The sequence below is a fragment of the Denticeps clupeoides genome, chromosome 9 (genome assembly GCF_900700375.1).
Source record: "Denticeps clupeoides chromosome 9, fDenClu1.1, whole genome shotgun sequence".
NCBI lineage: Eukaryota > Metazoa > Chordata > Actinopteri > Clupeiformes > Denticipitidae > Denticeps > Denticeps clupeoides.
The window spans coordinates 15,192,219-15,252,180 of NC_041715.1; the positions used below are offsets into that span (position 1 = coordinate 15,192,219).

Consider the following 59,962-nt stretch of genomic DNA (forward strand, 5'->3'; position numbering starts at 1 on the left):
AAGCGAAACTCCCTGGATCTGCTGGATGTGCCCAGTCTGTGATATGAGGTTCTGGTTGTTAGTAAGGAGGTCAGCGGATGATGCACCAGACGCGCTTAAACCCTGACTCCCGTCGTGCACGATCTGTATCTGCCCTGAGGCGTCCTGGCTGAGTGTGGCTCCGTCCACCGCGGAGGTGGAAAAGCCCAGCTGTCCGTCTGCGGTATGGATCTGCGGTATCACTTGGTACTGAATGTTAGGCACTGTGTTGGCAGATGTGTCAGTTCCTGATGTGACGAAAATCGGTTGGCTCTGAAAGCTCTGGAGTGGGAGAATGTACTGTCCGTTAGATGACACGATCCCTGCACTAGGGATATGCACAATGCCGGGCTCCTCCTTCACAGCCGCCGTGGGGGTCAAGGAATCCCATCTATCGGTTGCTCCTGTTAGCTGTATGGACGTTATGTCTGTAGTCTAGGAGACAAATCAAGTTCACACTCAAATTACATGATTACCTTTTTTTCAAATTTATTTCACGAATATTTCAACACGGGAAACAACAGAACTATGCTTACGTTAATTCACGATTGCCAACTGAAACACACACAAGCGCATGTCTATCAGTCCCTCCAGGAATTTGTGATGCTGTGATATGTGTATCTGTAAATTGCTAGTTGTAAATACATGTTTACAAGTTTAAATACAACTTGTTTAATACTGCAGAAGTATTTTAATTTCATGCACCCCCACTCATCCAAGCTATGCCCTGCACTTCAGACAACGTCTTTCTACTAATTTCTAATTACTAATAATAACCTAATTTTTTGCAACAATTAAAGCACGAAAATGGGGTAAACTATTGTTGCGTGTTCCTTTTTATTTTAAATGGAGGCTCCAATATTGACTGGGCTTACCGGGCGGGTGTAAGGGTGTACTTATGGAAAGGGACCACACGACAGGAATGCTGTTAAACTTCACCTGTACTGGCAAATCGGATGGTGCAGAACACGGGCGCTCTAGCTCTAACTGAAGTTCGAAGTAAGAGCACAAGGAGAGCAGACATGAGCAAACAGCCGACGCAATTCACCCTGACTGAGTCTCACTTATTTCAGCAGTTTCACAGCAACCTTCCCCAAAAACAAAAAAAGAACAACACACACCGCAACATTTATTGCAACTTTTCACTAAAGTTGTGCAGATTTGGGTATTTTAAGTTTATCGTGAAATCCTTGAGGGACTGGTCTATGTGTCTATTTTTGATATAAATAAAAAAAAACAGCTTTCACACTAGACCTAAACTGATCACCGTACTTCGACCAGAAAGTATTAGTTTGAGAGGATGGGAGAATAGATTGCACTAGAAAACAATATGCCTGGTATGGTACAGTGCTATCGGTGCCATTTTCGGATTGTTGATCCACTGAACACCTCTGAACACCTTTCCACTCCATTGAGTGGAAAGTTGTCAGCGAGGCCAAGCGCACCCTTGTGTTGCCAGATTGGCAATTTTTGAACAATCTGGCAACAAAAAGATTTGCGCCTGCATTGTTTCTGTTGATCTGATCAATTACTATTTGTCATTATAAAATTACACACAGCAAGACAATATGATGCCTTTGAAAACGTGGGGGAAATGGTCACCGTTGAAAATCACTCCACTCAAACCAACCAAAGTTGGCAACCCTGCATTTATTGCAACACATGCAACGTCGGACTGAGGACAGCGTGGCCACTCGGGTGATTTGTGACAGTTCACACGTTGTTTTCTCCCCAAATGCAACAAAAGGACCGCGTATGCGGCCGGCGTTGCGGCTGCATGCGGACACTCAGCAGCAAACCCGCGGCGTGTGCGCGTCTACGGCTTCTCTAGCAGCGGAGGCGGCGACTTACCACGACCGCGGCGGCACCGCCACGTCCCTCTGACGATGGCGACCCGATCTTGCTGCAGGTAGCTGCCAGCAGAGCGAGCGGGGATTGCTGAGTGTCCTACCCACAATGGGCGGGTTTTAACAACAAAAAAAGTGGGTGGCCGTTAGTCCGGAGCCACACAGGAAGTGCGGCGTTTTGTTCGGTTTGTTGTTGTTTTTTTTTTTTTTTTTAAAACGTGTGAACTTCACAAAGCATTGTGCACTCGCCAACAATACACGTATCAGGCGAGGAAAACCATACCTGCTCTCCCGTGCTTCCATCTTGCTGCAGAAAGTCGCTTTGACCGCTGTCCACGTCTAAGGCAGCCATTTCCTCTTCTTTCAGTGGCTGTCCGGGGGCTAGAAAAAGGCACAATAAGACGGAAACGAAGCCGAACCGCCACAGACACGCGAGAGCGGCGCCAAGCGCGTCAGCAAAGCCCTCGCCGTCCGACGGAGGAGCCGCGGTGCTCGCACGAACGTAGGCAAGTCTCGTTAGCAGGCATCTAGCGCGCTAACTCGCTAAGATTAGCCAAGCAAGCGAGTAGGACGCGGAGCGCAGGGCCAGTGCTAGCCTAGCCTAGCCAAGTGCTGAGGAAAGCTGCAACCACAGCTCTTAGCGAGTCGCGCGTTACATACCAGTCATTCTGTAGACTAAAAAAAATAGTAGTAATAATAATAACCGCGTCTCGATCACACGCCAAACATTGTTGTATTAAACAGAGGCGGCGCGATCGCTTTTTTAATTTTTGATTGACGGTGCGGGAAAAAACAAAAGGTGGGGCTTCTGAGCGCCACTGTAAAAAAAAAAAAAAAAATTGTTCATGTACAGGAAGTCCCGCCTTTCTTCTTTAATCCGATTGGACGGCGCGGGAAAGTCCCTTGATTGTTAGAGGACGAGGCTCACGTCAATCACTTTGGTGTGCGACAGTTTCCTGCTTGCGAGACTTGGATGTTGAGCTCCATCAAAGCCTTCGGAAATCAGACTGTGTAGGGTGATCTTAAAGTTATTGCGCAGCCTGACAGCATTTCTGGTTCATTGATTTTACAAATGTGAATCAGTAGGTGTTATATTCTTTAGAGCAGCGACGAAACCACAAGATAATTTTTTATGGAAATTCTAATAACATTAACATCAGCCTGGTCGGCAGGTCATGCAAGATCACATCTGCTCTTGCAGCGTCATGCCATGGGCCCTAGCTTGTAAACAAGTCATGATTCATCAATTCATGGGAAGAAATCTGAATCAGCGCCTGGCACACCAGTGGACGTCTGATATTCATAGAGGGTGGTGCTAATTAAATACTTCCAAGTCATAGAAGCATCTTCAAAGCGAATTGTTTATTAAAACCGTTTATTAGCTCATTATATTGTAATAAGGGGCAGTGGTCGGCGGACACACAAACGGAAGGCTGTGGGTTAGAATCCTGAACTGCCAAGGTGATTGTCCCCATACACTGCTCCCTGGGTGCCTTTCATGGCTGCCCACTGCTCACCAAGTTAAAAGCAGAGTGCACCGTGTGCTGGGCTGCAGTGTTTCACAATGACTTTCACTTGTATGTACATTGCATACTTCACAATACAAAATGATGACGTCATGCAGAGAAAAATGGCAGAATACTTAACATGCGCTTCAATACTAAAATTACATACCTTCACTACTAAAGCGGGGCCACAAAGTCTTCAAGGACGGCTTTATGTCAACAGCATTTGTCTCAGGGTAGTCTGTCTGGCAGGCAGCATCAATGGAGGAAAGCTGCTGAATGCTGAATGATGTGCTGGCCTGTGTACAGACAATAAGGTCAAATGAGTACTCAGTTTATTACAATGTGTGTGTGTGTGTGTGTGTGTGTGTGTGTATGTGTGTGTGTATATATATATATATATATATATATACACACACACACACACACACACACACATTATTTTTTCCAGGTGCAAGTTGTAAGAAGACAGAGGACAAGCGTGTTCAATTAATAACTTTTACACATTTAATCAGACGGCTTTTATCAACCAGTAGTTACAGGGATGGTCAACCTGGACACTCAGGGTTAGGTGGGATTTGAACCTGGGTCTTCTGGGTCCACCCTACATTAATACCGGTACTTAAAATGACAAAAGACCTATTAAATGACAAGTTTCAGCATTTACATCTTCATATTACAATGTTATATATATTATATTACCTCAACAACACGCACCACTAGCACGCCGGCCGCTGTCCACCTTTATATTTACATCTGTAGCCTGCTAGCTGCTAGCTGAAGCTAACGTTACGGGTGAAGGTGAACGCTGAGGGTGAACCACACACAGCAAAGCGACGAACTCCTACCGCGTTAAGTCGACTTACTTGCCCAGGGAGAGTTGGTACCGACCCAGACCGAATCTTCAGCCGTTCGGCAAAGCCGGCTCTGTATTGGCCCAAGTTGAGGAAACAGTCGTCGGCGAAATGTCTGGCGCAGACGTACAAACTTTTCGGGAGCTGCGTCGGCGCCTCTCCCGAAAAAATGAAATCAACCCACTGGTTCTTCAGAGGCTTGTGCGAAGGGACTAGAAAAATGCATTTGTGCTCATCTTTGCATCTGAGCACCGAGCAGCTGCCGTGCTTCGCCCGCTTGAAAGCCATGACTACGGCGGCCCAGAAGGGTCGCGGCACGAACGCTTGACAGTCGGTGGACTGTCATGTCATTTAGGGGAGGGGTGCGAAATTCTCGAAGACTATCGCAGTTTCTAGCCACTTGCAGGGCAATAGACGGCCAAGGGAAACTCGTACGAATGTTAAATAAGCATGTCTGGCGAGTCTTTTCAACTACTGCATTCTGGCCTGCTTCATAACCCTCATATGTAGCAGAGAGCATTATTACACCTTGTTCATGTCTACAAATGCTGCATAAACAACAAATCCATTTCCCATGTGCAGGGAGCATTATCGTTTCGTTCACGCTGCACTGTATACAGCGGGTGCGAAAAGTATTCAGACCCACTTAAATGTTTCACTTCTTGTTATATTGCAGTTATATTGCAAGTTGATTTTTAATGTACACACAGCACCCCATACTGACAGAAAAAATGAATTGTTGACATTTTTGCAGATTTATTAAAAATAAAAAACTGAAATATCACATGGTCCTAAGTATCCAGACCCCTTTGCTCAATGTTTATTTAGTAGAAGCACCCCTTTGATCTAATACAGCATTATGAGTCTTTTTGGTAAAGTTTTTGACACCTGGATTTGGAAATTTCCAGGATATCCCTGTGCTTTCATCTTTCCGTTCATTTTTCCCTTGACTGAAACCAGTCGTCCTGTCCCTGCAGCTGCAAAACATAGCACGATCCTGCCACCACCATGCTTCACTGTTGGGACTGTATTGGACAGGTGCTGAGCAGTGCCTGGTTTTCTCCACACATACTGCTTATAATTAAGGCCAAAAAGTTCCGTCTTGATCTCATCAGACCAGAGAATCTAATTTCTCACCATCTTGGAGTCCTTCAGGTGTTTTTTAGCAAACTCCATGCAGGCTTTCATGTCTCTTGCACTGAGGAGAGGCTTTGGGCCACTTTGACATAAAGCCCCAACTGGTGGAGGGCTGTAGTGATGGTTGACTTTCTACAACATTCTCCCATCTCCCGCTGCATCTCTGGAGCTCAGCCACAGTGATCTTTGGGTTCTTCTTCACCTCTTTCACCAAGGCTCTTCTCTCCCCATAGCTCAGTTTGGCCGGACGGCCAGCTCTAAGAAGGGTTCTCAAACATTTTCCATTTAAGGATTGTGGAGGCCACTGTGCTCTTAGGAACCTTTAGTGCAGCGGAATTGTTTTGTAACCTTGGCCAGATCTGTGCCTTGACAGAGTTCTGTCTTCAGGCAGTTCCTTTGACCTCATGATTCTCATTTGCTCTGACGTGCATTGTGAGCTATAAGGTCTTATATAGACAGGGGTGTGGCTTTCCTAATCAAGTCCAGTCGGTGTAATCAAACACAACTGGACTCAAATGAAGGTGTAGAACCATCTGAAGGACGATCAGAAGAAATGGACAGCACCCGAGTTACATATATGAGTGTCACAGCAAAGGGTCTGAATACTTAGGACCATGTGATATTTCTGTTTTTCTTCATTAATAAATATGCAAAAATGTCAACAATTCTGTGTGTTTCTGTCAAAATGGGGTGCTGCGTGCACATTAATGAGGAAAAAAATACTTTAACAAATGGCTGCATTATAACAGAGTGAAAAATGTAAGGGGGTCTCGACACTTTCCATACGCGCTGTATATATGTTTTTGTCAGTAATCTGCCTAGACCATCTACTGCTGTCAGGATTGCCTGCAGCTGGGCTCCACACCTGAATCCAATCCTGACGCCCCATAAATGCCGGAAGTTTCCGCCCGTTCTGGGTCTCTGGCATTTTCGTGGACTCACTGCACGAACTTGACCTGATTTAGTTTTATGTGTTTTGAGTTCTGGCAATCGCCACACGCCTACGGGTTAGTTAGAGTTTTTCCCTTTTATTTCCCGTTTTTGGCCACCGCGCCATTGTTTATTTGTATTTGTTTGTTCATGAATAAAACCCTTCCCAACATGTCAGACCTCTGCGCTTCCTTCCCTCGTAAGTCCGTAGTCGTGACAGAATGCCAGAGACCCACCCAAAAGCGCAGAGGTGGAAAGCAGAGGAGAAGAAACGCCGCGAAGGACGCAGCCCGGCGCGGCGAACACGGACGCCAGGGGAGAGACGCGCCGCCCGTTCTGGTGGAGCGTTTTCTCCCCGAGAAGCCGTGGTACGCGGCGCCGCGTGATGACGTCACCCCCGGGAAACTCCGCGAAACCCGGAAGCGACAACGTCGGCGGGTGAGTGGGCCGAGCGAGGACGTTGGCGTCGGCAGCAGCGAGGAAGTGACGTGGGCAGCGAGCGCAGAAGATGCGACCCCCACGATCTTCGGCATGTCGAGCCAAGAACTCTGCGCTCTGCTGGCAAGGCTCCCCGTGGACTGGGACGACACGGACGACGACGAGAGCACGGGAGACGAGAGTTGGGCTCCGCCCATCGCACCAGTCTGCGATCGTCGCAAGGTCCGTGGGGACCCACGTCACTTCCAGGGGGGTGAGAAGGGGCAACAACGGCGGCGTTCCTCCAGCGAGGAGGTGGGCAGCCTCCAGCCCGAATGGCCAGAGTACTGCCCATGGGAGCTTATCGCGCCATGGGTCCAGGATGTCCGCAGGGTGGACGACCCTCGGAGTCACCGGTGGGAGGACACGGATGACGAAAGCGATGATGACGTGGATTTTCGGTGGGCGGTCGTTGCCGGGATGGCTCCGCCCAGCGTGCGCGTCCGAGATCATCGCAGCGTCCGTGATGACCCATGTGACTTCCGGGGGTACGAGGTGGACACGGACGACGACCAGGATGACGCCGTTTGGGCAGTCGGTGCCGGGATGGCTCCGCCCATCGCGCCCATCCAGGATCGTCACGAGGTCCGTGGAGACCCACGTCCCTCCCAGCAGTGTGAGGAAAGCTGGTGGAAGAGGGCGACGGGAGGTCGCCAGCCAGCAACTGCGCTGCCGGGACTGCCTCGCAGGGAATCCTCCATTCCTGCTCTAGTCGCCGACCCGCCTTCCCTCTGCCCGGACGTTCCCCAGCGAAATGGCAGCGCAGCACCAGCGCCCACACCTGCTGGAGAAGACGTCCACCCCCCTCCACACCACACACCTACCACCATCTCCACCCACGAGCCCAGCCCCGTGTGGGACAGCCCAATTGTCCCAGGACCCTTCAGTGGGGCAGCAGACACTGATAAGACCACCACCATCCTCTCGTGTCTGCTTGGGTCAGCATGGGGCTGGAGCGCAGCCCTCTGGCAGCAGGGAGAGACAGACAGCAGTTTTCGGGACTTCCAGCAGAGACTGAGGGCGGAGTTTGATCGGCCAGAGCCTGAGCCAGGGATCGAACTCTGCCCCTCCACCACATCCAGCGCCAGTCAGGATCCGGGGCAAGAAGACCAAGCACTGGCGGGCGACGAGAAGGTCGCGCCTCCCGAGATCCTGGCTGTGCCCCCTGAGGAGGTCCCGGAGTGCTCAGAGAGGGAACTAGACGACCCTCTCTTCTGTCTGTCTCTGTCTGTGTGTGTGTGCGTGGCATATGTGTCCGTATGTCGCCCCCACTTCCCCTCTTTGTGTCCACCAGATGGCGACCCAGCCGCGGAGCCGAACCCCAGGGAGGAGGTTCCTGACCCGAATGTGCTGGTCCAAGGCGAGGTGGACAAGCCCCAAGGTACCCCTAAGTCCAGCCGGGGGGGGTGCTCCCCCAAAGAATTTTTTGGGGGGGTGCAGTTCGGGTTGGGGACTCCTCCTGAGGGGAGGGGAGGTGGGGAAGCGATGGAGCTGGGTCCTCCGGTAGCCAGTGAGGAGGGCGGGCCAGGCATGGGCCTGCGTCTGCCTCCAGAGGGGTGGAGCGCCATAGAGCCCCCGGGTAGGCATGAGGACCCAGCTGGGACAGACAGGAAGAGGGCCTGCTTGTCCCAACGGACGCAGAAGGGGCTAGCCGGATGGTCTGGCAATGCCCCACCCTTGGCACCAGGGCCGTGCAGCGAGAGGGGCTGCATAGTCCCAGAAGGCACCAGCCTGGGGTGCCTGGAACAGTCGCCGGAGGCTCTGGGACAATCTCCCTGCGCGGTGCAGGGGGTGACACAAGAAGTGTCAGAGGGGACGTGTGGAGACAGGGCCCACACATACCCAGATGGATCGGCCCTGATTATTGTGTGCAGGTACGAGAGTCCGGGGCCGCCATGCGGGACCACGCCGGGGAGCCAGGCGAGGGTCCGGGGCGCCATGGGGACCACGCCGGGGAGCAGGCAGGGTGGGGCCGCCATGCGGGACCACGCCGGGGAGCCAGGCCGAGGGTCCGGGGCCGCCAGCGGGACCACGCCGGGGAGCCAGGCCGAGGGTCCGGGGCCGCCAAGCGGGACCACGCCGGGGAGCCAGGCCGAGGGTCCGGGGCCGCCAAGCGGGACCACGCCGGGGAGCCAGGCCGAGGGACCGGGGCCGCCAGCTGACACGCCGGGGGCAGCCGAGGGGAAAGGGGACGAAAGACGGAAAAGAAGGGGGAAAGAAGAGGAAGGGGAGAAAAGCCGGAGACAGCAGGGGGAGAACAGAGGGACCGGGGCGCCAACCTGACACGCCGGGGAGCCAGCCGAGGGACCGGGGCCGCCACGCCTGACCACGCCGGGGAGCCAGCCCGAGGGACCGGGCCGCCACGCTGACCACGCCGGGGAGCCAGCCGAGGGACGGGCCGCCACGCCTGACCACAGGCCGCCGAGGACCGGGGCCGCCACGCCTGACCCCGAGGGACCCGGGGCCGGCCCACGCCTGACCACGCCGGGGAGCCAGCCCGAGGGACCGGGGCCGCCACGCCTGACCACGCCGGGGAGCCAGCCCGAGGGACCGGGGCCGCCACGCCTGACCACGCCGGGGAGCCAGCCCGAGGGACCGGGTCCTCCAAGGGGAGGATACAGCAGGGCAGGAGCCCTGTGGTTGCCGCCGTCCGCCCCGCCGCCTCCACTGATGGTACTGTTGGGGCTCCGAGGACGTAGCCCTTGGAGGGGGGGCTCTGTCAGGATTGCCTGCAGCTGGGCTCCACACCTGAATCCAATCCTGACGCCCCATAAATGCCGGAAGTTTCCGCCCGTTCTGGGTCTCTGGCATTTTCGTGGACTCACTGCACGAACTTGACCTGATTTAGTTTTATGTGTTTTGAGTTCTGGCAATCGCCACACGCCTACGGGTTAGTTAGAGTTTTTCCCTTTTATTTCCCGTTTTTGGCCACCGCGCCATTGTTTATTTGTATTTGTTTGTTCATGAATAAAACCCTTCCCAACATGTCAGACCTCTGCGCTTCCTTCCCTCGTAAGTCCGTAGTCGTGACAACTGCATTGCTTGAGAGACACCTAAGGCCACAAATTCCTTGTATGCATTGATATAATGGATATAATGGAGTGTTTTTTAATTACAAAGGTAATTAAATGATCTGGTATTAAATAACTGATAACAACTTTATGGAGTTTATGGCATTATTGTACTTATTTGCTTTTTCTCTTCACAAATGTAAAAAAGACCGTCTTAGTCTTGCAAACCTTCATTACATTCCTATATTACATTTAATGCTGAATTTATTCATTCAGCAATGAACGTATAAGAAACAGACGTAGTTCTCAAAATGTGTTTTGTGCAAAACCACAATCACAGACCTGTGAAAGATATTGTTGTACCTAAGCCAGGGTTTTAATAATGCAAATGGACAAACCCACTGCATCTTGATTGTCACTCTTTCTTTATGCAGTACCATTTTGGTACCAAAGTCTTCTTATAAGGATATGCAAGATTGCTTTGAAATTACTGACCATAAATGTTAAGCCCTACCTCCCCTTGATTCCAGCGATACCTCACCAAGCATCCTGAGCATCATGCAGTGTGTCAGTTCCTCTCTGAGTGTGACCGAAGTGGTGCATTTTCTCCCAACCTTCAATTCAAACTTAGGCCATTACAGCCAGACTACAAAAGCACTTTCCTGGCACTCAGGGGCTCACGCCAGTGAATAGTGGATATTTCCAATCACTCTGCTGTCAATCCAAGTGTCAGGTAAACACAGGCCTGCAGACACAGTCTTTAGAAATCTGGGCTGCTCTGCCTCGTTCCCTCACTGCAGCCCAGGAAGCAACTTATCTGCCATAACCTCCACAAAGACCTCCAAGTTTAAAGGAGAAAACAAAAATTCCGCTGTTTTTTTTTATAATTCAATTCTGCATCTTGACATAACAGAGTTAATGCTGAATTGTGAAATTGTTATTACAAGAGTAAAAAAACAGGGAAACATAATTTGTTTCCCCCGTTCAGCATTATACTAAACGGTGTGCATATTCTCCGTCTCTTTTGTCTATGGGGGTGAAAATGACAGGTCCTGCTGACCGCTTGCCTATACAAGCAGCCTTTTGATGGTGTCATATTAACATATTGACAGTCGTGGCGGCGAGAGCTGATTCCAGGAAGATGTGACTCCATGTAGGGACGGGCCCCGCTGGAGGCACCTTGTGGGACAATATAAATGGAGGCGCGGAGGGAAGCTTCAAAATGGTGCAGCAGGGAGAAGTGTGGATGGAATATCAAAAGTGTCTCAATGACAAGCCAGAGAAGTGTCTCACTAAGGACACAGAGCTGGATACACTTGAAACTGTGGTTGGTACGTGTTCAGCGCCAAGCCACTAACTTCTAGGGGTGGGGAAACACTTCTATCCTGAAGGTCAGATTTCTGTCTGTGACTCTGTATTGTGAACACCCCGTCATTTAAATTATCCAGACACATCCATACGTCCAGAGACATTCTGCAATCCCCTTGATGTGTGTCTTTACGTGGTTATATAATTATTTTTCATGCACATCTTTAGAATCAATGGAAAAAATATGTTGACATTGAAATAGAACAGTATAAAATACAATAGAATGCTTTTATTGGCATTGCATATGCAAGTTTGCACTGCAGATATATAATTTTATTCCAACATAAAAAAAAACCTTAGAATGAAAAAACACCCTGAAAAAAATAAACAGAAGTAGATGTGCGTTGCTTTTCCAAGTTATTATTATGTTGTATTATTTTCATAGTATTGCTCAGGTCCTCTAACCGGGTCATGTATTAAGTTGTAGTCCTTAGTGTGGGGGTTGGAGGGGTTAATGAAGGTCTTTAGGGTCCTGTAGAGCCTTCCTGCTGATAGCACAAAGAAGATGTTATAGCAGGGGTCAGTTTGGGTTATACCATTTTTTGTCATGGTTAAATGCCACTTAAGAGTTTATTAATGGCGGAAGGTTCTGTAAAAATGTATATATATTAATATATATATATATATATATTAATTGTTAAATATGTATAATTGCCAGGGTATTTATATAAACCTCATCAGTTACGAACGGGGAGAAAGGCAGGCCTCCTCCGACTGTGCGATTGTGTTGTTCTGACAGAGCTGCCCTTATTTATGTGTTTATTTCCACCCTCTCATGATGCCTATTGTAAGAGATTATTTGTATTTTTTCCCATGATTTACTGTAACAGTCTTGGACCGTTGCAAACGCGCTGCTTTGAGCAAGCGTCACGCCTGTTGGCAGTTCTGGTGTAATGACACTGTGGTTTGCCTCTGAGCGGACTGGCACCACTTGATTGATGATGCTGATAGAACACTGGTACCATGAAGCCCAGCTCGTTGGCTCTTTGATATCTCATAATCCTGCTTTTCCTTTGTATATGTCTGAGAAGATGTGATGAAAGCAATTTAATAAGACTTCCAGAAAGGAAGTCACACACTCATGTGGTATTCATTTGGAACTCACTGTAAATGTTAACGTATCTTATATGAGCAATAATTAAGCTTGTTTTTGGTCCCAGAATGCAGACTATATGTCAGTCATTTCCAAATAACATTATTAGACGCTCAGAAATGTTTCCGTTGCTGCACTAAAAAACAAAAAGCTGCAGCCAAACCGCAGAAAACCACTTCAGCTCGAGCCTGATGAATGGGCCTCAGTAATGGCTTTCAGGGCCGCCCTAAACCATTACAAGTCTTTCTTTGGAAAGCAGAGGCCAACACGACATTTATCTCCCTGTGAACGTCCTAACTAGCGAAGCCGCAGTATTGCTTTCAGACAATAAATTATCTGACACATAAAGAAGCCCAGGAATCTCAGAGAGCACAAATATTTTGCCCACATTTCTAATGATTTCCCCCACTCCCCCTTTGAAATAACCACGCTTTCAAGTCGGCCAGTGGGCTCCAGACTCTTCTCCAGGATATTTTAATTAAAATAATTGAAAAAGTTTTGTTAACTTGTTGACTCTTCTGAACTCTAGAGGTGCAACACAAATCGGTTTACCAGTTTGCTTGGAAATTTACATGTAAGACAATCGCATACACTTTTAATGTCTGTTTTTTTGTTGTTGTTACAGCCAAAGTCATATTTTTCATAAGACCAGAGTCCATAATAAAGGGTTATCTTCGCCCAGACCTCAATTGCACACCAGCCCAATTTTAAGTGCTGAAGAATATACTATCCTGCACCTGCATATACGTTGCCTTGAAAAAAACACAAAATAAAAGATCATTTTTATTCAATCGCTGCTTTCCTGTGAGTGGATCATTTTGCCTTGTGTTCAGATGGATATATTCAGAGACCCACGCCGAACTCCCACTCCTGTGGAGAGTGCAATCTGGCTTTACTGCGCCGCGGCTCCTCCTATACCATTTCAGACATAACTGCCCCCCCCCAGCCCCCAAAAAGAGCCAAGGGAAGAAAGCACAGAGGCCGGAATCGATGACCCGTCGTGTTTTTGTGAATTATTATTGTTAAATTGAATTATGATCATTATGTTTCATTGTAATCGGGAACATTAATATTTGTTAATTTACTTATATGTTTCTTGTGTACACTGTGTTTGTCTGTAAATCAGATCCAAATTATTTATTGTGCATTATTCTAGTATTTTTTTACTTAAAATTCAGGATGAAATATGTTGTTCTGTGTGAAATAAATCCTACACCTTTAAAAGAAGAGCCGCCTTACAGACACAATTACAGTCGTCCCTTCTCTGCCAGACCCACTGTCACCCATGTCTTTTAATTCTGTAATCAGCTGTCAGCAGGTCCCCATATCGCTGTCCGCACGCTGCGCACCAGTCAATACAGACATCCCCAAACACACGCCGTCTGGTTTTGTCAAATGTTTTATTGAGTGTAGACATCTGGGCTACTGTAAAACACGCATTATCTGTGGAAGGGGGAGAGGAGCAGGTCGCATTGTCCCCGCTGTCAGCAGTGTCAGGGCCGGCATGGGTGATGGAGATTAATGAAGTACCTGGAGAGTAATGCGCTTCTTCAGATGCTCTTACAATCTGGAGTGTGGGCCTGGGGCTGGGGGGAGGAAGAGGCTGATCTTAAATAGCAGAAAGGCTGTCGGCGGTTAGCCGGGTCTGTGCCTTGGCAAGGAGGCTGTGAGGTGAAAGCAGGAAAGTGCTGATGCAGGTAGGAGGGAAGCTCCCTGGCAGGCTGCAATCAGATGTGGCTGATTCCTTCTGTCTAAACTAATTCCCTCGCATCTGTTTATGGCGGTGATGGCCAATGTGCTGGAGTCACCACTTCTTCGGTTGTCAGTGCTCCGTGTGCAATTTTTAAACACTTTTTATTTTATTTATTTATTTGCTTGCTTTATGCATTTCCCATCTGACTGCGAGGGAGGAAAATGCCATTTTATTTTTGAAATAATGACAGGTATGAAAAAAGGTGAAATTATGACTAGTGAGTGCACAGAAGAACATTCTCATATGAGCCAAACAAGGGGACGTCCATGTTTTATTCATTCTGTGTCTTGATTCCTACTGAGTGCGCATACCTCATCCTCGTCAATTTCCATTCATATGGACAAGTAAAAATGGTAATGGCCCTCTTTCATTTTGGTATATTCATATTTCCCTAAGAAAAAAACCTAAATATGTTCCAGTATTTCTTTTGTATATATCAGATCTGCCACATCCCCCTTCACACCAAACTAAAAATAATTGACTTGAAGTGCTAATATGGATGGGTTCATGCATTCTGGTTCTGAACAGTGTACAATTAATTAGAAGAATCAATGTTCCTTTTAAAGGCTCAGGAGACCATTTAATCCAGGCTCAATACTAGCAGAATCGGTGGTTGGAGGGTGGGGGGGACCAGGGAAAAAAAATCAATGGCTATTTGTGATTCCTGAGTATGTATTAAACCAGACACGTCTAACTGGTTCATTTGCACTTGAAAGCAGCCATCTGGAGGAGCAAGCTTGGCTTAAGCAGATATGATTACTAATAATGTGATATCCCTGTACACTGGCCTATTCAACCGCCCAATTCCCAGAGCTGAAAAAAAAGTGTGGGATTTGCCACACAGGCTCCATGTACACAGCAAAAAAAACAAAAAAAAATATCCAGAGAGGGATTAGCAAAAACAGAGCATTGGATGGGGTCCTGATCTGAACCTCAACAAAAAAAAGGCTAATTTTTGTAGATTTCTGGATCTCCACTAGGTGTTTACAGGGGCGCGGGATTTCTCAACAAGGCACAATATTGTCATTTAGAAGTGATTTTCACATTTTAATGTTAACAGGCTGTGCCATTATCAGCTGCTCTGGATGGCATTTTTGGACGAGGACAGGGCGGGAGTGCTCAGTAATAGCAGGAGACGGCGTGCCAAACTCTCTGAGCGCAGCGGCATTAAGCGGGGTTAAAGGCCTTGTCTCAATTATACACAAACACCCAGGCGCTCAAGCATTGTGTGGGACGGCTGCTTAACTCCCACTTATGGGGCTCAAGCCACTCAGCGATGATCCCTAGTTGTTTTAGTCCACCTATTACACTTTTTAAAAAAAAATAAGCAGTTCTACATAGAATAACAGTGCGGTGTTTTATATAAAGATGAGGTGTTCTGTAAGAGATCAAGAGCAGGCAAATAAGGGATGATTCATTGCTGGAACGCAACGCCAGGACCTCTGGGGTTGGACAAATTGCTTGACACGTAATTGTCATGACAGTTGACATATGGACGGCCCTGAAAGGGCTTCCCCTGCTGTAAAGTGGGCTGGTCAGGTTTGTGGGGTTAGACCACCGGTTCCACCCCTGCTAGACGCCTGCAAACCACTGACACACACTGTCCACACGCTGGCCGGCCAAAAAGGACGAGACTCTGAGAGGAGGAAAAAAGATGCAGAAGATGCAGACACAACACCACACCTGTGCATATTTTGTTTTATTTTGCAACATTGCATGTGGGCATTCATTAAGAAACAAGCCAATCAGATTAGCATACCAGATGAGTTACAGCGGGGGGGGGTTAAGTCTCACCGTTGCAGGATTTTTGGTGGTTGTTGCTACTTACCGATATCGTGTTGTCCTTAAATTATGTGATGATTATTTTGACTATTTTGTATGACAATTTTCACACCGGTCCACTATGTGCTAAGAAAGAACCATTTAGCAGTTATCTGTATCTTGAGAAAGAAGAGCTGACCAATATTTTTGTTGGTTTGTCATTTTTTCTGTCACCCAGAACACAATTTTTAATTATGTTTTGATGAACAGGGTTTAAAATGGGAGAAGCCTGATGATTGACAGCCCTCATCCCCACTACTTCCTCATTTAAACTTGTCTATAAATGCACCACATGCGCAAACATAATTCTTTTTTGTTTTATCTATTTATTAATCCTGCAGACAAGTTAGGTCCGTTTGTATTTATTTGTTTAAGAAATATGCTTCATAGTATATCTAGTATATGGGAGGAGTCAAAACTTGTTAACAAAAGAAGACGTGCAGGCCACATTTCTGTGCCATTCACCCATGAAACAGTTCTTATGCTAAGAATTTCACACTTTATTTAATGTGTCTCTTGTTATCACTGTCACTACACTGCAGTGTCTGCAGGCGCTGGCAACGCTGTGGCGCAGGGGGCCATGGCGTGTATTCTCAGGGGTAGACTCCACTGATAAAAGCCCAGAGAGCTTCCCTTTGAGGGGGTAGAGCGTGTGATTCGGAGGAAGTGGGGGAGGCCTAACAGGGCCCAGTAACGGCAGATGGTAGTAAAGATATGCACAGCGGGTAGAGAATGGCAGCGTTTAGTCCTGGAATTGACTTGGCTTTGTCAGGTGCGGTGCCAGTGCGGGCGCTGTAATTTCTTCCCCGGTGTAAAGGTGACGAGCGTTTGGAGTTGCAGTGGCCCCGATGACTGTCAGCGCCTCTGATCACAGGAGACTTCTTCCATCTCTTCCCGCACCCTGACGGCTCACCTTGACAGCGCGCCTCTCAGCCTTCCCCTTTAAAAAATTCCGGAATTTCATTACTTCGGCTATAATGAAGCCCCTTCTCGAAAAAAAGTCCGCGTGAATCCTTTTCCCGGCGCCCGCCAAGCCACGGCTCCTCTCTGTCAGAGGGAAGAAAGAGAGAGGACACACAAGGTAAATGAATTGTTTTGGAGAAGATGGATTACAGCGGGCCAATGTCACGCCGCTTGATAGGGTATCGCAGGTCTCGGCCCGCTGGGCGTGGGGCTGAAGGAGCAAGGGGTGGGGAGGGGTGGCTGAGGTGGGGGGGTACAGATTTTTCTGGACAGCGTTTCACTCGGGCTTCGCCAGGGCAGTATCGGGTCTGATAAGGTACCGATGCGGCTATCAATGGCCGCCAGCAATTTCTGATCTCCTCGCCAATGGCGCTATTGATTTCTGTCCAGGCAATCTTGCCTCATTGTGGGTCTCAGCCTTGGCCCCTAGTCGAGAGGCAACATCGCAATTAGAAACATAGTGTATTGATCATGCTGGCACCTGGCAATTTAGAAATGTACCTTTTTGCCAAATTTTACATTCTCCTGAAGTTCTACCGACTTACAAGTTGTGGGAAAAAAAATCTTGGCAAGTTTTATCATGAGGCTGCTGAGTAGTTCGACTGAGGGGCATCAGGGACATTCAGTTTAAAACTCATGACAACAAAAAGAAAATGCTTTCAAGTCATCACATTTCAACATAAAAACGTAAAAAAAAAACAGACCTGGATACCAGGTAGCATCATGCCTGTTTAGTCCAGTCCTGCATAAAGGACATGGCTTATCTATCAGTTAAATGCGAGGTAATAAAATGAAATCGTTATTTCAAAATCTCAAGAAGTTTCAAAAGAATAAGTTTTGATCTCGAGAAAACAAATGTTGATAAACATATAAAAGTATAAAAACATAGAGATATTATTTTGTGCTAAAAAAAATGTCTTCCTTTGGTAACACACATATGCAGTCTTGATATATTAAAGTTTCAGTTGAACAGTTAATCCTTTGTTTTCGGCAGATATCAGTAAACACAGTAGCTAAAAAAAATAGCTTAAAAAATATGCTTTTAAATTTTTGAAAAATGTATTTTCACCGTCCTGCAAATTATAACAAAACCAACAGAATCAGAACCCGACTTCACCAAACACACCCAGTACAGGGACTTTTGTTTTGATGCGCCCAATCTACTGGGTGGGCCATTTATATGGATACACCTTAATAAAATGGGAATGGTTGGTGATATTAACCTCCTGTTTGTGGCACATTAGTATATGTGATGTGTGTTTTTTGTTTTTATAGAAAGAATGTCATGTGACACATCAAATTTATTGGTAATTTCACAAGAAAAACATGGTGTGCTTGGTTTTAACGTAACTTTATTCTGAGTTATTTGCAAGTTTCTGACCACTTATAAAATGTGTTCAATGTCACCAATGTCACCATTTTATTAAGGTGTATCCATATACCCTGTAGAGTTACCGTGTCAATATTTTATTTTATTTTTTCTCTCTAACATTACCATTACCGCCGTCTAATACGAGACACTTTATATGCATGGAAAAGGTTGAGTGAAAATGACAAACGACGTAAACCAATGACACCTCAGCTCAACATCAATATGACTTCCGCCTGTCGATGGGCACGCCCATCTCTGCTCCGCGGGCCTCTGTGCAGAAACTGTTGAGCACTTTTAATTATGTATATAAGACTGGGGTCAACATATTTCATGCCAAGAGAATGATGTGTATTTAATGACTCCAATATATTACCATCCCCACGTAATCTCACTGACGGAGTACTTGTACGTCTAACTACCATTAATCAGCATCATGGTTTGTCTTGGTTGAGAAAAAATAGATTAGGGAGCAAGTTTTTTTTTCTTTTTTAGGGTGGGGGGGGGCACATTGCGCCAATATGTGGAGCAAGCTTGACAGATAATGGTCACCTCGAGGCTGCCTAATAAACCATGCTAAGGGGGTCTGGAGGTACCACGTTACAGAGTGTAGTTTTTACAATGCAAGATGTATTGGGTTAATATAGTTACTCACTGATGCTTACCTGACTAAATACCTCTCGCTGGAAATCAAGGCTGGCTGTAATCAGTTATGTCAGGCTGCTCTGTTTTCCGAAACAGACAGATTTCCGAGGGGGCGGAGGGCGCTTTTTGAAGAGTTTTGCTTCCTTCGCTTGTTTGTTATTTTACACATGAACATGCGGCCACGTTGTGGGGATGATGCTCAACAGCAGTGATGTCATGGCGCTTGAACGCATCCATCTTTAAACTCAATCTAATAGTTATACCCCCACATGTCGCAGAAGAACCTGAGGAATCCTAACAAGGAACAGGCATCATTACGGCTCAGCTTGCCCAGAGAAATATTTGCACAGGAAAGAGCAGGCCAACATCTGTACCGATGTAAATCCAACGGCGCACAAATGCCCGGTGGGCTCAGTAAACTGAGACACAAGGGGGAGGAGCCCCCCGTAAGGCCCACAAACGGTCGAATGAAAAGCCACATCAATTTCAGCACAGACAACCCCCGTCACACAGATTAGGCAGGCACAATGCCGAGGACCCTTATCTCCAGCGGCAGGAGGAGGGCAGGCAGATCTGCGCGGGATGGAAACATTCTCAGGACGTAATGGGCAAAATCAATTGTTGCCCTCCTCAATCAATGCGGCCCCCACTTTCACTGTTCAGCAGCTCACCAGTAATTGAAGTTATCCTCCGTCCATAATGACTAGTTAAAGCGCCTGCCGCGACAAAGTTGGAAGTGGCCCGGATATCGGGCCCGGATTCCGACAGTGTGGAACAGAGCACACAGGTGGGGCTCGGGCTGAGACCCCGACTTCCTCTGCTCTGTCCATTCATACATATACCCCCGCAAAAGCCAGGTGAATAATCATCAATATCCATTAATATAGCCTGAGACTTCAACTCATCAACCCACTCATCAACCCAGGGATCTCAGCCGTTGTTGTCCATTGGTTTCCAGTTCTGGTCCTCTGGTGAATGTGACACACATAATACATCATGCACAGAAAACAAAGCTGCATTGAAATTAAATAAAAGGAGTTCTAAAGGACCTCAGCTCTGATCGTAGCTCCTACTAGTGGAGCAAATGCAGCCAGACAAATGACCCTGGGGGGGAAATTAGTTCTCAGGGGAGCTCCTCAGGTGGCTGGTTCCAACAACCTTTTGTTCCAAAGAACCTTACTGTTGTCACTGCACTAAAAACATGAAAGAAAAAGTACTAGATTCTAAAATACCAGTTCGCACTATGATGCAACATGCGCTACGGATTGTCAATAGTTTCACCATCGTTTGGTCTAGTTTGCACCAAAGCTGCTACATATAATGGATGGAGATGATTCTGAATATGGTATTTATCTGAAAACAGAAATGATTTCACATTTCACATTAGCAGTTTACTTTTTACTTGTGGTAATGATGCAGGATTAGAATGACCAGTTAAGATTTGTTCACTGTTCGGTGATCCTGTCTGTGAAACAGCTGAACTGAGCTCTGTTTACACACATTCCAGCAGCTTGATGTTGAGCCGGAGTGATGCAGTAGTCAAAGGTCTTTGACAACTTAGAGTCCCTGCTGCAGTGTTGCCAGATCTCTGATGACTGCAGAACACAAAATGACCAACATTATTGGGTAAATAAATTATGGTTTGTCTGCCATAACTGCATACTGCAACATATTTAAATTGATCCTACAATGCCTATTGAAGTAGTTTCCTCCTGAATATAAAATTAAAAATAATACAATCTGGCAACACTAAGTAGCCTGAATGTGTCAGTGATGTTTACGGTTATTTAAGTTTCATGTGGGGCACAGTTGATATAATGGTAGCCAAAGTAGTTAAGATTACTATTATAATGGCCTATTAAATATGTATAGCCAATAAATGTTATGAAATCTTCTGAATGTATAGACGAACATACCTAAACATTTAACTAAATACATATGTAGATACAAGTGCAAATACTTATGATGGCATATACCATATGAACATTATAATGTAAGTACTTTCTCTACAACATAAAAGGTCTGAAACATTTCAACATGAAACAGAAAACAAAAGTTCCACTCCTGACAAGAAACTTGCCAACACCAGTGTTACAGGACAATATAACTTATGCTCCAATAACTAATTAAATAAATAAAATTACCTCTGGGATGATTTTATTTTTTTATTATTTCCCTGATGACATTGTTTGATTAATTAGCATACTTTCAAAATTCTGCCCAACATCATTTTCCACGCTCCAAAAAATCTGCTGTCACAATTTCTTTTTATTTTTTTTCCTGCTCTGCAGCGATTTTCACATTGCGAGAACAATGGACCCAAAATGCCCATGTTATAATTATACCTGAGATGACAGATGACAGTTAAAAACTTAATTTAGAATAAAATCCTTTGACTGAGTTGTTCGGTAAAGAGAGGGATCCTTGCTTTATAATGGTAATTACTCTGCCATTTATTATTCTATCAGCACATGCAATTAAATGAGTGTGTGGAGGACACAGTTGATAATAAAGTGTGGGGAAAGTGAATGCTAATTAACCTCTGAGTCTGCAGCTCCTCTCCATTCCACGTCCCCACGTGTCCCTCCTGCCTGGAGCTGCACTGACGCTGAACAGCCATGTGGGGCAGCGAGGGTCACAGTCGCCCACCCATCCCCTGATTTCCCCCAACCTGGAGACAAAACGCGGGCACAAGTGCATTTGTTATCCGTGCGCCTCGTGAATATTCATGAGGGCCGCCGTTTGACTGTTTACCGCGCTGTTTCAGGGTGTTGCATCTCCAAGGTCGCCCGGTGATTGAACTGCGCTCTTGTGTGATGATTGTTCATCACTGTCGACCCAAAGTGACTGTCACTGTCAGCCGACTGTAAATGTTCATCTTCCTGTAAACTTCACCTTTTTCCGACGAGTGTAATGCAAGAACAGCGCCAGTCCCTGTGCCAACAATGCCTGTTGTTTGTCGTTCAATTAAATTCCGAGCGCTCAAGTGGTTTTCTATCTGTAATAGTCACCGCAGCAGGACACCTGACACCGGGGACCAGAGATACCCTCGCTGCCGACTCTATCAGAACAATACATGGGGGGTGGGACAATTATGAGATTAGGGCTCCCTTGCCTTGAGCCAGGGCTTGGGCTGATCTCAGGGAGCTGCATCGCATTTGGCACATTTTGGGGCCGAGCTTTGGTCGAGCAGATTGATCCAGGTTGGGCTCCCTGTCATTATCTGTAATCCTTGTTTCCTCCTCAAGGCCGGCTAAAAGAAATCAAAGACGGGGAGTAACAGAACACCTCGGCCATCACGGCCACTCTAGCGCCTTTGCCACTTTTTTCATCCACTGACAAAGGCCATTGGACCAAAAGGGCTGTCCAATGGCGGCCAAATTGTCTGAAATAACCGTTAGGTGTTTGCAACGATTGTTTGTCATAGCACCCACATCACTGATTGAGATACAATTATTCCCGAGACACGTAATTTGTGGTTTTAAGCAAAGCACCTCTTGATCTTGCGCCAACAGCTTTCTTCCACCTGGTAGCCTAACCATCTATTGTCATTCCGAGAAATTTCATATCACTCTAGCGCCGCGCTGACGGGGCTCCACTTTAACAACAGCTGATATTTAAAGCCACTGTTTCGTGCCGGTGGCCACTTCTGATAAGGGGAAATTTACATTTCGTTGAGACCTCAAACTTGAAACGTCGACGGTGACTGCCTCTTGAAGTGGGGTGGGGGGGGGGGGGGGGGGGGGGGGGGGAATCCAATCTGGGATAATAACAGCTGTAGTTTGTCACTTTTAGGAGCCCAGCCATCCATTCTGTGGCAGATTATTTGCATTCCTCAGGTATCGCGTTCTCTACAGGCGGCTGAATAATGATTCACAAATCACTCTCCCCACACCAGTCAAGGGCTGTGATCCTGTGAATAGGCCATTGTACCTGGGACTGTAATTGGTGAAGACTTGACAGAAGCGAGCGTCGGCAGACAAGTAACAAAGAGGCTCTTGGAACAGGGCTGAGGGATGATTTTCATAATGTGGAAAGCGAGACGGAGAAGCGTGCAATGGCAAATGAGCACGGGGGTCCCGGGGTCCTCGCACTGAGTGACACGGGAGCAGACAAACACCCTACCGGAGGAGCAAAGTACACCCCCTTCTGCTGACGTCCCGAACGCAGCTCTGTCAATTAAGAGATCTGATGTCACTGTCAGCGCTTCGTCCCCTGCCCAATTTTGCCAGCTTTGTGACTGCGCAAGTCATAGCAAATTGTCACAGTGATGTTTCTAGACTTACCAATTATTTGTGCAAGGACAAACATCTTGACAAATGAATTCGATAAATGTTAATACCAAAAAGAAAAAAAAAAAAAAAGAATTGTTGCTTCCTGAAACATTTTTCATGGCTGTTATTTCGACATGCATATACTTGCTCACTTGAGTTGAGAAAATAATAGCTTGCAAGTGCCAAGCAGTTCTTCTTTTCTTACAACTAAACTGTTTCTGAAGTTAAAAAGTACATGGGAAGAAACGTAATTCCAAAATCCTGAACGTGTGTATATTTCCTCTGAACTGACGTGGTTTTCTTGGCTTTATTTCATAAGCATAGCTTGAAACTGTCTATTATTTTTTTTATTTTGTGTATTTCACATCTTTTATTTATATCCAGAATACTTTATTTGTTTTACCTTCTCTCATTTTTATTTAGTAATTTTACTTTGCAGTTGGTTTTTTAACAGCTGAGTGTATATGGTGTTGACTCAGGTCATTTATTGCACAAACAATACAAAAATGTATAAATACATTATAATTTTTCTTCGTCTAGCACTTAACAATCTCTGAGCATGCTCTTCACTGACAAGTTTGAGCCTTATCAGGGCTCTTAGTTTGTAAACTCAATATTCTAAAGAAATCGAACGAGAATTGCTGGTGTCTTCCTCTTGTAAGTCGCTTTACATTTTACATTTACATTTACAGCATTTATCAGACGCCCTTATCCAGAGCGACTTACAATCAGTAGTTACAGGGACAGTCTCCCTGGAGCAACTTAGGGTTAAGTGTCTTGCTCAGGGACACAATGGTAGTAAGTGGGATTCGAACCCGGGTCTTCTGGTTCATAGGCGAGTGTGTTACCCACTAGGCTACTACCACCCTTGGATAAAAGCGTCTGCTAAATAAAGTAAAGTAAAGTAAAGTAAAGACTTTACTTTAGAATTCGGTGTTTCTGTGTTTTATGTGTGTGTTTAAGAATGTTAGGCAGTAAAAAAAGGAAGTTAGATATTCTAACATGTATTATGATGAAAAATGTCTACCATTTTCATGTGTTGACAGGGATCAAGCATCCCCTGTAAATGATCCATAAAACCAAAATCACAGCAGAATGTTCATCATGTTTTTATAGAGGAAAAACAAACACTGCTTTAAATATTAAGTGGAAACAGACCTGGATTTACAGTAATGCAAAAAGAACAAAGAGGATTTTAAATCTGCCGTAGTGGTAAAAGCCTGGGGCTTCCATAAGGAGATAACAAGAGCCTTTAATAACCTTTATTAAACATCTCAGGTCATTCCTCTATTCCTTCACTGGTATTCCTTTGCATACTCTACCGTTCTTTTTACAGCAAAATAATAACAGCAAAGCCAATAAAATTAACAAATAATTTTTATAATATGACAACAAGAGAGGTGAGGGAAATGTACATGTATGCCAGTGTCCTTCATTGCCTCGCTCATAGCCTGGCTAATAGAAAGATTCAGCACTTTCTGGTTGGATCTTCCCTGAACAAATGATGCCTGAAATTTTTATTCTTTTTATAATGGAATTTCAATGGGGCTCGCTGCAAATCTAGTGGAAATTTTTGCATATCAAGTGGGGAAAAAAATTAAATGTTAACCACATTTTAATGTGATTAAGGCTGACAGGGACATTATTTCTGCTAATCATTCAGTGACTTCCAAAACCTCAGACAAGGCTGCGGGATGGGCCATGTTTGTGCTTTATTTTTTAAACCTTTTTAGTTATTAAGTATTATATTTATAGCAATATTTGTTCAATTTTATTGACATATTAAATTAAAATGGCTCTTATATTGAAAATGAATTGTGTAAATAAAATGATTAGAAAATAAGCCCCATGACTAAACCCCTTTTGAATGAGCTTTAAGCCGCCCTGCGCTGATTATCAGCTCTACTTAAGTCAGTCCATTTAACTGTATGTGGTAAACTAATGCCGTCCTTCTCAAACTAACATAGTGGGATTGACTACAACGCCCTGAATGAGGCTCGTGTTAAGTGGCTTTTTTTGTTGTTGTTGTTGTTGTTGTTACGCTCCTCGTACGGGGTGGAATAATTGAAGAGTTTCCGCATGCCTGCAGCGGCCCCAGGCTCGGCCGAGCTTTGATCTGCTTAAATGGCTCAGGAGAAGAAAACAACAGGAGGGCCAGTAGTACAGGTGCAGCTACCTGAGCCACTGACCTGAGCCTGTGAGCAGCGCACCCAGCATTCAGCGCTATGGCTCTATTATCGCCCGCTCAGGCAGGTAAGCCTGTAAGGGCAGGTGACAATGCGGCCACTAAACTCCCACCTTTTCACATGCAATTGAATGCTGACAGGCCCGAGGAGTAATCCTTTAAGAGCCGTTCCCCTCTCTGCAACTTCATCACTGACCCACCCACAGGTGGAGAGGGAAAGAAGGGAGGGTAAGAGATATGAGAGGGTGGGTTAGACTAAGCCATCCAGCCCAGATGTGCTCCACGTAAAAAAAAAAAACTCCATCGGCCTGCGTGCAACGCACCAACTCATCAGCTAACCTCAGCTATGCCTCCCGTCTGAGGCCCAGTCCACCCCATAGCCCCTGAACGCTCTGCTGCCCTGTGCATTATGTGACCCCACCCCCTGGCCAGGCAGAGTGGGGCTGAATGGGAGGCATGAGCTCATGGAGATGTTTGAGGCGGCAGCATCGGGGGCACAGCAGGGTTCTTTTCATCCTGGCAGTGGCGCGGACCAATGGAGGGTCTTCAGATGCCCCGCGCACATACCATGGTCTGCTTGTTCTCCAGCCTTCAAAGCAGGCGCCACGTGTGGCGAGAGAGGGTGATGGGAGCGAGAGCAGCAGATCATGTAAAAACAGGACAACTGGGATTTGTCTAATTAAGAGCATCGTCTGACACATCGTCTGACACTCTGATGATGGAACATTCCCCTTTATACAAAAAACCCTAACTACATGTGACCCACTGGATTCCCCGACATAAATACTTTACACCCTTTAAACCAAAGACATGTTACTCAATCTTAAAGAGCAATTTGTGAGGGGAAAAAAAATCTGCACATTCAAACAATAAACCCTCGAGAGTCTCCCCATCGCCCCCCAAAAACCATTCTGTACTCAGGGCTGCGTGGCTGTGTCACTCACAGCCTGTGACTAAAAAAGGGGGTGAAAGGGAAAAAAGAGAGAAAGGGCTAGGGTTGGGTGGAGGGGGGGAGAGTCATCAAGATGTGACAATTGTGACAAGAGCAGGCAAAGTGTAGCGCGGCAGAATGTCGCCCGAATTTCTCCATCTCTCCCTCTACCCGGGTGACAGCTTAATGTGTACCACATGCAATATTTATTCTCATCTTGTGTCACACTGTCTAGCCGTCCAGGCGGAGTACAAAGAAATGTCACTTATTAGAATAAGAGTAGCAGGAAGGTAATCAGGGACATATGCAACATCAGCCAATCACGGCCCCTCGTTCCCGTGTCCCACCTTCGTTCGTAGCCTGTGTACAATCACTGCGATAACAAGCATGTGCAGTGATGCTAAATTCATTTATTTATCTCATTATAGCTGAGTGGATAAGGGACTCTTACCGTGATGTACATTCTTGTAAATATATCATTCAGACACACTATATCTGAACCGTACCGATTCAGGGGGATCCTGGAACACAACCCAGACTGATCCTGACTACTTGTACGCGGCTACTACGGAGATGCTTCAAGGGAAAGTGGTGAATTAGTTTTACATTAATGACACTACATCTGTGATGAACGTTAACGTTTAATCTACATACAGTAAGCTTATGATGCCATTTGCTAATTCATTAAAGAGTTATTGCTTTGTTAGACGGATGATGGTTTCTGGCTTTGTTACAGAGTGAACCGATTGCGGCAGATCTACACTATTGTTCATGTAAATCTTTTTGGGATCTGTTAGCAGTGACCCAGGCTAAAGCTAATTAGCAGTTCTTTTTTTTTTAAACAGTGGTTAAATAGATGATACTGCTATATGCCCCTTTACGAATTCTTCTGGCTAATGTTACTTTCAAGTGTTTTTCAAGATCCTAGTTCCCATTTCGTAAATCATAATTATAACGTATCATGCAGTCAAGTGCTTAACAATTTGCTTGAAAGAGGAAGCCATTTTTGTTTTAATTTCTTTTTGTGTTTCCCACTAGTAAACATGTTTTTCCATTCATATGTGCAGAACTTACGTGCAGAAATTACGATATAAACAATACTACGTCAAAGGAGCATAATATACCACTAATTCTAAAAAACAGCTATGCTAAGCTAACCCTAACCCAGCTCAGTGAGGCCAATGACATGCATTTTATACATGTAAATAGTTGACAAACAGAATGAAATGAGAGCGGTAATTGGAATAATGAAACGGTCAAAACCTGCCTTGAAAAGGACAGCAATTTATCAAGAGATAATGGTGAGCGACGAGAAGTCATTAAAGAGCTAAATGTTGCAGTGTCCACTGAATTTAACCACTGATCTCTATCAGCCTGGAACAATTCGCCGTGTTAACATGTGTACACAAGCACCGACCTTTGACGCTATCACCTCCTTCATCACACGAGCGAACCATTTTATGGAACCAGTGCTTGTCTTGACAGTCGAGATGGAAGAAAATGAGCCTCGGCTTTGTGACTCTCCGGGGGGGATATGGTGAGAAGGACCCTGACGTTCACCGCTAGGATCTCATTAGCGATAGCAGAGCCATGACTGTCCCTTCAGGTGACAATAAAGTCCTACGTAATGTTGATACTGGCCGCGGGACCGTGTGATGTGGCCAGAAAGCTTCTTCCTGTTACCTGTGTCCTGAGACGCTTCCAAACAAAGCAGGACAGATCCTGCAGCGCTTTATTAGCTCCATCTGTTTCTGCTTTGTACTGCAGGCCCTCCACTCATTTACACTCATTATAAACTTAGCTGAAGGGTTTCATTAGGAGTTACAATGGACAGCGGGATACGTGGCTCACCATGGGAAAAGTCGTCTCACGGCTCTGCCAATCCCAAGGGGGAAGAGCAGGCCCGCGTGGTTTTATGAAAGACAGCCAGCGATCGTATATCTCGCACAATGCTTTGAAATGTCCCAGAGCTAATCATCGGCCTGAGAAACGTCTGTATTTGAAAACTTGGACGGAGCCAGTGGTTTTGCACTCCATAAAGTTTCAGCTGTACTAGAAGGAATTACGTTTTGTGAGTTGCAGGAGTGCGTTGTTGCCATAACTTCCATGCTGGAGATTATTTTTTGGTGAATTATGAACACTATGTTCTGACCATACCTCGTCCCCAGCAAAGAATAACAAGATTCTACATACTCAGAGCCATATACTATGAAACCAAACTGGACGTAATCAGATAATAAATCACAGAGATGTTCCCAACAGAATCTCAGGTTCTAAAAAAACTAAGTTTCTTTCCATTTTGTATGAACTGAACCCCAGGTAATTGGGTCAAGCCACTGATTACACATATTGCACTTTACAGTGCAATTTCCACTGTGCAGTACAAGACATAGTACCTGGGACATGTTTGTCAATGTCACATCAAGTTTGTCTTTAAGATTTACAGTTACAAACAAGAAAGGGCTGCTTGCTAATATCTTGGAGAAGAGGAAAGAATTGTGCACCAAGCCATTTTTGTTGGTGGGTAAAATGGGAGGAGTTAAGTGGGATAATTGGCAGTGTTCATGTGTTCATGTACCCATGCCCAGCCAGTATGTATTGTCTCCTCCCATCCCCAGCCCTTTCCTTCTGTTCTCTATACTACTAATATGCCTTGAATTTGGTTAGTCAAAAGATGACAAATACATCTCAGGGCCACACACACTAATCAACTAAACATGCAGATAGATTATCTGTGATAGATTAACTCCTTCTCTACTCACATCAGCAATCTTTCCCGCTCAAGTAGATTCCTTCTCTACAATATCAAACGAATCCGTCCTTATTTGTCAACACAGGCCACCCAGATACTGGTTCAGTCCTTAGTAATCTCACGACTGGACTACTGCAACTCCCTTCTAGCTGGTCTACCACTATGTACCATCTAACCTCTACAACTCATACAAAATGCAGCATGACTGATCTTTAACCTTCACGAATTCTCCCACACCACCCCTCTACTACGTTCCCTCCACTGGCTCCCAGTAGCTGCACGCATCAGGTTCAAAATACTGATGCTGGCCTACAAAGCCAAACATGGAGCAGCACCATCCTACCTCACAGCCCTTATTACACCTCACACTGCACCTCGTATACTCCGAGCCTCCAGTACTGCTCGCCTGGTCCCTCCATCTCTGAAGGTAAAAGGAAAACATTCATCTAGACTCTTCTCCGTCTTGGCCCCTCGGTGGTGGAATGAACTTCCCCTCGAGGTCTGAACAGCTCAGTCACTGAGTATTTTCAAACGGCAGATCAAGACCTTCCTCTTTACAGAATATTTTGATTGACATGTAACCTTCTTATTATAACATTCAATCTATTATGGAGCTGTGAAAATATGGCTCATAAATTAATATGACAAAAGCGATTTTAATATAAAAGATCTTAGGGAAAAATAAGAAATGCTTGCACTGGTCACCAATCAATCAGTCACAGAATTTAAAAAGAGAACCCGGTACTATTTGTTCCAGATGGTTCATGTTCTCAACAATTTTTAAATGTTCCAGTGGAGAACATAAATTACAAATCAATGTAAATGTCCATGGTGAACTAGAGGATTCTCCAGCGCTTGTCTTTATCATTTATACAATGGGTGCTATGGGTTGAAGGCCCCCTCTGCAGGCCTGGTCGAGAAATTTATCCCATGACAACTTACACCTACACACCTACATTACACTTCAAATACACAATGCATGCACTGACACACACTGCAGTACATATAGGAATACATGCAAGACCACAAAGCTCTCTATAATCCACACACCTAAACACACATACAATACAGACATACACACACTTTTAGTAAAGGCACCCTGCCAAGAATTTTTGTAAGTGGCATTACAGAGCACTGACATTCCCTCTCACTAAGCAAGGTAGGCACACTTAGAGAAGGCACACTTCCCACTTTCTTAAAGGTCAACACACCTACTTAAGAGGCTCCAATTTACTTTAAAGCACATTATTTAAAAAGAAGAAAAAAAAAAAAAAGCTGATGTGAAAAAAGGGATGGGGGGGACCTGACCGACTTGCTCTTGCCCGAACACAAATACAGGTGTATTGGTTAGAATCGGATGAATGTCTAATGTTATTGGGCTGCTAATGAAGGGGAACGGATCTGATGGGGAGACGAGTGACACTGAAAAAGTCACGTCACTGGCAGCGATGACGGTGGGGGGCACTTTTCATTCATATGTTAACAGACAGCAGCATTCCAGCACTCTTCCCTCTTCCCGCGATGTGTCTCAGCGATACAACCGCGACACACACAAACATACACATGCAAAAAAAAAAAAAAAAAAAAAAAAACGCAGCCATAATCATTTTTTACGAGCCGGGATGTGTGTGGGGGGGGGGTGGAGGCCATGGCTGCAGGGGAGACAGAAGCAGCAGGCGGGAGAGAGAGGGCCACTCGCTAAACTCTCCTCTGGAACATCACTAGGCCACGGCGCCTTTGATCCCCCCACAGCACCCCCCCATTCTACCGTAATTACGGCAGCATCCAAATGAGCACAGAGTCGCCTTCCCGAAGCAGACTTCAAAAAACGCGCCCGCGCAATCGTCCTCGCACACATGCACGTGCACACACACTACTGTATGGAACTGTGCACACATGCCATCCTACAGTAAACCCTGGTACCATCTCCAGCAGAGAGCACGGGATGAAAGGGACCCCCATTGTCCCTGTAGTCCCTGCATTAATGAGCCCCCGGTTTATTTTGATAGCGGTTACATGCTGCACTCGAGACGGGAGATGGCGGTTTAGATTTGCAGGCTCTTGGCCTCGCCCCCACTGAAATGCATGAGTGTGCGTTCTTGTCTGTGGTTTGAATAGTTCTGGTTTTAAATCACAGGAAATGGACTAACAGAGAGGAACCTGAAGCTCCTAAATCCTTTAAATGGGATGATTGTGTTACAGAACAGAAATGCATGCATGTTGTTTTTCCCACAGAAGTGCCATTAAAAATTCTATAATTGACATGGAAGTGAATTCGTGTTATTTTAAATTAAACAGACTGAATAAAAAGTTAGCAAATCAAAATTCAAACGTGGTTAACTTGGGCCGTGAGCCATGTTTCCGTGCATTTTTACAAGAGACATGTCGTGAAGGCAACAGCTTCTGGACTCACCTTTCATGTCCAAACACGACGCCAGAGAGCCGTGCCTCTGCCGCACGTACCTTTAAAGCCTGACAGGAATAGCCCCGGCCACAAATACACCAGACTGACCTGTTTGCCGCACTTTAAAAAAAAAAAAAAAATCCTCCCTTTCTTCCACACGCACATTAAAAGCTGAGATTGCAATTTGTCTTGTTGTTTGCTTTGAATAGCCCTTAACCATGTCATCATCTCGACTCTTCTGAGTGGCGAGAGGGGGGAAGAAAAGAAAAGCGCGAGGGCACGGCGACGGCCAAATGGCGGTCTGGCGTCTCGGCAGCAGACTGCCTGCCATTAGCAGCGGAGGGCTGCATTTATTGTACAATTAGGGGCGGCCATATCTACCTGTAATCAACTCCATGCAGGTGTGAGCCCCGCTCAGGACAGGGGAAGTGACTCATCACCTGTCAGAGAGAAATTCTTTGATGTCGGCATTGTTCCGCGCCGGGCCCTCGGGACGTCGCCGCACTACTGTTTTGCCCATTGAGAGCGCGGCAGAGATTTATTGCATTTTGCACACACACCAGAAACACACGGAGACAGGACGGGGGAGAAGAGGCCTTCCTGCCGATGACTGATGCGCCAAAAGTCATGAATCACTTGATATATGTGCGGCTGTTGCAATGCCGCAGCTGTCAGAAAGCCAGTTGTGCTTTCATGTCGGGGAGCATTTTAACAGTCGCAGGTAAATAACCTCCTTTGGAAATCGAATGCTGTCAGGCAAGGCTGCCGAACAGAAAAAAAAAAAAAAAACAGAAGTCAGTGCTGCTTAACACTCAAACCTAAAGGGCAGCCTGCGCATTAGATGTTATTGACACGGTGGCAGAATTGTGGATAAGACAAGTGTCATTGCATCCCTCCTTGCGCTCGGGCGAGTTCATTGCTAACCCTTCCCGCCGGAAAAGGTCAAAAGCTCAGCTGAAACCCTTCAGGCCATGAAGCGCCTGCAACAGGGCCACGCTGGGCCACCATTTAACAGAGAAGACACCATAAACCAGGAGACAGCGTGGCTGGATCTAATTTTGTATGAAGTCATGTTGTCGAGAGGCAGAGTCATTTCCTCTCGCTCATGAGACAGAAGAGTCATCGCGGCGCTCACTACGGGGTTCATTGGGCCTAGACATGGCAACCCTATGTCCTGTAAGTCCTTTCAGCTATTTTAGCGATGCATGTTTTAATGTAAAAAAAAACCCTGAAACATTGCTAAACTTCAATCTGCTGACTAAAACATTCAGAGTGCAGAAAAAAAAAACTCAAAGACAAGTCATTAAAACTGTTTCTTCATTATGATTTATTGGTTGTTCCCATGCGATATTAATTAAACGTTGGCTCCCAGCGTTTGTTTATTTATTTATTTTTGTGTTTAAAGTCGTCCCTTCTTTGATATCATATGGAAATGAGCAAATTTTAATGGAAAATGGAAACCATGTGCGTGTAAGTGCATAATGAAGTGCAGGGCTGGGGGACTGTCTCGGGTTGGTGGGCATGGCGTTTGTGTTCGTGCAGGCTTGGTGCTCCCCCCCCCACCACAGAAAGAGGTTCGTATTTGGGAATACCGGGTTGGGAAAAGCAAGAATATTAGGATGATCAGTTATTCAGGATATTAGGTATATTTATTATTTTTGTGTACCTGAGCAAAGACCTTAGCCCTGTGCTGCTCCAGGGGGGCCAAACCTGTAATTAGTGAATGGAACCACTTTGAATAAGAGTGTCAAAGAAATCTAAATATTACTGTTATTAATATCATCTGCACAGGTAAACAAGAATGCCATGGCAAATAATTGCTACTCATAACACACAATTATACTTCACCACAATGTTGAACAGGAAAATTAGAACAAAGTTTACCTTAAATATTAATTCTAACTTATTTCTGACCTGACATGGATGGCATGTCACTGGCTCAGAGGTATTGTTCCTGACCATTAATTGGTTTAGAGCTTGTCTTTAAATAACACGTCATTATTTAGTATAGACACCCTTCATAGTGCCCACATACCATGTCCCGTTTGAGTTCCAGCACTAAAACAGATTCATCTTGCTGCTAAATTGTGCAACAAAACTCGTCTTGTGCATGCTTGCAGACTGGGAGGGAGGCCGAACCAGACCTGTAGCCAAAAAAAAAAGACGGCCTTATCCACAGCACCTTACAACCAGTAGTTAGAGGGACAGTCCCCCTGGAGACACTCAGGGTTAAGTGTCTTGCTCAGGGACATGATGGTTGTAAGTGGGGTGTGAACCTTTGTGGTCTAAGTTACTACTACCCTTATGCAATACCTATATATGTAAGGAATCTTACTGTTTACATTTAGATGCATGCTCTGATTGGGCTCGGTGCACCATATGTCATAATTCCATAATCTGAATAGCACTGCACACATGTGCACACACATTGTGTGTGCTGATCAGCCAGTCACAACAACACAGTCCTGTTTTATGATAACTTACATCCACCTTCCTCAAGTTTTCACTTCTTTTCCACAATTTCATTCCAGAAACTCCTAAATACTTTGCAACATGCTTTTTTAAAAAGTTGCCATAAAGTTGGACACTTTAGGGTTCAACAATCCACAAAAAGACTGGGAAATACTCAAAGGACTGTAGAGATACTGACTTGTATAGCAGGACTTGAAATGAATTATCGATTTTACATATTTTATAATTTTGAATAAATGCTACAACAAAAATGTAGTTTTTTTTTTTATAAAAACTCTCTTTAGGATCATTATTAATTTCTCATATCTGCAAACATAATTGGCTAATGGCATTTCTGTTCTGTTACCATCCATCAACATGGCAACCAGGAAGCTTGGACCTTTATACAGCCTGGGTTAATGAGACAGATCACATTCTTGGATGTTTCCCTCCACCGTGCAGAGGAAAGAGGCTTTAAGACAAGAAATAAGAGGCCAAACTTTCCACGTGGCCTTTGAAGCCAAAAATCAAATTAAGATCTAGACTGGGCACTGCAGGGAGCATCTATAAAGCGTTTAGATAAATATCAGTCAGGACAGATGTCATTAGTTTGCTAAAAAAAAATAATAATACAGAACTACAGAAAAAAAAAAACAGCATGCACATTTAGTTATGATTTGCATAGTAGAGCCCTTTGCTCAAAAGGAGCAGACTGACTTTTAGCGCAGATGAAAAGATGGCCCTGATGAAGCACATTAATAAATTTGAGTGTGACTTCAAAGCCCTACCTCCTTGTCGTTCCAATCGTGACAGTAGCAGACATGTTTCTTTTCATCCGCTACCCAGTTCTTGAATTTGCGCATTACGTCCTGTTTGGGATTAAAAGGGAATGAACAAGAAGCCATTAAAGGAGATGAAAAAGAATATAAACCCAGCAGGATACTGGGTAATTATTTCCTAAATGCAAGGCATCCTGATGCCAGAGCGAACAATGAATGCTCGTGCTGAAACAGTGGACGGGGGAGGTGGTTGTGCACGGGACCCTGGCAGGGATGCCACGCCAGAGAACCCCTTCGCCCCAATCCCTTCAAATCACAGTGCAACAGTCTCTTTGGACCAGCGGGAGGGACAACAAAAAAAGTGAAAAGTATTTCTTAAACATGGGTAATAAAACCAGGGTTAATTTCTCCAGCCTTGAAAGTCCTTCACGTTCACCGCGGCGCGCAGCAAGAATTCACACACGCAGGTAAGGTATTAATTAACACTTATCCAGGATTTTTTTTTCTTTTTGTGGTCTTTCCTGGCAATGTTTGCCTCATTTTTTTTATTTCCGCTGTTGAGGGCTGAGACCACAGGCAGGTCTGAGCCACGGAAGCCTCCAGAAGCAGGAAAAGGGTGGGAAAATGGGAGGGAGGCAGTTATAAAAAAATTAGTAATAAAGAAATTGAGCCTGTTATTGTTGACGTGGCCCCCGCAGAAATTAGCGGAACACATTCTTTTTGTTCCTGTCAACTTAACCTCCCCCTTCATAAAATAAAGAGGGGTGGGGTGGGGGAGATACGACGAGAAATCCCTTCTCCACCCCCTGTAACACTCCTCCCTCCCATCTCTCTCTTCCCTCCCCAAAAAAACCCCCCTGAGCTGCACTTCACAATCGCTCACTCCTTCCCCAAACCCCCCCCCCGCCCGCCCTTCTTTGAAAGAACAGAGGGAGAGAGGCTGCCAGAGCCTCAATTACACAATGGCAGAGAAAAAGCTCCACACACTGACCCCCAGCCAGCTGCATTCACTCTCGGCACATCTCTCTCCGCAGGAATTCTAAAGGCCTTTTAGCCAGGCGGGCCGAGCGAGGGGCGGCGGGAGAGCGGCGCAGGAAGAGCCGCGCGCCGGCCCAGGTCTTCACAGAGAGATTAATCATCTGTGAAATGGAAACAGCAAACTGCCGGTGACACGGCCTGAACCCACTCCAGGCTTCCCTCATCAGCTCCTGACCGCCGCTCCGGCCTCCTCTAACAGGCAGGTGTTAATAAAAGGCACGCGGGTCCCACCGGGGTCAAACGCAGACGCCCGCCGCCGGGAGAGCCTTTTCCCCGTGTTGGGTGGGATAGGGGTCTGTGGTTTGGGGGGGGGGGGCAAATCCCCGGCTCTTATTGTTATTTGTTAAGAGCCGCAAATGTGCCTTCGCGACGTCGACGACGCACTTGAAACGAGTGGCGTGTGGCATGTTTTTGCATCACTATCAATTCTATCATCTCAAATGGACTGATCGCCCCCCCCTCGAAAAACGAAAAAGTCACGAAGCTACATGCAATTTAATGTGCCGGAATAGCACATTTTTAGCAGTGCCCCGCGGTCGATAGATTCAATTCAACAATTACTAAATCTGTGTACGGCTCAGTTGGCATAATACTCTCAGACACTGGCGGGTGTCGTAGGTTTTCAATCATCCGTGAACAATTAGAATGACGGGGCCGGCGTGATTGTTGTTAAAATATGTAAAGTGTGTTCTGAGTGTTTCATTTGGAAAAAAAAATAAAATAAATAGAAGCCCCGCTAGGGTCTCAATAAATTTTTTTTTTTTTTTTTTTTAAATGCAGCGGCGCCATTGATGGGTGATTTCTGGGCAACTTCAACAAAAAGAAAAAGTGGAACATACCTGCTGGTGTCCGCTGCTGCTCGAACCGAAATTCAGCCGAATGTGCCGTATCCAGCCCCCCCCCGAACAAATTAATTATTTGCCTCCACCCCCGCCCCCCCTTCAAAAAAGCTCACTGATGTATTTGATAGGGGAGGGAGGGGCCGTTCTTTTCTTTGACGTCTAAAAGGACCCTTCCACAGACTCGGCCTGGCACGTCGTAACAACATTTGAGAAGTAATGCAGATCATTTTTATTCATTGCCTAAAATTGTCAGCAATTATGTGCGTCAGTGGCCACCTGCTTGGCCTGAATGGCTCCCGGGCCGGCAGACTGGGTGAGGGGGATTACGCTGAGGGGGACCGGCAGGGCCCGACAGCAGGTGAAATGGCCCTGCTCGTTAGTATAATGAGTGGTCAGAGCCTCCGCGTGCCGGGGACGCGAAATTGGGCGCTGAAAGACGGGATTAGCGCGCGCGCCCGCGACAGCCTGCCACGGGGTCAGCGCCGGGCCCGGCCCCGAGCGCCGGAGCGCCGCGGCGGAACAAAGATGGATCCTGGTTATCTCGCTGTTTAGGGGGAGTCAAAAGGAACAGAAAGCCAAACACGTGTCACGTTTAACAGCCAGTAGCCTCCGCTTCATTACTTTCATAATGCCTCCTTCGCTCCCATCCCCCCCTTCTGGCCTTTATGATAATACAGTCTCAGGGTCTTCATGCAGCAAACCCAGCTCTGTCTAATGGACCTATTTATCCCGGGCCTCACGGCGAAGCGCCGGAGACGGCTCCGCCGCAGCATATTCCAAACATTTATGGTATTAATATCTGGATGTGGGACTGTAGGTCACCCATTGTATGGCCCCACAAAATCCGCAGCGCCGGCGGCGCGAGCTGTGCTGTGATTTGAGTATTACTTCAGATGAAAAGACGCTTGTGGAAACACTTTCATTAGCTTGGCGCTGTGACCTGGGGGTTAGCGGCTGAATAAGTAACTCTCTATTAATGATTTCTGCAGCAGAACACCCCTGACCCCCGATCACTTTCAATCTCGCAGAGAAAAAATAGGGCAGGGGGGGGGTGGGGTGCTATGCAGGAGCGAGGAGGGGAGAGAGGAGAGAAAATACATACGTTTTCACACTCAAGCCAGGTGGCAGGGTTATCGTTGGGGAGCGTGAGCGGTGCATGGCATGCTGGGACATTGACCTGAGGATTTTCAGGCTCTTGTTTGTGGCAGGCGTGGACCAGTCGTCTGCTGGTTTACATAAAACCAGCTCAGCCCTCTTGAACCCGGTCTGCGGCCTCCTTCTGGAGGGCGACGCCCTCTTACTCCCACACACCTGCCCAGAGGACGAGAGATACCTGCTGTCACATAAACCTGCCACGCTGAGAACATGCGCTCTCGTCCTTCATCATGTACCGCACGCGGCCACAGGCAGCCGTAGATCAATATTATTGGCTGCCCTTGACATTAAATGGTACTAATGGAGGGTGGCATGAGTAAAATATTAAAAATGAGCCACAGTCAGATTAACATAACATTATATTTCCTTCAGAAAGGTCACAAATAATCACAAACAGCCCCATAGTCCAGCCTTTATAAACCATTATACTAATTTATTGTGTATGACACACTAGCCATGTGTCACTAAGGAATCATGCTGACTGACTGAGTCCAATGCAAGATTATTAATAAAGCTTTATTGTCATAGTACACAAAAATATACAAAATTATGCAAAATCATTCAAAACTATATAAACTATACAGATTTATATCTAGCTATACATGACAATACAGTACTATTGTACAAAACAATAGCAAAGAACAATAGGTAAGTGTTACATGGCTTTCCACACATCACAATAGGGTAGATATGTTTAGGTTGAGCAGCACAAGAAAAGCAGAGGACTGGGTTGGCCAGGTGATTGACAACTTATTTTTTGGTGCAAAAACATTCACATGTATGGCATCTTTACCATGGCAAATTATATCTAAGAATTGGGTTATTGTAATAGTAGCCTTTTATCAATTTATTATCATTCAATAATGTTGATGATCAACAATCAGCGTGCGTTATTTGGGTAAGAAAGACAATGATTGGAGCATTCTGTGAAGACGAAAGGGCGGGGTCCATTTCAAAACATTATAATAAACCATTTTATTATAATGCACAGAGCGGTAGCATATCACACTGTCACCCAAAACTACAAAATTTACTTTAGAGTTTCATAAATTGCTCGCATCATATTGCTGCCAGGGAAATACTATCATCGGACCCATAAAAATGTCACATTTCATCTCAAAATAAACAAGAACATAAAAAAAAGGCTTTATCAAGAGCTGGTACATGTCCCGGCGATGATGTAGTCCAGCGCAGAAAGACATTTCTTACTATGCACGGCATTTGCATTTTCATGTCTCACATATTTTTCTCAAAGCACTAGAGGCAATTGAGCTGAGACATCTGAGGAGCCTGCTGATGACAGACGAGACCCTGTGAGCGAAAGACGTCACTTGATTGATTCAGGACTATTTATCTCTGCTGTCATATTCCAGATACTCAACAAGTTTAAGCAACGCTTTCAAGCGGCAAGGGGAGGTGATTCACGTTATGTTTTACACGTGTACTGTTACATGGGCAAAGCCTTCTCTGTAATTTCAGAAAATTTCCCTGCTGCTTCTTCATAGAACCGTGAGCCAACGGACCTACAAGCAAGAATAAGAAAAAAAAAATCCCAATGGCTTTCTCCATCTGGATAGTGCTGCTAGGAAAAGAAATGACAGAAGATGATTTGAAAATACAGAAGACACTGACTTAGTGGAAAGAGCATTGCAGCAACCAAATGAAAAGGGTCCTATAGCTACTACACGTATGACCCATGCAAAAAATATTTCTATGTCTGCTACGTGCAGCGATAAGCATGCAACCTGTTCAACTGTTCAACCCGTTCACCTTCATATATATATATGTAAATGCTGCCGATCTTTATTGACATTTTTATAGAAAAGTTTATAGGAGGAGCCTGATGACTGACAGCTCCCATTTATGCTATTTCCTCATGCTGGATGACCTAAAGCCACGGCCATCAGTACATCTCATGGAAACATAATTAAGGATCATGTTTCTTTCATGTTTTACTTATTTATTTATATAAATCATGAGAATGCATTTGACATTATACTAGCTAACAAGCCCCATGCTTAACAAGTAGCACCAACATTGTGTGGCAGTGGTGGCCTAGCGGTTAAGGAAGCGGCCCCGTATTCAGAAGGTTGCCGGTTCGAATCCCCATCCGCCAAAGTGCCACTGAGCAAAGCACCGTCCCCACACACTGCTCCCTGGGCGCCTGTCATGGCTGCCCACTGCTCACACAGGGTGATGGTTAAAAGCAGAGGACACATTTTGTTGTAGCACTGTGTGCTGCAGTGCTTCACAATAACAATCACTTCACTTTCACATTGTAGAATAAACGTCAATTTCTTTACACCAAAGGTTTTTTAAATAATATGTGTCATTTGGATTGTCATTTCACTCAGTTTATTACAAGACTTTTCTCTCAAAATCAAGATTAACAAAGTAACCATGTATGGATCCACACCATTTTTGATACCAATTCCTCAAATTTGCCACTTAATAGTGTAAACTATTAAAAATGTAATGGTCCTTCTCTGTGTTTTCAGAAGACAGCCTTGAACTGGGAATAAATGTTTCTTGCACATCTGTGGGAGAACTACAAAGCGGCTCTGACCACAGGAAATAGGTGTTTTCTATTATAATGCATCAGCGTGATTATAACAACCACAACACAGAGCAGGCAGTTACCATGGCCATTTCGGAGCTGCCGGATAATGGTATAAACATTAAAGATGGCATATAACAACACGCGTTGGGTGGAGGAAGAAGGTATTAAAATACAAAAAAAAACGACCTTTAATCTTGCACTAGCACTCAAGGCAACTGAGGCGCTGTGTCTTGGCGCAAGCTGTCATCAGGCTATTCGTCCTCGTGGTGAAATGAAGTTAACCAATTACTCTTTGCCTAATCAGGCTGTTTTGGTTGCTCTCCTCTTCCAGAGGTACTCCACGGTATAAACAGTTCACTTACCAGACACAGAAAGGGGCTAATCAGCAGAATTATTGTTTTGCTGCTCCAATTTAGCAGCGCCGCAGTTCTGGGCTGATTGGAATGAAAATTTGCTATTGTGTGCCCGGTTCATGCTTGAACTTGAAGTGAAAGTAATGCAATGTGAATTTATTCGGAATGGTCAAAACTCTATTGATCAGGCTTTTGGAAGATCAGACTTTTGTCTATAGGTGATTTTTTGCGTGAGTAATTTTTTTGGAAATGTCCAACAAACGTGGTTGACTGTGGTTGAGAAAAACAGAACGTATGACCTGATACAGATTAAAAAAAAACAAAAAAACAGAACATATCACCTTTTACACAACTACGGATCAATAAATCTTTAGTGGCAAGGGAATGAAAATCAGAAGCATTTGTATCATCTCTGAAAGAATGTCTTACATTGCAGGAATCAGAAATGTCGTGTCCTCTCGGCTCTATTATGGGAGAACATATAAAAATAATTTAAAAACTTGATTTGAAATAAAATATGACAAATATTAGGATACAATATAAGAGACACTGTTATATACCAATGGTATTTACAATAGTATTCACCATGTGCCATTTAGGAAACAGATTTTTATCAACTTTATAGAGTGTTTGTAGAGGGTTGGAATGTAACAGCATGTGCGTAATGGCCACATGGTGCATTTTACAATACGGTTATTTTTTTTTATATTTTCACAATGAATCTGATGTAATATAAAAAGTTAATCTGATATGCACAAGAGTCAAAATGAATAGATTAAATAATGACACAGCACAACTGATTTACAGATGTATTTCAAACATGTATTTTATAAGTGTTCTAAAAGTACCTTGAATATATTTCTTCTTTATCTAATGTCCACAACTCATCCTGCAACTTCCAGATCTGAGTACGTCTGCAAAGACAGCACTTAAGAGTCTGCGGCGCCACAAAAAAAGACTTCTAAGAACAGGGAAGGTGGGGCAGAACCTGGTTTTAGAAGTCAAGTCTGACAGAGTCTGACAATTAATATTTTACTGCTTCACCTCGGTAACTGGCCTGTATTTTGAAGGGACCATTAGCAGGTGTGCTGTTATTAACGTCATCCTGAAGAGCCCTAAAAAATGACCTTTTGTCAAAGCAACCGTGTATGTGTAACTCAGCATGGTCAACACAAAGCGAAGTTAAACTGCAGCTCCCAACAGTCCTTCTGTACCTTGTTTACCTTGTTATTAGAGGTCATTAAACTATTACTGCTCATTGTCCCAGGAGTATGTTTAAATTTTTTTCAGCTCTTAACCAGTCTGCGTGTCAGTGACTAAAGTTAAATTGCCTTCTTCACGTTTCCGGAGAAAGTTTAGATTAAAAAAAAAAAGGTCATAAAACAACGCACAAAACCTCCATGATTACCAATGATCACACTAAGGTACATGTTCCATTGTCGGTGCCTGGAAGGGTATGTGATCAACATAATTTCATCAAATTATAGCGTTCGCTGGTAGTTAACTTCCTCTACATGTTGTCACACGTGAAGAGGGGAAGAGCGTGATTTAGACCTTGTGCATTCCTTGGCCCGCTTTTAAGCTGCCTCGCACTAACGACGTGCTGAAATCCCCTTAGTTTTCAAAGCCGTAAAAATTGACTTTATGGGTCCGTCAGGAGAGGTGCATAGCAACTGTCACTCCATCCCGAAAACAAATATAGATTTACGGCCCTACGTGCTTTTACGAATATGTTTAAAAAATAAATTAATAACTTGTACAAGAAGCTCGGTTTAAAAGTGAATAATAATAAAAAAAAAAAAACTTCACTCACAACATTGTATTATATTCCAAAATTATAGGATGTCGCCGGAAAGATGTTGACAGGTTGTTTGAATGGCGCTTGGTTTAAAAATATTACAATTGCACTCGAGCAACAGCCAAAAAAGCAACTGGGTGGCGTTTCATTAGCGCAATTCTTTATTGGAAATAAAGTGTAAATTGAAATGAAGGCAGAGTACAGGACACCGTTTTTGAAACAGGCCGGAGATTTATGCGGTTGAAGATTGAGCGTATCGGGGTGGATCGGGATTTCATTAGTTCTGACAGAGACAATAACGGTGTTCATTCCCTTTTTCATACCAGTCCGCTGTCATCATCATTTTTTTCCCAGACCTGGTGAGTCTGAGTGGGTCTTGATTGAAAGAAACCATCATATGCACATCACTGTTGTCCCACATCATTCAGAGAACAAACCTTTTTAGATCCTTAACTACCACAGCAGTGCTGATTGCACAGGCACCGGCAATTTCCTAACCAACCGCCACCTGAACAATGATGTGTTCGGCTTTCAGACCCTCCAGCCTTTCAAAGGTGAATCATTTCACAGTTTGGAACGAGATCTCCATAGCAACTCCTCTTTGAGGGGTTTAGAATCACCATCCAGTAATTCTATGATCATCAGGCCCAGCCATTCCCAATGGTTCTTTTCACAGCGGACAGGGAAGGGGGGCGGGCGAAGGAAGCTGAAAATTCTACAGTCTATTTCTGGCAATTCATCGAGCAGCCCCATTAGAATTCAAAATATTTCGACCTTCAATCACCAAGCATGTTATCTGAAGCTGCTGTGATCTCCAGTCAAGACGGGGTAGACGTTTTAGTCTAATCACACACAGTGAGTGGAGGCTGACAGAAACTCCTCATTCTGCCAGAATCAAAATGCTCATTTTAACGCGGTGACAGTATCTCAACACAACGGCCGCAAACACAAGGAGGACGGTTCTGGCCTCCCCCTGGAAATGGAGCACAAACACGGGGGAGCGGCTCAGCGCCTCGCTGCAATCACATTACTCATTATAACTGTATAGACTGTAAATGCGGGGCTGCACACAGGGAAATGAATATACTTTCACATAAGAGAAGCCCTAAACCGCAAACCCGGCTCGACGTTTCATGATGGGGAAAAGCATGAGGCAGAAAGCACATCATTTATGAACTCTTCACGGACTGATGTTTAAAAACATAGAAAGCGATTATTCCATTACATTATTCAACATTGTTACAATACTGTTGCTGTTAACATAAATAGCGCATAGATTATCACTTGGACCGTGTGAAATTTAACATAACACAATTATATTTTAACATAACACAATTTCTTAGCACAATTAAAAAGACAATTCTTATGCGTAAGGCAAAATATACGTAAAGAAAAAAAATTAAGTACACAGAATATAAAGTGCTGGAATTTGGTGTACAGGCAAGTTTATATTCTGACACATACTATATCATCCATCAAAGACAAAATTGCTTTGTGCCACTGAGGAAAAAACCAAGCAGCATACACAAGAACACACAATAGTTATAATTTTAACTGTACTTCACATTATTTATACTATAAACCGAGCTAAAAACCCCATTGCTTTTGGTGTTTCTATGGTTTTACAGGTTGAGTAAATGAAAATAAAGAACTTAATAACTGTTCGTTGGTGTACATTATGTATTGGCATTTCCATTGATTACATTGATTTTAACAAATTGCAGTTTGGGGCTTGGCTCTATTCAGAAAATCATTTTGGTATTTTAATAGCAGACAGCTTTCTTAACTCTTCAGAAATCTGTTCTGGGCACATCACCTTTAAATTGGTGCCTTTTAAATGTGTTTAGCAGGCACCTGCATGTTTCATTGGTCACATGTGTGTGCACATGTGTGGAATTGTTTGTTATTTTGGAAACATGGGCACATGGCAATAAAATGAGTAACGTGCCAACAAACATGTGCCAGACCGCTGGTGTACAGATCAAGTTGGGGTGCAAAAGCACACCGCAGCTTGTCAAAATAGAGCCCACAATCTCACTTCCATCAATGCATTTAGCAGACGGCCTTATCCAGAGTGACTTACAATCAGTAGTTACAAAGACAGGCCCCCAGGGGTTTGAACCTGGGACTTTGTGGTCTTCTGGTTCATAGGCGAGTGTCTTATCCACTAGGTTACTAACATCTCAAGACCATGAAAGACGTAATTCACAATATAGCAAATGTTACATCTCATCAATTCAGACCACCTTCTCTTCGTTTTAATGCAATTGTGTTTTGCAATGAAGACAACTAGTGCCATTATTTCAATACTGAACGATCCATAAAATTATCTTATCTTAATACAGTACATTTGTCAACCCTACTGATAATATTGATTGCTCAAAGAAATTAGTAACCATCTGCGTATAGTCAGTGTAAAGTCTGTTCTTAATCTGAAGTGTGGCGAGATCAGCAGGACGTTCCAGTAGAGGTTTTGGACGAATGTGTCCCCTTAAATGAAAGCTTCTCTGCGACTATATGTCTTTCATTTGGCTAAGAAAACACAAGACTGGGTAACCACCAGCGATTTTCTCATCTTTATCAGCATTGCTTCATAGAGACTGTCCTTACTGGTTCGCAGCCCAGCGCAGCATTTTTGTGCAGCAGCATGCAGGTGCAATTTAAGATTAAAGAGTGGAAGCGGTTGCGTGAGCCAAGCCAAACATCAGCTTTCCAACTGACTCACCACATCCATTCCGTGCAAATCTCCGCCGCGACCACCGTATACCGTCGGCCCATTGCAATGAGCAAGAATAACATTATAGGAGGGAAAAGGAGGTAGAAATGTGCACCAGACCAGGCCACTGGAGTGTGGAGGAGAGGATTCTCTCCTCTGCGTTTTCTCCATCTCCGCGGTGGCTGTGATTGTTCCCATAAAACCAGCAGGAACGAGTCCACGTGAGGCCGGCAGAGCCGTCTGTGGGGAACTCCAGGGACCCCTGCATAGACAGGAAACAGGAGTGTGTCTCCGTCTCATTCCCTGGCACAGAAACCCAACCACCCCCACTGATCCAGCCACCGGCTAGGCACTGGGACCATTTACCCCGGAAAGTGTTCCCTTCTGTGAGACTTGGGTACACGAGGGAGTCAGCTTTCAGGACACCAAAAATGCCCCCTAATAGTTTTTGGAAGATTGTGAAAAACTATATCCACAGTCTACCCAGACTTTTTTAAAGTCATTACGGTGAGGTTTCAGAAATATGCCCGGAGTTGTGCAACCGCGCTTACGCCACAAAGCAGAAAATCCTGTTCGGTCAGCGCCTGGTTTCAGCTACGCCGCCGTCCTGGCGGAGAGCTTCGCCAGCACGCCGACAAGTGTTCCACCAACACACATGGCCTGTTCCAGGAAGGTATGCCAGCTACTCTCTCCTGAGCGCTGACAATTAATGTACGCTTCCAAAATTAGTCATGTCTAAACCTGGCAACTCCCTGTTTAATTTCGCCGAACGGATGTAGGAAGGTGAAGATTAAAAAAGTAAGTGAAAAGTAAAGGGAAGGCTTAGCATAAGTAGCATGATGGCTAAAGTTGTAAGTGCATGAAATATTTAAAAAAAGAAAGTAGAACAAGGGCTGAACTGATATCTGAGAGAACGAGCTTTCATTTGATCACGTGGACAACTGTGAAAACTGGCTGAGAAGTTAGTATGGCGTCAATATTTTACAAATCAGCATTTACAATATGGTTATGAATGTTTTTTTAACACACTTAGCACACTCATATGGGAATAAAAATAGTAAATAAAGTAAAGTAAAAATAATATTTAGTGTTAATATTTATTTTAATACTTAATTCATGTAGTTGCTGTCACACATAGGACTTAATTTTTGCGTATTTGGATTTAATAAAACTCATGCATTAATTTGATGTGGATGCTTACTAGAACCTGCAGCGTTTAAATACAGATATGGATGGCAATCAGTTATAAATGGTCTTCGTGTCATTAACTGGAATTGTTGCAAAAGGAAAATAATGATATAGCACGCCTGTTTTACCCATGCATTTAAAAGTGTGCATTTTACATGTATTCAAAAGTATTCTGACACATTAATTAGTGTAATAAAACAGGTTACTACATACTTTTGTATCATTTGTAATTATTATTCATCCATCACTACCTTTTTAAAGAATTTTGACAAAGCCCGGTCAATTCATATGCGACTGAAATTTAAACAACAGTAAAAATTGTACTGCAACATGAAAATGCTGACACATTACCCTGTTAAAAGTCTCAGGCTGTGCACGCACCCAGCAAAACTGTAGCATAGCACGAGACCAATCAGTATGGAAAACAGCATGTTTTGCAAAGCATATGGCTCCACACAAGACAACGTGCATTCCCACCACCATATAATCAAGCAACACAAAAGAGGGGCTCTGAATGTTGAAGTATGTTCCATCTGACACCAGCTAAAAGTTTTGTGTAATTACGAAACAAAGCCAGAAATTGTTAACGGTTAAGTGGTAGGATGAACCGCACATACTCCATGGGATTCATGAAAGGAAAAATAATGTTAAGTCATAACAGGGAACTGTAAATCCATAATGGAAAAGTGTCTGCCTGTGTGCCCTGGTGGTTTCCAGCCATTTTTCAAGAAGGCTGTTTTCTACAGTGCCAAAATAAAGGAGCTGTTTTTAGTTAAATGCATGCTTTGGTACACCACATGACCATATCAGGAAGCGCTGCCCTGCTCAAAAAAAATTAAAAATACAAGCACTGTTACCAGCATGACTGGCATACTCAGCGCTGGCTATTCTACCAAAGCTAACTTGGTGGTGCATAAGCGCGCAATGATGAGACCAGGTTGCCGGATCAGCTTCATTTGTAGGTACACCAGCATCTCTATATGCTGGTCAATCAGCTACACCAGACATTAAAGTTTATTACTCTTAATTTTGTCACCAGATTGACCAAAATGCAACCTTTACTTCTGTTCACGGACTCTGGACTCAGCTGTAAATTGCTTTAATAAAAACCACATGAATAATCATTACACAACCTTTTTTTCAGTGTTACAAATGACTTCACAAATTATGGGCTGATTACTGTAATGCAATTGATGGACGGAACTTAAACAATTAAAATACCCACAAGACATTGTGGTTTGCAGTCTGTCGTTTACCGCTCGGCCGCATACACTTTCCATATGCTACACTTCAAAATACCGTATGGTGAGGAACAAGAGGCGCTGTAACTGCTTAAAAGGCCCGAACCACTGAACAAAACCAATATTAACATACAGCACTCCTCCCCAAGGACACACAACAGCAATCAGGAGAGCATTCTGAGGCAGGGAGGCTGTTCTCGATTACTCACTTAAATGCACTTTTATGTGTGGGCACAACCTCGTCTACAGGCAAGAATATCATGATGCAGCGCAGTGGCGGAAACAACAATGGCGCTCAATCTCTTCTATAGAATTTAAACAGCCTCCGTCTGCACAAGTGATTTCATAATGCGTTGGTTCATAAAGATGCTCCTTATATAAGCTGTCGCGCTTGCCATATGCACAGATTTGTAATCATACACATTTAAAGGACAGAGAGATGCATCACGTGTCGTTAGTATTATTTATCGGAAGAAATTATGCTTTTATATCATGTTGAAAATGAATTTTAAACTGAGCTCAGGTCCGGTGGTGATTTTACAGGACCCGGGGCACACTCTGTCACATTGAGTCTGTTGAAAGCCTATTGGAAAATGGCCTCGGAACTGAAATGGCACACTTATTATACTGTCCACAGAGTAATCCCTTGCACAGAGAACCCGAGAACAATATGGGCAAAATGCTCGGCATTGTGACGCTGTCCATTTGGCCCCTCTCTCTCCGACTGCCGTGGCAGAGTCACTAATCAGAGCTCTTTTCACATAATGGGAAAGTCAATAGCCGCATACAATCAGTAAACAAATTCGGCTATTTTTAAAAGAGCCTGCGTCTCCATTTTAGTGGCGGCAATTTAAATTATTCTACCGTGTAACACTTTAATTGTCTAAGACAAAGACATTGTCAAAGGCACAAAGGAACTCCAGGCAGAGGGAGAACTACAAGTAATTTCTGTGCTGCCATAGTAAGATGACAAGCGATAAGTGTTTTGCAAAAGCATCTGCTGCAAGGCAGTTAGAATAAAACTGCGATTATCAACCAAATACAAACTATTTGTTTTCAAGGCTCAAAACCACACATATACGCTGCTCAAAAAAATAAAGGGAAGACTTAAACAACACAATGTAACACCAAGTCACTCACACCAAACTCTCCACTTAGGAAGCAACACTGATTTACAATTAATTTCACACGCTGTTGTACAAATGGAATAAACAGGGGGAAATTATAGGTAAGTAGCAAGACGTCCCCAATAAAGGCGCGGTTCTGCAGGTGGTGACCACAGACCACTTCTCAGTTCATGTGCTTGCTGGTTGATGTTTTGGTCACTTTTGAATGCTGGCGGTGCTTTCACTCTAGTGGTAGCCTGAGACGGAGTCCACAACCCACACAAGTGGCTCAGGTAGTGCAGCTCATCCAGGATGGCACATCAATGCGAGCGGTGGCAAGAAGGTTTGCTGTGTCTGACAGTGTAGTGTCCAGAGCATGGAGGCGCTACCAGGAGACAGGTCAGTATGTCAGGAGATGTGGAGCCCTGCCAGAGCCCTACATGAGGGCACAACGTCCACAGCATGTTTGGCATTTGCCAGGGGACACCAAGATTGGCAAACTCGCCACTGGCGCCCTGTGCTCTTCACAGATGATGGCAGGGTCCCACTGAGCACATGTGAGTCTGGAGATGCCGTGGAGAACGTTCTGCTGTCTGCAACATCCTCCAGCATGACCAGTTTGGCAGTGGGTCAGTAATGGTGTGGGGCGGCATTTCTTTGTGGGACCGCACAGCCCTCCATGTGCTCGGCAGAGGTAGCCTGACTGCCACGAGGTACCGAGATGAGGTCCTCAGACCCCTCGTGCGGCTGGCCCCGGCTTCCTCCTAATGCAAGACCATGCTGGACCTCATGTGGGTGGAGTGTGTCAGCAGTTCCTGCAAGACGACAGCATTGATGCTATGGACTGGCCCGCCTGTTCTCAAGAGTTTTTGTGTGACTTTGTTGTCATCACATTTAACTATGCAAAGAACAAAGTATTTAACAGTATATTGAAGAACATTTCGTTCATTCGGATCTAGGATGTCTTATTTTTGTGTAGTGTATGTTGTTGGGAGGGGAAAAATTATGCTCATTTGTTTTCACTGACTAGTGGTTTACCAAATCATTTCTTTATGACAATGTCTAACCTTTTCCCTTACCACAAAACTCAATGCCTTTGTTATCATTTTGCATGTTTCTACAAATTGATTTTATGCTAACAAATCGTTTTGACAGCAAAAAGCAGATTCGGCGGCGTGAAATGGATATGTCGGCAATATGAGGGAACCCCAATGCAAAGGAGGTGGAGAGCATCACAAAAGACACAATGAGAGGAGAAAAGGATCGGCCTTACGTTCTCTGACGAGTTGAGGCGAGCTGAGCGTGAGTTGAACTCGCGTGACTGAACTCAGGGTGTCGGGCCGACGCTAATTAAACAAGCAGGAGGTCACCGTCTTCCCGTGATGGCCGGTACAGGCCCCCGCGTGACGCCTTTTCCATGTTCGTGCTTTAAAGTCAATATCATTAGAAAACATCATGGGTCTACGGTGGTTTCTCTCTTATATCGTACTGCAGTTATATCATTCATATTTATATTCACCTCGCCGTAGTTGTGTAATAAACCAAAAAAGTGCAAACAAGGTCTCTCTGTGATGGCAGCATTTCACACTCTTGACTTCTCTCCACCAGCTGAAGTTAAACTTGTTTCCAGCAGTCCTGAAGGTCCAAGCCGCTACAAGAACGCTAAATATGTTCCTTGCGTTGGATCCTTCATCGAGGCTCATCTTCGTCTCCATAACCGCCGCGGGGCAGAGCGCCTTCCAACTTTCGCGTGGTGCAGCGCAGCCCGGGAAAGGCGGCTAATAAAACGGCCGTGTCGGAAGCGCACCAGCGCTGCACTCTGCCCCGGTAGTAAATGTTCTTACAAGACCATAAACAGCCTGTAAAGCTCAGCCACGGCACCGGGTAACGGGCGTGCGAGGGCCGGTGTCGCGTTTCCGTGTCCCGCGCCGCGAAGCGCTTTGTGCTACCGTGGAGACTGAAAGGCGAGAGTTTGGCACTGTGTGCAGGCAACACTCAGCGCCCGGCCTTTCGCCGATAAAGCCTCGCGTGACTGCGTGGTAGTAGCCTGGTGGGTACCACACATGCCTGTGAACCAGAAGAACCAGGTTCAAATGCCACTTACTACCATTGTGTCCCTGAGCAAGACACTTAACCCGGAGTGTCTCCAGGGGGGACTGTCCCTGTAACTACTGACTGTAAGTCGCTCTGGATAAGGGCGTCTGGTAAATGCTGTAAATGTAAATGTGACTGCGAGTGCCCTCGTCCGGAATGAAGCAAATAATGATGAGAATGTTGGGAGAGCGCGGCGCGGCGTGGCGCGGCGCGGCGCCCGTGTTGGCGTGGAGGGGGAAAGGAGCGGAATGCCGGCGTGCACGTGAAGTGTGAATAAGCTGCGTACCTGGCAGGCTGGAGGCGTCGTGTCTTTATTTATTCCCCCGCCTTTGATTCAGGTCGGCGGTGCAGAAGGGGAAATTTTCAGCTGCGCCCTGACTCTTTGTCGGGGTTCCGTGGAAGGCTGACTTCCTGGCAGTGAGGGGGAAAAGGGAAAAAGGAGAGCGAGCGTGTCGACATAACCTTGAGCTCCGCGGACGTTATTCCGGAACGTGGGAGTTTTTGAATATGGCGCGGAGCACGGTGCCAGGCGTCACCTCTCCTTGCAGAAACAAAGGTCAGTTAAGCACATTTGATCACTTGATTAAAAAAAATCCCCAGTGTCGGAACACTAAGCCCAATTACAAGGTCAGATAATCCCATAATAGATCAATTGTGTTGGGAATCCAGAGGAAAATTGCCTGACAGATACACAGAAGGGTGGGGGGATCAGAGGAACACAGCCCCATGTCGGGCCCATTGAAAGATTTCTCCTTCGGCGCCAGGAGAGCTTCGAGAGTCCTTCATGTCGTAATGAACGAATGCAAGAGTAATGACGCTTAAAAAAAAAAAAGGAAGAAGAAAGAATGAAAAAAAAAAAAAAGCGGTCAGAGGAACCCACAGCTTTCCATCTTGAAGTCCTCACCTGGTGCTTCACATTTACGTGATTGGCCGGTGGAAACTGGAAAAGCTGCAGGGACAGAAATTGCCTGAGCCTGCTGAGATAAGGCTGGAGTCGTGCAGCAGCGGAACCCCGTCTTAAAAATGTAAAACGATGCCCTCGTGACGCAGGGAATTAGCGATGATCGCGTTTACCCGTCAAATTCCACCATCTTTACAGCACGGGGCAAAGCAGAAAGGGAAAGAAAGGGAACCAGTGGTCAGAAAACGGGCAGAATAATGTTTGGTTTTGGCGAGGGCGTTGTAATAAACGGTGAGCAGTCGATATTTCATCTTATCTGGCCACGCCGAGAAACCCGCTGCGGCCGGCGAAGGGAAACCCCCGTGTTTAATACTTATCGTCCCCTCCTGTACCAGGGATCTGTCGGGCGGCGGCTGCTAAATCCTTTATGGTCAGGTGCACTGAGATTAGCTACTGGCCGCACTTCCCACTGCCGCCCAGTTGTGCTCAGATGTGCGGACCTGTTGATGTGGACTTATCTGACTTTAGAAGGGGGGGGGGGGGTGATAACGGAGAAAAGGAGCTTTGATTCTGATGGAAGATCAGATGAAGTCTCTTCTGGGGGAGGAAGCTGACATTTGACCCAAACTATCCTGTTCTTTTCATTTTTGCAATATCATAACGTGCTGACTATATAAAACTAAGATGTGTGTGTGTGTGTGTGTGTGTGTGTGTGTGTGTGTGTGTGTGTATATATACATACACACACATATATATTTATATGTGTGTGTATATTTCTTAGTTGTATATATATATATACACACACACACACTATAGTAGTAGTATAGTAGTATATAACTAGTATATATATATATTATGTAAGTACATATTAGGTATGGTATATTAAAATGTTAGAAGCATACCTTGCAAGACTGATGTTGAGAACGTCTCTGTGGTCCATCAGCTCCATCAGGAGACATGTCTGCAGATTTTAAAAAAAAGACCATTAATGACTTATACATTTAATTAGACAAATTAATCCATCATTACATCTGGTCATTGATGACCAGTGACACAATTATGTCACCCACTGGCCACTTAATTCGATTTAATCCGCGCGCACAAACGCTCGGAGATAAACTGGGGTCCCATCCGCCAAGTTGAGGAGCACGTGTTTGTGTGTGTGTATGTGTGTGTGTGTGGGGGGGGTTCGTCCTGCGTCGCCACGCGAGAAAGTGTCGGGCGTGATTACGTAACAGCACCGACGTCTTAATAACCGAGGGGCGCAGAACGGATCCCACCGACACGGCGCCATCACCCCACCCGCGCGCGCACACTGCTTATCATTAATAATAAGCTCTTGATATAGTAGTATGAGCCTAAATTAGTGTATTTACAGTGTTGGATGTATAGCACGCGTATCTAGTGGCAACAACACCAGGATAAATTGTACCGCGTGAGTAGATGCAACGATTCCGCGTGTAATTGGTGAGCATCGGGCCCCATTAAAAGCTCACACATCACCTTCACACGTCATGTTCGTAGCAGGAGAATGAAGATTCCACTCTTCTGGTCTGTGTGTGTGTGTGTGTGTGTGTGTGTGTGTGAGACACTCACTTGAACTGTAGGTATTAAAACATCACAATGGAACATAACGCCGTTTGCATTTCTACTTTATTTTCACACAGACAAGCACGTGACATTTTCCATTTCTACTTTGGAGACTCAGAACCAACAGATCGTCTGATCCGTGGGGATTAGTTCATCATCCACGGGGAGAAGTTACCGATCCGAGGACGGGGGGCTGCAGGAATCCGGCCCGGCCGCGACTCGGAACACCCTTTGTATCGAGTGCGTTAATTAATAGGTCGGGATTCATCATTTATCTTTTGTTGCTCGACGCCGTGATGGATGCGCCGTCACTTGGGTTCACGACAAAGGATGCGCGGCGTTTTGTTCCACCCAGATAAATCACGCGCATTGTTTAAGGTACATTGATCAATCTAATGACGTGTAATAGGCTCCTAATTGGACTACTCGGGACGCTAAATGAAGTTTTACTTTCAGCGTCTCTGCGATTTTTCATAGTATTTAGACCCCCTCTCGTCCCCCACCCCCCTCCAAAAACCCCCCAGTGTATTATATTCACATTCTGGATTTATTACAATGCCATTCTGACCCGAATCAGTAGCTGCAAGAAATTCTATTTTCTTAACAAACATGCAGAAACAATATGAACAATTGTAATATTGCACAATTTTCAAATAATTAAGAGGATCTATTGTTAATATTAAAGAGGATCTGCTGCAGGATCTATTGTTAATATTAAAGAAGATCTGCTGCAGGATCTACTAAAGCCACGGTATGTTTATTGTCGGAGGTTTATTATAATGCGCAAATAACCACAGTTATTAATACCGCAATTAATTTCCTGTCAGCAGTCGGGCTCTTCCTCCCCAGCGTCGTTATTTGGTGAAGTAGCAGGATGTGAATTATAAGGAGGCTGGACGTAGAATTAAAACAACTCCCAATTATAAATCGATTATATTTGTGAGTGAGTGTGTGTATGTGTATGTGTGTGTGTGTGTGTGTGTGGGGGGGGTCATTAAAATATCGCTCCCCAAAACATCTTTCGAGCCACCATCAAATCTGCTGTCTGTCCCGAGGTGTCGAGCACCCCACCCCCCCCCCCCCCCCACCCCCTCTCTCTCCCTCTTTTTTTGCATTTCAATCAAATTTGTTTATGCGGAATCGACATTTAATAGTGCTAATTGCACTTCAGTCAAATTGCGGTGATTGCAGAAACGAAGCAATTTCCCTGGGATTTGAATAAATTGTTGTATATTCACCTCTCCATAGGTGGGGATTTAAGGCAGAGCGCCTCGGAGCAAATTGCGCCGCGCCGGACCGGCAGCATTCAGCCTCCATAATGGCGCATTATTTGGCCGCTCTGAATACAGTAATGCGCCGCGGCCATTCTCGGGGAAAATTGCTTTAACTTTTAAAGGGAGGATGATTCACGGCGGAGCAGCCATTCTTACATCATGTCATCAGGGCCGAAATGTTTTAACAAGCTGCGGAAGACGCCGGCATAATGCGTAAAAAAAAAAAAAAAAAACACGAGAAAACAAGATCCTTTTCGGCAGAAACGAACCCACAAACGCGCTCCGATCTGGCCGATATTGTACATTTAATCGGTGATGATCGAATTCACGTCGCACCTTAATTTCTTCATGTGTAATAATAATAACAATAGTTTATTACATTCCTTATTATTCTTATTATTATGTTGTAACACGTTTTTTTAAACCGACAAACACGTTTGATTTGTCATCATCTCCTGCACCGTCTAGAGAATAAACTTCTCTAGTTCACTTTATTCCTATAAAGGCGTTTAAAAGTAGCGCTGGTGAAGGCAGGTGCGTAACACCACACACACATACACACACACACACACACACACACACAAACACACACATATATACATACACACATACAAATGCATACAAATATATACACACATATACACACAGATACAAATACATACACATACATACACACACATAAATACACACACACATAAAAAATACATCTCTGTACACACATACACACATACATTCACATACATACACACCTTTACACACACATACACATACCTGCACACACACATACACACACATACAAATACACACCTGCACACACACCTCTGCACGCAGGGTTCACCTGTTGTGTTGAGTCCCTGGAGGTTCTCACAACTCCTCAGTCCCGAGCTGCAGGTGTATTAAACGGAGACCAACCTGAGACACAAACAGAAACTTCAGCCCAGACACCGGCTACACGGCGCACCTAATTAAAACAAATATATATATACATATTTTAAAAAACTAAAGTCGCGACGACTTATGTCTTTAAGTGACAGAGGAGCGATGAATGGCGATAGGAACCTGCCGAAGATGAAGACGACAGCCTCCGTGTCCAGGATTTCCTCTGACGAGATGTCTGCACAGGTAAAACACATCTGACCACACACACACACACACACACACACACACACACACCGATTATCAATAAATAGCGGCCACATGCAACCTCCAGACTGGTCCATACGGGTGGAATGCGAAGTGATGAGAAGAAGAAGAAGAGGAAGAAGGAGAAGAGGAAGAAGGAGAAGAGGACGCTTACCCCTCTGCAGAAGTCGCGCTCATTAACGACGCATCGCCGGATAAAAAAAAATGGCGCGTCGTCATGCGCTCGGCGGGTCAAATTTATAATAAAAAAAATTCATAATCGTCGGGTGGGAGAGAGAGGGGAGAGAGGGAGGACACACACACACACACACACTCACACACACACATAAGAAGGATAAGAGCAGATCTCCCCGCGCCCCGACGGCGGATTATTGATTGACGGGCGCGCCGTGACGTATTTCTGTCATGGCGGCGGCCGCCATTGGCCGAAGCGCGGCCGCGCGCCGAGTATCGGCGACGCTGATTGGCTGCGGCGCCCGGGCCGCCCGTACTTCAAAGGCCGCGCTCCCCGCCGCTAGGCTAGAATAAGTAGTTCCGAGGCAGCAGCCGGAGCCCTGTCCTCCTTCTCCTCCTTCTCCTCCTTCCTTCTCCTCCTTCTCCTCCTTCTTCTCGTTTGTTTTGTTTGTTGTTGTGGGCTTTTTTTTTTCATTTTGTCGTCGCCAAGGGCTCCAAACTCGGGAACGAGCTCGGCTATGGCTACTTCTATACTCGGGGTAAGACGCTTTATTATTATTTAGTAATATTATTTTTCCAAAGTTTTATGCCGCTTTGGTGAAACGACTCGCCACGCGTTTTTCACCACACGCGTTAAAAAAAATAAATAAAAAAAAACTTTTTAAAATCTTTTTATAAAGTTGCGTCCGCGCTTTTACAAGTTTTATACCGGGTCGGATAATAATAAATCTCTCTCTCTCTCTCTCTCTCTCCCTCCCGCCCAGGAAGAGCCGCGCTTCGGAACTACCCCCCTGGCCATGCTGGCCGCCACCTGCAACAAGATCGGCAACACCAGCCCCCTCACCACCCTGCCCGACTCCAGCGCCTTCTCCAAGGCCGGATTCCACCCGTGGAAACGCGCCTCGTCCAGCTGCAGCCTGGGCGGCGGCCTCCCCGGCTTCGCCGTGGCCACCAGCCGCGGCTCCACCGGACTTACGTCGAGCACCGGCACCGGCAGCAGCGCCTTCTGCCTGGCGTCCACGTCCCCGACCTCCTCGGCCTTCTCCGCCGAGTACAGCAGCCTGTTCTCCAACTCGGCGGGCGTCGCCACGCAGGACTCCGGCCAGTCGGCGTTCATCTCCAAAGTGCACACGTCGGCGGAGAGCCTGTACCCGCGGGTCGGCATGGCGCACCCGTACGAGTCGTGGTACAAGTCGGGCTTCCACTCGACCATCTCGGGCGACGTGGCCAACGGCGCGTCGTCCTGGTGGGACGTGCACACGAACCCCGGCTCCTGGCTGGAGGTGCAGAACCCCGCGGGCTCGCTGCACTCGGGGACCCCGCAGGCCATCCACTCGCAGCTGGGCGGCTACAACCCCGACTTCTCCACCCTGACGCACTCCGCCTTCAGCTCCACCGGCATCAGCCCCGGCGCGTCGCACCTCCTGTCCACCGGCCAGCACCTGCTGACGCAGGACGGCTTCAAGACGGTCATCCCCGCCTACTCGGACACGTCCGCCGCCAACGCCATGATCTCCGGCGCGGCGCCCGCCATCGGGAGCTCGTCCCGGTCCTCCAGGAGATACTCCGGCCGGGCGACGTGCGACTGTCCCAACTGCCAGGAGGCGGAGAGGCTGGGGCCCGCCGGGGCCAGCCTCCGGAGGAAGGGACTCCACAGCTGCCACATCCCGGGCTGCGGCAAGGTGTACGGCAAGACGTCGCACCTCAAGGCGCACCTGCGCTGGCACACCGGCGAGCGGCCGTTCGTCTGCAACTGGCTGTTCTGCGGCAAGCGCTTCACCCGCAGCGACGAGCTGCAGCGGCACCTGCGCACCCACACCGGCGAGAAGCGCTTCGCCTGCCCGGTGTGCAACAAGCGCTTCATGCGCAGCGACCACCTGAGCAAGCACATCAAGACGCACACGGCCGGCGGCGGCGGCGGCGGCAAGAAGGGCAGCGACAGCGACACCGACACCAGCAACCTGGAGACGCCGCGCTCCGAGTCGCCGGAACTCATTTTGGAGGGGGTCAACCCCGGCAGGGTCACGGTCAAGGAGCCGTCCCCTCACCACGAGTCGTAAAAAAGGGGCCGAGCCCGGCCCGGGACTGGCAGGCGACACGGGTCGGGGGACGCCGCGCCGTCGCGCCGTCGCGTCCCCGCGTCTGGAAAGTGTCAGTCACGTGTGTCACCGTCCGTTTAAGTTATTAATAACATACACGAAAATGATTATACACATACGATCTCTAAATATATAGATATATGAATATATAGGCGATATGACACTTTTCTTTTGGGGACGTTCGAGGTGACAATTTGAAGTGCTTTTTTTTTTTTTTAACAAATTGCATTTTGTATGAATTGGTGCGCAGTAAAATGGGAGAAAGTTCCCTGCCTGGACCGCGTGATGCGAGTTCGTCGTGTACATATCTCGGACTATAAATCACGTTATTATTATTATTATTATTATATTTTAGTTCTGTTTCCTCTTGTAAATGTTAGTTATGATTGTTTTTGTCCGTGGTGGATCCTGAAATTCAGGGAGTTTTTCTTTCTTTCGTTCGTTCGTTTTCATTTCTTTGCTTTGGACGCACTTTGTGGATGTCAGTATGTATGTGCACAGGTATTTAAAATATTCAGTTAACCATTTTTTTTTCTCTTATTCTTCAAAAAATATATAAATGTTTAATTGTATAAAGGTACACGTATAAAGCATTCATTTTGTAATTAAAGGGATTTTTTTTTAAATCCAAGCCTTTCGATGTTTCAGGGTTATTTTCATTCCCACCTATTCGTTTTCATTTTTTATTCGTTTTATGGTGTTTGGCGGATCGAAAAAAAAAACCCGGCAGATATGGACTAAATATTTCTGTTGTGAAAAGATTTGTGTTTATTTGCTGGGATTTAATTCCCAGGCCCTCTGCGGAATAAATCAATAGTTAATGCCGCGGAACAGACATTTTATGCTCAAATGAAAAGCTTGTTAAATATTATTAATTATGACTCGGAGCATATCGCGGCCCCATGTGTCTTGTATTGGCGATTAGGGATTCGTGTCTTATCAAATATCTAATTAATCTCCGCGACATCATTTGTTCAGCGCCGCTTTATCCGCGCTTTTCCGAGGGGGCTCCGGCGACAAAAGGGGCCCTGAATATTTATTTTAATCGCCCAAATTAACTGCTCGAATTTGCATGTCAAACGCGAAGATGGCAGCCCCGTGACGTAAAAAAAAAACGCTCCTCGGTTTGGTGATATGGGAAGACCTTTTTTTTTTTTTTTTTTTTTTATTATTTCCCCCCCTCTTTCCAAAGCCGTATGCAAATGCAGGACGTGAAACGCTCTTGTAAGGGGGCGCAGTCAAATGCCCCTCGCATGTTATTTGAATATCAGTGGCCCTGCGCTGAAAGGGTTCAAGGACGCTCTCCGACGTCTTTGTATTTACGCAGCGCAGCGTCCGGCTCGGGAGGAATAATTAGGGCGGCCTGGGAACCCCGTTTTACCCCGGACACCCACGTTCAGTCGGCCGGGTTGCGAGGGGCCGGAATGATTTCCATTTCCTCCCACAATAAATAATAATAACAATAATATTATTAATAAGAAGAATAATTCATTTCCGCGAGCATTGTAAGAAGAGCTGAACTAGTTTACAGGCTCCCGCCCCGGGGCGCTGTCACTCGCCGCCTTTGTCGCCGAAACCCGTGACGGCCCCACGCTGGGACGTCGGCCTGGAATCGGCTTTGTTTGGCGGGATTAAAGACGCGCGTCTTCACGGACGCGCTCCGAACGGAAACGTTCCATTTAACGACGGAAACGTCCTTCTCACGACACCGGGCGCCGGGACTCGAATTCCGAAACGGCTCAAGTATTAATCTGCGACTGTATGTAAATGGGTCGGAATAGCGTGTAAAATGTTCCGTGTTCGTTTAATCGTCGCACGACGGGCGAGAGGACCCGACAGGTGCAGGAGCGCCACCTTCCGGACGCATTCAGAATAAAACGCCCGAAACTTTCACAACTTCGTGCAGCTAAAGACACCAGACTCACAACAACAGGAATCACATTATCGGTAGCGGCATCATTAGGATTAAAACTGGTCGGGAATCTGATATATGACCATTATTATTTATGACAGTTAGAGGACATTAATATCCTCACAACCGCAGTTCAGCTGGGTTTGAACCTCGACATGACCTCTTACTTCACACTGAAAACGCGGACAGAGTTCTACTCGACTGCAGAACA

General features: G+C 45.6%; 2 protein-coding genes and 1 long non-coding RNA gene across 13 annotated transcripts in view; 1 reads left to right on the forward strand and 2 right to left on the reverse strand.

The window, feature by feature from the left end:
* Window positions 1-4,524, reverse strand: part of sp3a (sp3a transcription factor) — a 10,194-nt gene extending 5,670 nt beyond the window's left edge. The window contains exons 1-5 of one of the 4 annotated variants that reach the window (XM_028991598.1): window positions 4,237-4,524; window positions 3,540-3,669; window positions 2,149-2,246; window positions 1,870-1,965; window positions 1-453 (exon numbers count right to left, since the gene is read on the reverse strand). The exon at window positions 1-453 is cut by the window's left edge and continues 814 nt beyond it. In XM_028991598.1, coding sequence (XP_028847431.1) covers window positions 1-453; window positions 1,870-1,965; window positions 2,149-2,246; window positions 3,540-3,669; window positions 4,237-4,512 — 1,053 coding nt within the window. In that variant the 5' untranslated portion in view covers window positions 4,513-4,524. Of the gene's footprint in view, window positions 454-1,869; window positions 1,966-2,148; window positions 2,247-2,525; window positions 3,482-3,539; window positions 3,670-4,236 lie in introns of those variants that run through there. The other 3 variants (XM_028991599.1, XM_028991601.1, XM_028991602.1) reach the window with 3 other exon arrangements.
* An 11,152-nt stretch (window positions 4,525-15,676) lies between these two features.
* Window positions 15,677-56,439, reverse strand: LOC114796409 (uncharacterized). Of its 8 annotated transcripts, XR_003750725.1 has the most exons (10): window positions 55,721-56,439; window positions 55,483-55,556; window positions 55,231-55,335; window positions 52,462-52,520; window positions 50,945-51,749; window positions 37,550-37,758; window positions 34,577-34,657; window positions 33,373-33,481; window positions 33,004-33,047; window positions 15,677-16,861 (listed from the first exon to the last, which is right to left on the reverse strand). It is a non-coding gene; the product is annotated as an uncharacterized LOC114796409 (long non-coding RNA). The 8 variants fall into 8 exon arrangements; XR_003750724.1 differs by lacking the exon at window positions 33,004-33,047; XR_003750723.1 differs by lacking the exon at window positions 33,373-33,481 and having other exon boundaries at window positions 55,721-56,438.
* sp9 (sp9 transcription factor) lies at window positions 55,482-58,470 on the forward strand. The gene is made up of 2 exons (XM_028990350.1): window positions 55,482-56,279; window positions 56,505-58,470. The coding sequence occupies exons 1-2, from the start codon at window positions 56,259-56,261 to the stop codon at window positions 57,798-57,800; spliced, it is 1,317 nt and encodes a 438-aa protein (XP_028846183.1). The 5' UTR covers window positions 55,482-56,258; the 3' UTR covers window positions 57,801-58,470.
* The last annotated feature ends 1,492 nt before the right edge of the window (window positions 58,471-59,962 follow it).

Coding starts and splice junctions, on each gene's coding strand:
- sp9 (XM_028990350.1), top strand. CDS start 56,259: ATGGCTACTTCTATACTCGGG. Junction 56,280..56,504: donor TGGCTACTTCTATACTCGGG/GTAAGACGCTTT, acceptor CCTCCCGCCCAG/GAAGAGCCGCGCTTCGGAAC.